At 32.4% G+C, this 72089-nt stretch overlaps 3 protein-coding genes across 3 annotated transcripts in view; 2 read left to right on the plus strand and 1 right to left on the minus strand.

Annotated features, from left to right (window-relative positions):
- The window catches only part of LOC127243699 (uncharacterized), a 2424-nt gene extending 1585 nt beyond the window's left edge, over nt 1–839 (plus strand). Inside the window, exons 2-3 of the mRNA XM_051263848.1 lie at nt 1–88; nt 324–839. The exon at nt 1–88 is cut by the window's left edge and continues 100 nt beyond it. Of these exons, the coding sequence (XP_051119805.1) occupies nt 1–88; nt 324–553 (318 nt within the window). The 3' untranslated portion in view covers nt 554–839. The remainder of the gene's footprint in view (nt 89–323) is intronic.
- A 13305-nt stretch (nt 840–14144) lies between these two features.
- On the plus strand, nt 14145–21872 carry LOC127243933 (16 kDa phloem protein 1-like). The gene is made up of 5 exons (XM_051264179.1): nt 14145–14317; nt 19471–19587; nt 20370–20514; nt 21168–21306; nt 21604–21872. Exons 1-5 carry the CDS (start codon nt 14251–14253, stop codon nt 21682–21684), a joined length of 549 nt encoding a protein of 182 aa, XP_051120136.1. The 5' UTR covers nt 14145–14250; the 3' UTR covers nt 21685–21872.
- A 10819-nt stretch (nt 21873–32691) lies between these two features.
- Nucleotides 32692–34661, minus strand: LOC127243782 (B3 domain-containing protein At4g34400-like). The gene is made up of 3 exons (XM_051263943.1): nt 34367–34661; nt 33721–33881; nt 32692–32952 (listed from the first exon to the last, which is right to left on the minus strand). The coding sequence occupies exons 1-3, from the start codon at nt 34659–34661 to the stop codon at nt 32692–32694; spliced, it is 717 nt and encodes a 238-aa protein (XP_051119900.1).
- Between the last annotated feature and the right edge of the window lie 37428 nt (nt 34662–72089).

A 72089-nucleotide genomic window follows, 5' to 3' on the forward strand; every position in this document is an offset into this window, starting at 1 on the left:
CACAAGCGGCACTCTGTAGCATGCACTTTTCCCGTTTCTGGACCTCAAGGATCCGGAATTTTTCAACTGAAAGCAGTGCGTAATGGAGGTTTGTTTCAGACCATTTAAAAAAAATAATTCATGCCTCTTCTCTCAGATCCTACGTAGTTACTGTTTTTCGGTTCTAGTATTTGAACCAAACTTTAATTTCTAGTTTATTTGTAGCTGCCATCGAGTTGAATGTTCTTTGAGTTAAATTCTTGGTTGTGTCGAACAGAGTAGAAACATGCTGATACTTAACTTTATGCTTCTTTCATCAATTTCTGCATTTTTATCTTGAACAGAGGACACATTGTTTTCGATCCTACGGCCCCGAGACTGGGAGATTCTAATAATGGAAGCTCTGGTTCATGTCCCTGGAAATGAACAGCCTGAGCAGACATTTCGAATTAGTGTCTCGGATTCTCCTCCTCCAGACTTTAAGCTATGCACTTCTTGCACACCACAACCATCAGAAATCGAAGGAAACAATCAACTTCAAACTACTTTGAATCATTCGCAACAGGAGGTCTGACCACTTAAACAGTGCTTTTGTAAAGGTACCGATGCATTATAATTATTTACTGCTTTTCCCTTGTGTTTAACTATCTTCTGGCAAATCTTTATATATTGTTAAACTGGCTGCACGGAATAATCTGCTTTCGGATAATACTCTGATTCTTTAGAACAAGTCTTGGTAGTTAACGGATTTGTTTAGCAGAAACAAGATTATACTGAGAAGTATGGATTCATTATCTTAGGAAGAACCTTATGAGGCTTATGTTTTTTGTAGTGTATGTTAGGGTGTGTGATTTTGTTAATTCCATTAGTATTCGATAGTAAGGGTGTGTTTGTTTGTTGTGATCTTGGGAGTATTTTGATTTTAGATGGAAATTAGGTGTTGGATGTCTGCTTTTTTGTTTTACTTTTAACTTTTAGGATCTGTTTCTTTTGGGGTTCTTTGTAGTGTTTTTTTATTATTTAGTCCGTATGTTTTTCAATAAAAATATATTATTCTCTTAAAATCAATATTTAAATTAAAATCCAATTCAAAATAATCCCAAAAGAAAGAGACCCTTAAGTGTGATTCTGGATTTTGATTTTGAGTTTGAATCCTTATTTAAATAGTGATTTGAGTAGATATTTTGTGAGATATTTTTTATTAGATAACATAAAGATTTAAAGGTGAAAAACTTAAGGAAAATCCCCCAGTGAAATATGGTCTAATCTACAGAATCTTTTATTATGCAAACTTTAGGTGGTGTTGCCAATTTTAATTTTATTTCAATATATATATATGTGCTCAACTTTGAACTTGTTTTCAAAATTCTTGTAATTTCTTCTTAATTAATTAATTAATTATTTATTTATTTATCAAAAACTTAAAAAATTCTATCTAGACAAACGTTATATTTGTGAATATTTTATTTTTGATAAATTGTGTTTTGTTTGTTTATCTTCCACAAAGATATTGCCACACACTTGGATATTATTGTATGATATGAAAACAACTACTCCTACTTGTTAGTTGAGCAGTTGTGTAAACTGTAAAATATTGGCAAGTGTTAATATTAAAAAAAAGTACGAATTGTCTGCAGCCAAAACTTTGAATATTGTAAAAAATAAAAAATTAAAAAAAGAATATTGTTAAAGTAATGTTATTATAAGTATGACAATATTGAAAGAATATTTATTATTTTTAAATATTTTATAAAAAACTAATAGGTCGGATAATATTATTTTATCCGAGCTAATAGCATGTTTACTTTAATGTATTAGGATATAATAGTAGGTCCAATACACTAATATCAATTTATAAGATTATTAATCTAATTCACCACTCTAATATTATTTAATACAACTCAGTAAAATTAATAAACTATCCTTAGTCTTATGGTGTAATATAAAAGTAATGACATTTGTCTAATATTGTAAGTTGAAAGAGTATTTATTATGTTAAGTAGGTAGTACAATTACTAAATTAGGAAATTGTAACCTTGTTTTGGGACGGAGGGAGTAATATCTTTGTTTAATGTTTATTTAAAATTATTTTGAATTCATTTTAAAAGTAATTATATATATATATGTATTTATCTTACTCAAAGAAATATAAAGTGATAAAAATGAGATATCTTATATTGTCAAAAACTAATTTATAATTTTGAAGATAAAATTAAATATACTTCATTTATAAGAAAAAATAAAAAAATAAAAAAAAAAGATTATATCAAATTATATACATATCATAATGATATTACAATTAAAAATTTTAATGAATTGTTATATATTATATTGTTATACTTAGAAAGAAAAAATGTATAAAACAAATTATATAATTTATAATATGATTATGAAAGATATTTTGGATAAAAAAAATTAATCATGTCATATAATTTAACAAAAGAAATATAATATAATTTTTATATATCGTTTAATCTATCAAAGTTAATATAAACATTATATTAATTAATCCATCGATTATTTAAGCTATTGAAATAGTCATTAGTATTATAATGTAATCATTGGAAACACTCCCCTAAAAGTGATACTCTTTTTATCTCAACTCAAAATATATTTGTATTTTTATCATTACATTTGTTATATTAAAAAATCTATTTTCTATTTTTAAAAAATTAATAATAAACTAATACTATAATATCTTTAATTTTTACCTAAATTATAAATAATATACATATAATTAATTTATACACAAATAAAATGACGAAAATATCAAATTTTTTTATATGCTTTCATTAACTAAATAAAATTAAATACTAGTACTCCATCTATCTTAACTCAAAATACATTTTTTTATCATTTTCTAACAAAATAAAATATTTTTAAAAATATGAACATAAATAACAAAGGGAGTATATTTTTATTAAAATATATATATATTTATATGAATAATATTTTTGTTGAAAATCGAAAAAAAAAATTCCATAATGTCAGCATTGTTTAGATGTAAAACGAGGTCAGCAGGTGTCTTTAATTTAGGTTTGGTATAAAATTTTGTTATTGTCCAACAACTATTTTTCTGGGTGGGCTCATGGCGGCCCTAGAATATATATATATATATATATTTTAATATTAATATATCTGTATCTGGATTAAAATTAAAAATAAAATTTTAATGCCATATAATTAAATACTCCATTTGATACCGTAAATTTGAATACGATGTAATAATTAAAATAAAAATAAGCATTTGAACGAATAATTTTGAAATAAATTTATTTTTCCATCCGGCATAAATGTATTTGAAATAAATCTATTTTCTCACAATTACAACAATACTTTACTGCCAAATATGTATGTAGAAATACAATAATGAGACAAGCGTTTGTTAACCCGGTTCAATTACAAATCAACTTACATCCGGGATACCAATCCAAGAGAAGTTCAATTAATCAGTAGTGATTATAGAACATAGACAAATCACAACCCTTTCAACCCAACCTCCTACCCTGACTTACTTTGGAAATTCCCTCTTCAGGTTAACAAACTCGTACGGACAACTACCATAGTACAGGACTGGTCAGAATTTGGACATCTCTCCTGATTTGAACTCCGATAACTCCTTCCTCTGACGAACCCTCCGGCGGGTAAAAGTTTACCAGCACTAACTCAAAATACAGGAAAGAAAAGATGCGCTAGAGAGTAGAACTCGCAAAAATAGTCACGAAAAAAAAAATTCGGTCCGAACCAAACACAAAAAATTTCGTGTTTAGGCCTAAAAAAAATATGCCCAAAAATTTTCGGACAGTATCTAGCCTAACACGGCAATGAAGCTAGCCATGCCTAGGCTCATTAAAGTCGGGCCGCACTTGGCCTGGCTTGGTTTTTAAAATTAATATTGAGTATTTAATATTGTTATATATATATATATTAACTAATAGAATAAAGACAAAAATCAAAGCATAATTTGATGGCACATTTTATCATTTGAAAACTTTTATTGTTGATTTAATTTAAAATTTAAAAACGGGAAGTAAATAATTTTTTAAAAAAAATAGGTCAGGCCGACACGGCTCTATTTCAAATTGGGCCATTCCCGGACAACACGGTTTAGAGCTGGGCCAAGTCGGGCTGAACCGGCACGAAAATACCAGATCGGCCAAATTGTCACTTATAATTGAGAGCATGAATCACATTTTTCTCTCAGTAAACAAGTCTCTCCAAACACTTACTCACAACCAAAACATACTTCACGGTTTACAAGACCGCAGCCATGTTGGGTATACAAAACAAACGCATTAAATTTTCTTTATAAATAAATTGTATTGTGTGTTCCTGCGTAATTCTGATCCAAGTTAACCACCCAAAATAATCCAATTTGTCTCATGCATCCACCAAACCAATTGGTGACAAGGCAGATCAGGATTGTAAACTGATTGTTGTAACAACCTGATGAGTCAACATTGCTGCATTTGATATCTAACGACGACAACATCAACGATGAGGGTTTTGACCATATGTCAAAACAAGTATTTTCTTCGTGCACTACTAAACTTTTCATTTTTCACTTTAATTTGTCCAAATCAAAACTTTTCATTTCATTTTGTTTTAGAAAAAGTAACTCTAAATTAGATATCAAAATACCCCTACTTTTTGTTTATCACATTAGTTTTTAAAAGTAAAATAGAAATTACATTACTTTTAGTACTATATACCTATAAAATATTAATTTTTCTTAATTCGCAGGCAAAAATCAAATGAGAAGATTACCATTGAAGGGAGAGAGTAATAGAGTATTTTTCTGTTTAACTGTATATATTTATTTTTTTGTACTAAATTATAAAATATAATATTCTTTTCTGTAACCTATTATTATGCCCCCCTTTTTTTTTCTTGGTCTATACTCTTTCACTACTAAACTTCTCATTTTTCATTTTAGTTTATCCAAATAAAAACTTATCATTTCATTTTTTAAAAAAATAATTCTAAAGTAAATATCAAAATACCTTTATTTTTTGTTTTTCAAATTACTTTTTAATAATAAAATAAACATTACATTACTTTTAACACTATATATTTATAAAATATTAATTTTTTTTAATCCGCATGCAAAAGTTAAATGAGAAGATTACAATTCGACGAAAAAAGTAATAGAATATTTTTTTTATTTAACAGTATACATTTATTTTTTTGTACTAAATAAAGAAAATAATATTCTTTATGTAACCTATTATTATGCCATTTTTTTTTCCTATTTAGATTGTTATCTACTTATAATAATTAATTTACTATTATTTTTTCTAAAATTTCATTATTTTTTAATTAATATTAATAATATTTTTTATAATACTTTTATTTACTTTTTATTTGTATTCAAATATTATTTTTTAATTTTTGTGTCAAATCTTTTATTATGATAGAAAATGTGTATATAATATAATATACTAGGGTTTGAAGGTTAAATTAAGGTTGATTTGAGCATTTTATCTTTTTTATTTATTTAAATTTAAATAATATTTTAATATAATAGTTTTGAAAGTAAATATTACATTATTACTTAAAGCCGAATAAGGATGCATTTGGTTAATAGTTGAGTTTGTAATTGAAAATATTTATTTGTTTAGTATTTTAGTTTGAAGTATTAATTTATTTATTATTATTTTTTTAATGTGAAGTGTAGAGAATTGTGTAGTAGTATTTTATATTGAATATTGATTTTCTGTGAGAACATACATTATGTATTAAAAATTTTGTCAAGTAAAAAGTTATTGGATAAACAAATGTAGATTTATTTAATTGATATTTATTTATAATACTAATATGCTATATATAATTAAAATAAATTTATAATATATGTTTTAATATTTTAAAATTTATATTTTAATAAAAATATATTCAATATGTAATTTTTTAGTAAATTATAAGGGTTTGTTTGGTTTTGGTTTCAAAACCAAAATTTTATTATTCATCTATTACGGTTTTTTCGTAAAAATATATTATTTATCTAATAAAACATTAAATAAAAATACTATTTAAATTAAACATAAACCAAAAAACTTAATTTCAAACCTAAACCAAATTCATTCTAAAATTTTATATAATACAAATAAATAATATATTTAACTAGGGGTGGGCACGGTTCGGATATTTGCAAATATGCAGGTATTTGATATCCGAACCGAACCGAACAAATATTCGAAACCGCGAACCGAAACTGAACCGAAAATTTCGGTTAACTGAATCTTCGGTTAACCGAAAATATTTGTACTATTTGCAAATATCCGAACCGAACCGAATTCAAACAAATATTGACAAATAAATCTACTTTTGGAATTGAAACACTCATAAACAACAACACAATATCAGTTCAATTAAAAACAAATTAACATGAAACATAAAGTATATTTAAAAGTCAAATTACAATATCCACGAAAATAAATCTGCGTGTGCATCTTTTCACCGTCGAATTCCTGAAAAATAAGATAATAAAATAATTCTTTTTAGAAAAAATCAATAATAATGCACTGCAATTAATTGTTAAAATAATAATAAAACCTGCACAATTATATTTATATTTTGGAAAAAAATTTTGAAAAAAAAAACGGTCCACTAAAAAAACAATAAAAAACTCTGCACAATGTAAATAAAATGGAAAAGATTTTATAATCTTGAATCGACTATTTGTAGTTGTTACCCGAAAGATTTTGTAGTTGTATTGTGCGCGAAGAGTTGAAAACGATTGTCTGGATAGTTGCACACAAACGGCAGAAGAGGGGGTGAAGCCGTGCTGAGAGATGGAATAAAAAATCGCAGAAACAAGATGAAGCCGCCGCTGATTGGCTGAAAAATCGCAAGATGGTGAACAGGTGAAGTACCGCCGATGTCCAGGAGGTAGACGAAGAAATTAGGGTTGTGAAATCGAGTTTGAGATTTGGAAGATGGGGTTTGGCGGTTTGCACTGGGTTTGAACCGGTCTGCACTGGGGGACTGGCTGTAAGGTATATTATTAATGATAATTTATATAAATAAATTATAAATATATAATATAACATAATTAATTTATTATAAAATTATCCGGTTCGGTTAACCGAACCGAAAAAAAGGTTAGAAACCGAAACCGAACCGAACCGAACAAATACCAAATATGCAGTATTTGTATTCGAACCGAATTTGCTCGGTTAACCGAAAATTCGGTTCGATTCAGTTCGGTTCGACGGTTCTGCGGTTCGGTTCGGATATTTTGCCCACCCCTATATTTAACATAATCAATACAATTTTTTTAATAAAAAAGAAGAAGTCTGAATGAATATTAATATATTTATTTATTAAAAAAAGAGTACGGACAATATTTGAAAATTTAACCAAACATAACTTAAAATTAACTATTTTCAAAAAGATTTAAATATGAATTACCGAGAGTTTGAAGCACTATCAAAATTTAAAGTTATAATTTTATTTTTTTTTTTAGAATAAAATTAGTCGATGCTATTTGCTTGAATATTGTAAGTACCCACACTACAAATACAAAGGGGATAAGACAAATAAGCATGACGAGAATCGAAGCTCCGATTTATGGGTCAAAGGATTGAAAACTTCGTCACAAGTAGAGCTGTTATACAAACTGAACGAATTTGATATATTTGTAATATATAAGTTAGATATATTAAATTTTATGTATAATTTATTGTAATAAAATATTCAAATTTTATTAATAAATATAAATTTTACTATAAAAAATATATTATATTAATATATCAATAATATAAATATATTATTAATAACGAGTTCAATGGAGCTATCCGCAAGCGGAGTTCGAGCTCGAATTGTTTATAGAAAAAATAATTTTCGAGCTCAGCCAGTTTATCTCTATAAACGAGCCGAGTTGAGCTGTTAACAAATCGAGCTGAGCTTGGCTCACGAGCTATTCGATTATTTTAACAACTTTACTAAACAAAAAGTAATTGAAAACAAGTTCGTGGATTTGATGGGATTCCATGAGATCATTTTTTGTTATAAAATTGATAATGAAATTTTAAATGCATGAGATTTTAAAATTCTGCAAATGCAGGATTTTTCAGTAAGAGTGTACTCCTTTTATTTTAAAATCTCATGTCATTGCATTTTTTATTTTACTATTATACCCTCCCATAAAAAATCATATTTCTTTTCCTTTTTAATATTAAATATATATAAATATATATTTTAATTTAAATTATATTTTATTGGTTTTATAAAATATAATATTATATTTAAGCTTACTACTACAAATCATATATTTATTTATAAAAATGTTATATATATTTAATTCTTTTACTTATGATAATTGAAATAAATCAATAATTTAAAATATCAATTAATAATTTAATTCTATTTTAATGGTGTATTAATTTTGTATTTTTAATTTAAATAATTTTTTTTATATTAAATATGAGAAAGAATGTCGATAGTATAAAAAATAATTAAATTGTCGTATTTTTTAGTGTATAGATTATATATTACAGTATATATTTTGTATGAATATACATTATATCTTTTATTATTAATAAAAAATCGTATTAATTTTTTTTTATTAGAATACACTAAATTTAGTAAAAAATAAAGTTTACCGAAAAAAAAAAATGTAAAGTTTAATTTATCACAATAAATAAAACGTGTTGAAGGATAATTACGTCATTTAAAATATCAAAAATCAAAATCCTTAAACCAAACACATGATAAGATTCCAAATCGAGATACAATAAATCCTATCACATATAAATCCTATGCAAAATCCCAATCCCATAAAAAAAAAAAAAAAAAAAAAAAGTCATTGAACAAACAGCCCCTCAGCATTGCTATTGTTTCTGAATTTGAAATTTTAGAATGATATATGTTTATTTTTTTTTTGTCACAAATAACTATAGAGATATAGTGCATAAATTGAAATTTTAATTAGGCCATTTGATCTAGTTGGATGTTGTAAATATTAATTACTCAACTTGCTAAATAATTAGTAAAATCAAATATAATCTAACAAATGACAGGGGTTAGGTGTAATTTATTCATAACTTATTCCTTTTGAAATTTGACCATTTCTTATTCACATATCAACCAACTTTTATGCAAATTATATTAAACTTACACATATATAATTCTCAACTTGTAAATTATAAATGATTCGGATTTACTTGTGAATGTTTTCCTATAAACACTTTCATTATGTTTATTTGTGATTTTCTTGTATTTTTACAACTCTTTTATATTTTTCTACTATTCATTCTTTACACTCCGCGATAATATATATGGTTGTGTTCTTTTGTAAGTTTTTTATAATACAGTTTTATTATTCAATTCTTTTTTTTTTTAAAAAAAATATCAAACAATTACTTTTTTATTTTATATTATACTACAAATTTATTTTATATTCAAAACATAGTATCAACATTTATTTATATCAAATCAAATAACTATTCAAATTCTAACTATTTTGAAAATCCAAACCCAACAACCCAAACCCATAAACAAACACACCCTATATGTTTGCTCTCATAAAATATTTATTATTTAAATAATATATAAAGAAATTACCGACTAAATACACCATTTCTTTCATGTTTTTTATATTGAATAGAAAGTTAGTAGATTAAAATGTAAAAAAATTGCATAGTTTGTTAAATTTAATTTGAGTTTTTATTTATTTTGATTTATTGTTTTAATTTGAATTTAAAATAAAAAACAAATAAATCCTTGCATAAAAATAAATAAAATAGTGTTTGTTTTATAAGAGTTTGTCATTTGAGGCCCACATATATATCTATATATATGCACTCTATTTTTAGGTTAATATACAATTATTATTTTCCGTAAATATTCAAACATGGTATCAAAGCATTGATGAGGCCGACATACAGATTGAGTACTTTCGGTTGATTCAGCTCTTGATGAAGCTTGGTCCAAAATATGAGTCTGTGCGTGTTTCCTTACTTCATCGTCATCTTTTGCCTTCCTTGGAGACATCGATGAAAGAGATTTTGTTTGAGGACACCCGCCTCAAGATGCTCAAGGCTCCTACTCTTGATTCAGCCTTGGCAGTTCTCTCTCCTACTCCTCATTGCAGAGATAATCGCAAGGATGCCCGACCACCATAATCTGATAAATGTAGCAATTGCCCGAATGTTGATCATCTTTATATCTATTGCCCTAAGGTTGAGTGTTACTACTGTCATCAGAAAGGCCATATCCGTCCGCATTGTCCCAAGAATCCCAAGGCTGGTTAGTCTTCTTCCAGCTCTTCCTCTGCCATTGTTGCTGCCACTTGCGTATCACAGTCACCTCAACCGCCTCCCACCCTTGAGGACCTACGTCACATGTTCACTCAGGTTTTATCAATTCATCTTTCATTAGCCTCGACATCAGGTAACAACACATGGTATATTGATTATGCCTGTTGTAACCACATGACACCTGACCCTCGCCTTTTACATTCCTCTCAACCCGTCACCTCATCCCCTCCTATACTTACCGCTGATGGCACCTTCATGCGTATTACCCATACTGACCATGTATCGTCCCCCCACCTCGATGATATTTATGTCATTCCCAAATTAGCCCTAAATCTTGCGTCTGTCGGTCATTTGGTTGAGCAGGATTTTACTGTAATTTTTTGTTTTTCTGGTGTGCAGGTTCAAGACACGCAGACTGGTCGATACTTGGGATGGGTCGCAAGACAGACCGCCTATTTGAGCTTGACCACCTTTGTCCTCGCCAGACACCATCTCTTTCCGCTGCAGTCTCTTCTTCATCTTCTTATTACTAGCACCTCAGACTTAGTCATGTCTCCCTATCTAAACTCAAGTCTCTTGCAAATACATGTGTTTTAGGCACAGTTCATTTTGAATTTTTTGATTGCGTGCATTGTAAACTTGGAAAACAACCAACTTTACCTTTTTTGAATAACTTGTCTATTGCTGATAAAATTTTTTCGTTAGTACATTCTGACATTTGGGGGCCCTCTCATGTTGCTACTCTTACTGGGTTTCGTTACTTTGTGCTTTTTATTGATAATTACTCTTGCTTTACTTGGATTTACTTTATGCGTAAACGGTCTGAACTTGCTTCAATTTACTTTGCATTCGCTAAAATAGTGCAAACTCAGTTCTCGTGTTCTATTCAGACTCTTCGCACTGACAATGCCCTCAAATATAATGATTTTGTCTTTCTTAGTTTTCTGTCCACCCAAGGTACTCTTGTCCAACGTTCTTTTCCCTACACATTTCAACAAAATGGTAGGGCAGAGCGCAAGCATCATCATATTTTAGACACAGTTCGAAACATACTGTTATCTGTCAGTTGTCCAGATCGGTTCTGGGGCGAGACTGCTCTTACTGTTGTTTATAATATCAACCGTTTACTCTCACCTGTCCTTTAGGATACCACACATTTTGAAAGGCTCTTCCGTCAGGTACTTGATTACTCTCATCTTCATCCTTTTGGTTGTGTCAGCTTTGTTTATCTTCCTCCTCATGAACATAACAAATTAGAACCACACACCCGTCTGTGTTATTTTATTGGGTATGAGATAGAACATAAAGGTTATCGATGTTGGGATCTTGTGTCGAATCGTCTATGTATCTCTCGGGATGTTACTTTTTGGGAGTATAAGTTATTTTCCTCTGAGTCTAAATGTTTTATTCCCATTGAGTCAGAGTCCACATTATGTGTTCTGGATTCCTCTCCTCCTCCTGCAGGTTCCGAACCCCCGTCCCTTCATGTTCTGGATTCCTCTTCTCCTCCTGCAGGTCCAGAACCCTCGTCCGTTCCTGCTGGTCTATCTGATGTTGATCCTTCCCCACCAGCTGACCCTCCTGCGCCTCCTGAGCCTGTGCCCGACCTTCCGGAAATTTCAGTTCTTGCCGCCATTGATCGGCGATCCACCCGTGTAAGTCGTCCTCCCTCTCATCTACTTGATTATCATTGTTTTTCAGCCATTTTATCTCACCATAAACCTAAGACCTTTCGTGAGGCGAACTGTGATCCCTTGTGGCGCGACGCTATGTCTGAGGAATTGCAGGCTCTTGAGAAGACCGGAACGTGTGATATCATCGATCTCCCTCCTTGCAAGAAAACTATTAACTGCAAGTAGGTGTACAAAATCAAAACTCACTCCGATGGTTCTGTTGAGCGCTACAAGGCTTGCCTTGTAGCCAGGGGTTTTTCGCAGGAGTATGGTATTGATTATGAGGAGACATTTGCTCCAGTTGCTCGTTTGACATCTGTCTGTTGTCTCCTTGCTGTTGCCGTTGTTCGGAGTTGGCAATTATTACAGTTGGATGTGAAGAATGCGTTTCTTCATGGAGATTTGTCTGAGGAAGTCTATATGACCCCTCCACCTGGCTCAGATTTTTCAAGGAAGGCATGTCAACTGCGCCGTGCCCTTTATGAACTGAAGCAAGCGCCCCGAGCTTGGTTCGCCAAGTTTAGTGCTGCGCTCCTTCAGTATGGCTTTTCTGCATCTCTCTATGACTCTGCTCTCTTTATTCGTCGTTCTCTTGCTGGGATCATCATTCTCTTATTGTATGTGGATGACATGGTTATTACCGGTGACAATATTTCTGGTATATCTGATCTACTGATCTACCTTCATCGACACTTTGACATGAAGTGTCTTACTCAGCTCTGCTATTTTCTCGGACTTGAGATTTCTGACGCTTCAGATGGCATATATCTATCTCAGGCGAAATATGCATCTGATCTCATATCTCGTTCAAGTCTGACTACCTCTCGAGGGGAATTGCCGATTTGCTCCTTTCGACGGCACTCCACTAGAGGATCCATCCTGCTATCGGCAGTTAGTGGGATCCCTAATATACTTAACGGTCACTTGCCCTGACATAACTCATGCGGTTAATGTTGTTGCTCAGTTCATGACTAATCCCCGGACAGTTCACTATGCTGCTGTGTTGCGCATCATTCGTTATGTCAAGGGAACACTCCTACACGGTCTTCATTTTTCTGTTGACTCTACATTGGTTCTTGCAGGTTTCTCTGATGCTAATTGGGCAGGTGATCCGACTGATCGTCGCTCTATCACAGGTTATTGTTTTTTTATTGGGAGTTCCCTTGTTTCTTGGAGCAGCAAGAAACAAACTCTTGTTTCTCGCTCCAGTGTAGAGTCTAAGTATCGTGCTCTTTCGGATTCGACTTCATAGCTCCTTTGGCTTCGTTGGCTTCTTTCTGATCTCAGGGTTCCTAAACTTTCTTCCACTTCCCTCCATTGTGACAACACGAGCGCAATTCAGATCTCTCATAATGATGCTTTCATGAGCGCACCAAGCATATTGAAATTGATTGTCACTTTGTTCGTCAGCATGTTCGTGCAGGCACTGTTCATCTATCTTTTATCTCTTCCGAAAATTAGACTGCGGATATCTTCAACAAGTCTCTCTTCCCCGGCCGATTCTCCACATTGTTGAGCAAACTCAAGTTGGTTTCTAGTTTACCACTTTGAGTTTGAAGGGGGTGTTAGGATATTTTTTATATATTGTCATTTGGGATCCACATATATATGCCTATATATATGCACTATCTTTTTAGATTAATATACAATTTCTATTTTTCGCAAATATTCAAATAATTTGAATTTCGAAAATAATATTTAATGTAATATTTGCAAGAGAATAAATATTTGATGTGACTTTTTTTAAAACAATTTATCGCGTTTCAAAACTTTTAAACATACATATGTAAAGAAAGCCTTTGAATGTGTGTGTTTTTTTTTTTTGTTTTTTTTTTTTTTTGTATTAAGTTTGGATATTTGAAATTTTCATTTATACGATTTATTTTTTATTTTTTTTGTGAGTTAAAATATATATACTATATATTTTTAAAGAACGTGGAGTTCAAATACCAAACATTTTGGAAAAGAACTCAAAAGAAATATACCGGCGACCTTTTATATTATAGCAATGCCAAAGCTTAAAGAAATAGAGGCGTGGTGAAATTCAATTCAATGCATGACGAGACGATCGGTGAAGGAAGCATGGAGGCGTGTCTGCTATCAAAAGTGCAATTGTATTATATTATATTATATTATAAATTTAATTTAATAAATTAAGTAAAGCAAATTAATTAATTAATTAATTCCAGCCAAAGAGGCAGCTGCTGTATCTCTCTCTCTAAAACTCCTCTCTCTCTCTATATATATATGTATGTATAAATTTCTGCAACTCAACTCAACGGAAAAGTAAACCCTTTTCATCTCTAATAATTTGTTTTCCGGCGACGGCGGCGGCGAAGATGACGGCCGGAGTAATGGAGGTGACGGTTGTTCGTGCTCGAGGTCTTAAAAACACTGAACTCTTTGGTATGTTTCAAAATTTGTGCTCATTTTTTTTTTCATCGAATGTGTTTTATGTTAGATTTTGAATATATAGTACATTAGTACTTAGTAGTATTTATGATAGTTTTTATTTAGGGTGTGTTTGTTTGGGGGTTTGGATTTTGGATTGGGATTTGAATAGTAAAAATTTTGAATTTGAATAGTTGTATGATGTGATATAAATAGGGTTTGATGTGATGTTTTGAATGTAAAATTGATTTTTAGTATAATATAAAAAATGAAAAATAGGTGTTTGATGTGATGTTTTTGGGGGGAAAAAATTGGATGAATAGTAGAAATCCTCCAAAATCCTTCAAACAAACACACCCTTAAAAGATTGGTCGCAGATCCTGTGCTAATCCGTGAGTCAATAGAGTTTTGATTCGAAGGATTAGCATATGCCATAGAGTAACTAATATATATTGTGTTATAAAATAATATATATTGAATTAAAATATAATATGTATTGTATTATAAATATACTAAAATATGGATAAATATAGGTTGATCATTCGTATATTATATGCTGATCTGGTCAAATCAGCACCAGATTAACAAGTGATCTATGCTCTAAAAGATTAGTAAACTCTTGTAAATATGTATACATTTTTACGAAATAAGAGATTTCAATTTCATATTCTAACATTAAATATAATAAATTTAATATGAAATATAATATTTTGTATTAAATTGCTGACTTTGTGTAATTGAATGAAATATATATATATATATATTATATAGTGTATTAACAAGTGCATATATTGTATTATATTTTTTTGATAATAATTCTGGAATAACGTACCGTCTAAGATAAAAATTAAAATTGTACAAATCAACTCAGTATATATACCTATACATTGAAGAAAAGCATTTTCGAGATTTGTTTATTTAGTGATTTATTTATTTATTTTAATTTTGACATTTTGAGATAAAATAACTATTTATATGGTATTACGAATGAAAAATTATTTTAAATATAATATATTTTTTTAAATAGAATATTTTTTTAAAAGAAATTAATAGATTGAATAATACACAATTGATATATACATTATAAATAAATTCTGCTTTTATGATTTTAATTATGATATTTTTTGAAGTTAAAGTCACACATGATTTTAATATTATAAATATAAAAATTAAAATGAAAATACAAACTAAGAATACACACTAGAAGTTGTTTGGAATTTGATTTTATATGCTTATTTTGTTTGTTTGTTTATTTTTTATTTTATTTTTTGTTTGAATAGGAATTTAAATGTCGTATTTTATGAAAAATAATACTATTTCATACATAGTTACAATAATTACATGATAAAAAAATTAAAATCAAACAGCAAAATAACACTACATTAATTTGCATGCATTTTCAAACACATGTAAATATATATTGAATTAAGTAAGAAGATGAATTAAGCATTACGGTTATTGTTTACGGCATTTTGAATCTAAGTCTTTTTTTTTTTGAAAAAAAATAAATTTAAAAATAATTAATATATTAAATATATTTATTATTTTTATATTATTTATACAATTTTATACGCTAAAATAATATTTTTTAAAATAATTTTACAAAACAAACAAAACAAATATTAACTTTAATAAATAATTATAAATAAAAACATTTAGCGTGTATTTATTTGGGGTTTGTTTGTTTTATTATTTCAAACACAAATAAATATTATTCAGTAGACAATTTTTCATAAAAATATTATTTTCTCTCGTAAAAAATACTAGGGTTAGATACATTACATCAAATATATTTTAAGTGTTATCTATAAAATGCAAAATGAGTCAGCTCTGTCTTAATGAAGTTGATAGTTGTTACTTAAGCTAGTTTGGCTAACTGATTCAATTAACTAATATTTGACAAAAATAAATTTAATATTAGTTGTTTATACATAAGATAATGATAAAAGATATTTCTATTTTATTTTTTAAAATATTCAATTATGTTCTTTGGGCTTTATTATATTATTTTTAAATTTTTGTTATTAGTTATTAAAAATTATAAAAATATTATATTTTTTAGATTTAAAAAAAATAATGTATTTTTATAGAAAAATATAAATATTTATTTATTTTATTGAGAATTGTGTAAAATATAAATTAATAAATATTGTATACTTATTTTTATGTTAATTATTGATTAATTTATTAATTCATTATATTTATAACTTTCAATAAATGTATTTTATTTTATTCATTTTAATAAAAATTAATAATATTTATGTTTTTTATTTAATTTAATTTTAATAAATTTATATAGTTTAAAATAAAATAGTGACATGTAAAAATAAATAATTTCAATGATTTTAAATTTATAAAAGTAAATTTATAAATTAATATATAAAATATATTAAAATAATTAATATATACTGCAATCAATATATATATGTTAACACTACAAAAAAATATTAATTTTGTAACAAGATTTTTTTGTTCTTAAATCCATTTTTTCCGTTACTAATGATCTTAGAGATGAAATTAGGGATAGAATTACGTTAGCTACGTGAACTTTAGGAACGAAATTCCATTACAAATATACTATTTTTTTGTAGTGTAAAATGGTGGATAGGTTTGTTTCTTTTGTAAAAATTTCTTACTTATTTTTCCAAAAAAATTAATATACTATACATATTATTATTTTTGTATTATTTACATAATTTTTTACGATATAATTTTTTTTTTTCAAACCAAAACACAAAATAAACACATATGTTTAGTTCAAAAGGCTATTTCAAAGCACTAATTTTCCAAATACTCAAATTAGAGTATGAATCAGCTCCTGATTCGGTCAAGTCAACATGGTGCTGATTTGATCGGATCAACATATACTATAGGGGTGATTAGCATATATTTATATATATTTCAACATATTTATAATATATATATATATTATATTATAAGTTAGCATATGATATCTTATAACACAATATATGCTGAGACATGTATAGTTATATGTTGATTACTTTTGTGACATATGCTAACTCGATCAAATCAATATCACGTTTAGGATGGCCTCAAATTAACTATTTGACAATTTCAATTAAAGACAATTGTTTGATACTATATGAAAAAATATTTGATTTAATACTTTGAATAAAGAAAATATTTTTTATGTAATATTTTAAATAAAAATTATATACTTGATATAATATTTTTAAAATAAATAAGATCTATCTTTTTTTTATTTTTTTTAAAAAAATTAAAACATTCACATTTAATTTTTTGTAAAAAATATTTTAAACATTCATATTGATATTTTTTTTAGGTAGTTTTTTTTTTTTTAAAAAAATGTAGATATTGCTTATTAAAATAATAAAAAAAATCAGGTGGTACCGAAATTGCTTATGCCTTATGACACTTTTGAAAAATTTGATATCTTTTGTTAACAATATTTTATCTTAAAATATCATATTAAATATATATATATTTATAAAATATTAAATCAAATATTAAACTTTTTACTATTATAATTTTTTTTCAATATTTCAAAACTTTAAAAATTATTATCCAAACAGAAAATTTTGCCCCAAATTTGAATTTTGTGGTGGAAATAAGTAATTTATTATTAGAGCAGATTGGAAGAAGTTGGATATAAAGTACTTACCACGCCAACTACGTACCTAAACTCTATCGTGACTTGCAATTTGTCAATACATCACGTTAACTAAGTTAGGTCAATACATGTAATAATAATAATAATAATAATAATAATAATAATAAGAAGAAGGGTTTGTTTGGCTTTAGTGAAATTTTAATTTTAATTTAAATACTATTTTAACGTGATATTTTATAAAAAAAAATATAATATATTTTTATTAAAAATAATGTATATTGAATAATATTTTTTTTATTTAAAAAAAATAATTCAAAATCAAAATCAACACACTTTAAATTGAGTATTTCAAATAAAATCTTTTATATATATACAGGTCGGCAGTGGCAGAACCATAATACATTTGAGAGGAGGCAAATTTTATTTATTTATATTATATTACTCCCTCCGTTCCGGATATTTTGTTCGCTTTACTGTAGATACATGAATTTAGAAGGAGTATAATTACTAAATAATTAAAAATATATTAGTGAAAATAATTACCGTATAATAAAAATAATTATAGATTAAGATTAAGATAACTGATTATTATAATTAAAATTAAAAAAATTATAAATTAAACTTTTTAAAATAATATTAAAGTGTATTATTTTTTTTTAAAAAAAAAAAGAGAAAAAATAAGTGAGACCGGAAATAAAAAAGTGGATATGAGATGTGGGACATAGGAAGAGGAAGTACAAAATAACAAATTAAAACAACATCAATAACTATATATTATGATTATATATGTTGTAAATTTTTATTTTTATTCTTTTAAAAAAAATAATACAAGTTTTCACTAAAAAAAATTATATTCTCTCCGTCCCAAAAGTATAGTCTTGATTGTGTTGGGTACGAGATTGAAGGAATATTGATATTATATTGATAGTTGGTAAAAAATATGAGTAAAATACCTTTTTGCCCTTGTGAGTGTATTAGTGTAAAAATTAGTTGCAATTGTGTAATATTAATGAAAAAGTAAATATAATTTTATAGTGATATTGTTATTTATGAAAATAAGACTATTATTTTAGGACAGACAAAAATGATAAATAAGACTATTGTATTGGGACAGAGGGAGTATAACACTAATTTTTATTATCACTATTATTATTTATTTATTTTAAACATCTTTTATATATAACTGTACGTACATATATATGTTTTTCTATAAATAAATAAAAAATAAAATAAGGATGAGGTGGGGTGGGGTGGGGTGGGGTGGGGCAAGGGGGGATTGCAGCCAATCCTTGCCCCTGAATAACTCCGCCCATGCCGGTCGGATTATGAGTTAAAATATTTTTTTTAACCTGATCAAGTTTGGGGATAAAAAAATTCTCTTCAAATTTTGCTTCATTCCGAACCTATTTGAATTAGCAATTTTATAAATAAACATTATATATTTACATTATTATCAATATTGTCTGAAATTCTTATCTTATATATATTTTTACGAAATTTATTAGTCTAATTAAATAATTTTCATATATACAAACTACATTTTAATGAATAGAGAATTATTGTACGACGGATGCAGGTAAAATGGATCCTTACGTAGTTATTCAATACAAAAACGAAGAGAGGAGAAGCACAACTGGTCAGCGAAAACGGCGTACTGTATTGTCTCGAATGCAATGTTGTATTTGTATTCAAGGTCCGTCACTTATCACTTCTTTTTCGTATTTTAAATCATAGGATATAAATAAATATTATTTCATATATCATTCAAATTTATGTTCGTAAAAATCTTTTATATTCTAACTTCATTGCTCCTAGATTTTGAGACAACATGATCGTTCAACTTCTCAATTACCGAAAAACTTCCACATTTTTTCACATACAATTCCCTTATTTTCATCACGAGTTTTTGATCGTCTAGGCGTGAAGGACAACTTATATATATATATATATTCCGCATCTTTACCTCGGTCTGGCTTTCATCTTGTCATTTTTTACTAAGGTGTGTTTGTTTTGTGAGATTGTTGGAAAGAAAGTTTTTTTTATGTAAGATATAGAGAATTGTGTAGGAAATATAAAAACAATGAATGTGTGTAATGTATTAATTTTTTTGAAAAAACTTGTGGGGAAAAAAAAAAAAAAGAGAAAGAACAAAGTGTTCGGATCAAAGAGTAATAAAAATTAATTTTTTATTCATAATATTTTCAATAAAATATATAACAGATATTATAGTTTGTATTTTTCATTTCCAATTTTTCTATTACTAATATTTCTTAATAAAATATATTATTATTATTTTTATAAAACATCTAAAAAAATATTACAAAACTATGGGTGTGTTTGTTTGTGGATTTAATTTTTTGAATAATAAAAATTAAAATTTGAGTAATTGTTTGATATAGATAGATGTTGATGTGTTATTTTAAATATTTCTTAATTGACTCGATGCTCAATCAATTGAATATATGTTCTATATAGGACAAGGTGGGCACAACCCAATGTGGAATGAGAATTTCAAATTCGAAGTAGAGTACAAAGCCGGAGGAGAAGAACAACACAAGCTTCTTCTCAAACTTATGGATCACGATACCTTCACTCACGACGACCATCTTGGACAAGCAACGTATGTAATTATGAATCATATTATCGTTAAATACATACTATTAAGGGTAAATTTGACTATATCTTTATTTAATTTATCAAGAAATCATCATTATTCGATCTGGTTTAAAAATTACATGAGAGTTATTTGTATTTTGTAAAACTCCACATGAAAATTTCATCAATTCAAATTTAATGGATAATATGTCTCATATATTATGTCTAGAATTGAGATAGACTATTCAATTTAGTCAAGTATATGAGACATATTATTTGCTAAATTTCAAATGATGGAAAATTTAATCAAGGTATTATTTTACGACTTCATGGAACAATTATGATATAATGTAATTTACCTTTTTAAAAAAATATCTTTAATATTTTGCTCGGAATTTCTCTAATACTACTTAGTGAAAACTTGTCGATGTAACAATTAATTTTAGCAATAATAAAAATAGTTATTGAATAAGATTTTTGTATAGAAAATAATTGTTATATATAATATTTTTGAAGAAAAATTGACATAATGAATAGTATTTTTTCTTCAAAAAAATCAAATTAAAGTGAGTTTTTCCAAAATAACACTAACAAATATATGCATACATGTCATTCTAAACATACATAAATTATATTATGAATTTGCCTCGCTTCATTTATGTGCATGTGCGCAAGCAGAATCTATTTGGAGGAATTATTCGAGGAAGGGGTAGAGAACGGGAAGGCTGAAATCCATGCACAAAAATATCGAGTTGTTTCCAGCAACCAAACATACCACGGAGAAATTGAAGTTGGAGTAACCTTCACTATCAACGCTGTAAGTGTAACAACGCAGAAGATTTGCAAAATCCTAATTATATACTCTCCCTCAATCCCACATACTACGTACATATTGTCGTTTCTGTCCGTTCCACATCTCATGTCATATTCTTTTTAAAAAAGAATTATACATTTTAATATCATTTTAAATGTTTTAATTTATATATTTTAATTAGTTTTTAGTTATCTCAATCTTAATCTATAATTATTTATATTATAGAATAATTATCTTTTACTTATACATTTTTACTTCTTTACTTATTATATATATGTATTTGTTAATTTGTGGGTGCAGGGAAAAGGGAGTATGAAAGGGAGTATGAGTGTTGCTCATAAACATGAAAATGGAGGACATAAGAAGGAAAGCCTAACCTAATTAGTTAGTAGTTCATATGTAACATCCATTATTACAATTTATTGATATGGTAGTTTACATATACATATGCTTAATAAATTGTGTGTTTGATTGAAGGTTTGAATTTTGAGTTGGAATTTGAATAGTAAAAATTTTAAATTTGAATAGTTGTATTATGTTATATAAATAGATGTTGATGTGATATTTTGAATGTAAAATTGATTTTTAGTATAATATAAAAAATAAAAAATAGGTGTTTGATTTGATGTTTTTTGGGGGAAAAAATGGGCTGAATAGTGGAAATCGATGTAGTGAAGAAAACCAGCCATATCCGTGCACCTTATTTGCATATTACATCGACAGGCCAGTAAAAAGAATATTTACTTGTAAGATTATGATTTTTTGTTTTTGTTTTAAATAGTAAAATTTTCAATTGAAATAATTATTTTATTTGATATAAATATGTATTGATGTGATGTTTAAATGTAACATTAGATTTTAGTGTAATAAAATAAATAAAAAATGAATATGTGATTCGATATTTTTGAAAAAAAAAAAAATTGAAATAGTAAAATCATACAAGTAAACATAGCCTAAAACACTACTTCCAAATACCAACAAAAGAATCTCACACACAAACCACAGTTTCCTTATTATCTTACAATACTCGAAAAACACACACACACGAAAAAATACTCATCGGTAAAGAGTTCCAACGTAGACAATTGAAAAATCCCAAAATGGTATGCACAAATTATCTCTTGGGCAAGTAATGGGGTCCGTCGATTGCTCGTTTCAATAATTGTGATACTCCGGTGTTGAATAGTAATTAAAATGAATTGAATAAATTATTCATTTCAACAATGTGCACAATTTTTTTTTTTAAATCCACGTTTAGAGTTGAACATATTTGCTTTAGAGTTAAATATACTTCTGTAGGGTTATTTTAGGATAAATGACTCCTGAGAAGTTCACTTGACAAAACCCTAGAGTTACGTGGGCTTGTTTTAAGATAATTTCAAAATAGGTGACTCAATCTAATTCTAACACGTTTGGACTGCGTGACTTGCGGGCCGGAGTGTTACAATAATACAATGTTTACATGATGTTTACTTTGATATCACAAGCAAAACTCATAAGGTCCTTACTATATTTTTAATTTTTTATAAAAATAAATATACAATTAATTTATAATAAAAATGTTTCAAGCATTTTGAAATGCAAAAATAGTATTCTTTCGGAAAAAAAATTAGTATATCATAAGTTGTGTTCTTTTGGCTTTTTATTTTATTTTATTTTATATTTTTGAAGTAAAAAATAATTATTGGATATAATATTTTATATAAAAAATAAATATTATTAATATTCTTAAAAATAAATTGAAAGCTGAAATAGAAAAACTTCCTATAATTACAATCACAGTAAATAATAAAAATATATATATATATATTTATAAACTAGTATTTTGATGAATTTAAATTTTTCAAGTAATAACTTTGATTCATCTAATAACATAATTCTAAATATAAAATTTAGATAAAATATAATTAGTAAATAATTAAAAAATATATTATTACAAATAATTATTATATAATATAAATAATTGTAAATTAAAATTAAATAAAATTAATAATTTAATTAAAATAAAAATATTATTAATTTTAAAATTTAAAATTTGATTAAAATATATAATATATATTTTATATATATTTTTTTAAAAAAGCAAATAATGTGAGATAACCAACAATAAAAAAAAAAGAATATTAATGGCTCAAAGTTGATACTCAGTCCAATGCCTTTCCGGCCCTATGTTCCATCAATCAAATTATAACATGAGGTCACCCGCGTTGCGGGAAAAATTGCAAAAAATATGTCAAAAACGTATACCGCATTATTATTTTTCTTTTCTATTTATCTTGCGGCCAAAATATTTCTCACATGTTTGAAAAAATTGCAATTTCTATTATTTGGCTGTGTGTAGCCGCGCGTGGTGTGAATATCACGTGCGAACAAATGACATAAATAACGATTTTTGTAAATATAAGGGATATATTTTGCCAACGAAATAAATACATGACAAAAATAATAATAGAGTATAAGTGTGAAATAGTTTTTATAATTTTCTCTCTAAAAGTGTGAGTGTTTGTCATGGATTCAAATTCCTTTAACGTCGTTTGATCTTTCCTGTCGTCACACATGATTCTTCTGATATAACTTACTTTGTAGACTATTAAATTCAGTTGGATATTTATTTAGAGCATACTTAAAAAGTAGATATTGTAAATTTTCATGTCATAAAAAAATTATACCCACTTGTCTCACATATTGTCTTTTTCTTTTTTAAAAAAATAATTATATAATTTAATAATATTTTACATAGTCGATATTTTTTAATCCGAATTAAACTAAAGGTGTGTTTGTTTGTGATATTTTAAAATCTATATTTTATTTATTATATTATACAAAAATCTACTTTTACATTCTAAACATGACAATAGTGAATTTACCCAAAATAAAACCCCACAAACAAAACACATCTTAATTAGTTATCTTATTATAATTATTTGTATTGTATTATAATTATTTTTATTTCTATATATTTTAATTATTTACTCATTATGTCACCTCCTAAAATCCTGTATTTGTGGTATATAAATCCGACAAAATAGATTAGACGGAGAAAGTACAATTAGTTTTATTTTTTTTATTTTTTTTAATTATGATTTATTTATTTTATAGAAAAGTACAAACATGCCCTTCAATTCCTCTCCTTCACACTGAATTTTCCTTTCCTTCGTCTTCCTTTTCCGATTTTTCCAGTTAGTGATATATATATATATATATATATGAGAGTGTGTGATTGTATGTCTAAAAATAATAAATCCTATGCATATATTATGGTTATTGATGAGCCCCAAACCCTTGAAATAGATAAAATGTCGAAAATATCGATATATACTACATATCATGTTTATTAGAACTCCATTCATTTTATAAAAGCATGCTCACTTTTATAATCTACTCTATATTTCTGGAATTTCGATCCAACAATTATTATCTTAATTCGGAATTTACTTTTTGGTAGAAAAAAAGTTTCTTGAAATTTTTCGTAGTGAATAAAAACCACCTAATCTTTAGAATCCTTGTTTCGAAGTCGATAAATTATACCTCATCTGGTTGAATCATAACGACTTACTTCAATTTTGACTTTATCTTCCGGCAGTATCCGTATAAAACTACGTCGGATCTTCCCTGAAACATAACCTAGAACCAGACCTTCATTACCTAACCGAACCCGGAACATGAGTTATGCATTGATCAACATATCATCTTAACTAAAAAATTTATCTTTTCTAACCTTCAATATGAACACAATCTAAACCTACCTAACAACTATGGATGCCAATCTTTGATGATTGCACGAGTTTCTCCAATATCTCAACCAATAATGAACCGGATCATGACAAGAAGTTACTAACATCAAAAGATTGATCTTCTCAAACAACAAAATCATGCATTCTTCTTCGTCAACATTAAGCAGACATGGATAAATTGAATGTTGATGGTATTTTAATTAAGTTTGAGATTTAAAAATTTGAAGTGTGTTGGATCCTGAAATTCGGAGGTTCTAAGAACGTTCGTCGATTTGTCGGTGTGGGTTCCGGAAGTACTCCAAAGAGCCTGTCCATCGTCGGATTGGAGGCGGCTCCTACGATGGAGCCTGCACAGCTTCGATCGTCCACAAGGCTTCGAGCCTAAACGACCGATTTCAATGGATTTAAACTAACATCTACTGGAAAGCGGATAAAAGTATATAATTCGAATTAAAATGCATTCAACGAAAATAAAACATGAAAGAAAAGTAAGAAAATAGACGAATTGTTCTGTTGTGCGTGTGTGTGTTGTGTTTCTTTTTCCTACTTGTAATCCTAAGCTAGAATAACCACTTCTCCCACTAAAGGAGCGGTTACAATTATTTCTCCACCACTCTAAACCACTTGGCAACCTCCCACTACTACCTCCAACTTCCTGGTAACCTCCCACTACTACCTCCAACTTTCAAATCACCTCATTCGACTACCTCATAACCACCTCGTAACCCCCTTCTATCAGCTCCTTGGTAACCTCCTTTCATAAGCTCCTAACCACCTGGTAACCTTCTTCCATCAGCTCCCAGCCGCTTCCATTGCCTCTGGACCGGATTCCACTTGTTCTGAACTTCTTCCATTGCCTCTGGACCAGATATATTGTTTACTCCGACTTGTTTCCATCGTACTCCTAGCCGGTCCACGGGGATGTATCCCCAACAGCCTCGAGTTAAATGAAATCTTCAGTTTTCCTCTTGCTGGTTTGTTCCATGGAGTTTTTTGAATAAAGCATGAGAGTGCATAGGTCCTCCACTAATGTTAAGTACGAAATTATTAACCTAGGGCCAACGGAGGTAGTTATCCCATGATCTGTGGAAGATGTTGCTTTCTATCTTGTGGAGGCAACCTTCCTCTGCTTTCGACCCTGTGGAAGCATCACAATCCAATGGAAACTGTTGCCTTCGGTTCTGTGGAAGCAGTAGTCTTTGGCTCCGAGGCTTGAAGCTCCATTGCTGTTGAGCGGCTCCGTGGCCAATGAGCTCTGGCACCACTTTTGTCTTTGAGTCTCCTTCTCGTTCAGGTGCTTTTGGACCTATGTCCAACAATGCCCTTCTCAAAAGGGCTGGGCGATTGCTTCCATTGAGCCCATGTCCTTTTGCCTTGAGCCGTTTACTTGAATCAATTGTGGTCACTTCTGTCGACAAGGGATCCTCCTCGGCCTTCACTTCTTGGACTTCATCTCCATCTCAAAACATCAACATTTGATGGAGTGTCGAAGGCACACACTCGCATGCATGAATCCAATTCCGTCCCAATAAAGCCGAATAGAATGGCCTACCATCAATCACCATGAAATTTGATGATATTTCCTTTGTCCCCACCTGCACATTCAAAGTGATCATACCTGCCGGTTTGTAAGAATTTCCCACGAAATCGGTAAGCCGCACAAATGTAGAAATCAAATAATCACTAGTCTTTCCGAACTTCCGTAGGGTCTCAATTGGCAACACATTCACAGAAGCTCCACTGTCCACCAGAACTTGGTCAAGAGGATAGCCATTCATCGAGACCCGAATGTGCAAAGGCTTGACATGTTGGTTTTGGCCAGGCCCGAGCTTCTTATATTCTATCATTGTTGCCACATCATTCCATTCGAAGATAGGCTCTTCGTCAACGACAACTTCCTCTAACTCTTGAACTTCTTCCGGAGGCTCCTCTACTTGTCTTTTTTTAGGAAAGGACTCCATAGCCTGACTCCTTAGCGGCTCCACAGCCTGCTTTCTTTCTTGAAGTGGTTCCACAACCTGTATCCTTTCTGAAAGCGGCTCCACAACCTGCTTCTATTCTAAAAACGGCTCCAGAACTTGCTTCCTTAGTGGTTCCACAGCCTGCTTTATTTTTTGAAGCGGCTCCACAACCTGTTTGTTCTCTGAAAATGACTCAACAACGTGCTTCCTTTTTGAAAGCGGCTCCACAGCCTGCTTTCTCTCTAAAAGCGGCTTCACAACTTGCTTCCTTGACAGCTCCATGACTTGCTTTCTTTTTGGAAGCGGCCCTACAATTTGCTTCTTTTTTTCGAGGTGGCTCATGCGACCTTCCCTCCTCCATACGAGCCTCCAACTTTCTTCTTTGAGCTCGCCTCTTTTGGGTCCTAGTGAGTCCACTTATTGCCCTCCTAGTGGAAAGCTTCAGCTCATTCACAATCCATTTTTCGTTCTCTTTTATGATAGGGGGCTTTCGTGTCACCTTGGGAATGATGGTGATCTGGTCAGCCGTGGTAACAATCTAAATCCGTTTCCCATTTGCGACTCTCAGTTCTGCTACGATGGCCTCCGGCTTGGGTCCTTTGTATACTTTCCTCTTCTCCAATCTTGAGGCTTTCGGACTTGGGATGGTGATATCGGCATTAGGCTCTTCCTTGGCCGTCTTTGGTCGTGCCTCCTTCATGTTCAAACTTGAGCCTTTACCAAATGTCATTCTTATAAAGACGGCTTCTTTAGCGGGTGCCTTCGGTCCTAGATAATCTTGAACCGAAGGTTTTGACGGCTGAGTGCTAAGCCCGTCTTTCATCAGCCCTTTAGCCGACATGGTATTAGCAAAAGGAATAAACCCTTTGGTCAGTTTCAATTCCGGACACAAATAAGTCTTTTCATTTGCTAATTTCGTGGCCAAAGCTTCTGCCTTCGCAAAGTCCTTTTCGTCTGAAGTCGCTAGGGCTTTTACCTCTGCAGACTCTTTTCCGTATGGAACCTCCATAGCCTCTTGAGTCTCTTCCCCTACAACGTCCTTTTTGTATGGAGTCTCTGCCCTTACATTCTCCTTTTCGTTTGGAGCCTTCATGGTCCCTGAAGTCTCTACCTCTGCAAATTTTGGAGCTTCCATGGCTTCTGAAACCTCTGCCTCCGTAGACTCCTTTTCAACGGGAGCGTCCACAATCTCTGGAGTCTCTGCCTCCATAAGCCCTTATCAGAAATATCCAATGAATCTTTTTCTTTAACCCTTTCCTTTCAGAGTCGAATGCTTTTTCATCGAAAAACCTTTTAATAAAATATTCAAACAACAAAAAGTCTCCATTTTCAATCTTCATGCCCTCGACAAATTTACTCCATCCTTTAGCAAAACACTAGTTATCCTCCTTGTTTCGCACAGATGCAATCGATGGCATATTGTAGTGACCAAGAAGATATACTGCCTTTGGCCGTGGTTGATTCAACTGTTTTATAAATTCATCCAAAATCACAAAATGCAACATATATGTTCCATGTTAAATTTTGCAACTAATTTCTATTTTTTTTTTTTTTTAATGCTAGTTCAAAGCAATTTTATGAAATTTATTTTCTTTAAAGAAAAAATTGTGAGACAGGGTTTTTCCAAATGACCCGAACAATTATGGTAATTTTTTTTTTTTAAAAAAGCACAAACATTATAATAAGTTGAAAAAAAAATACAAAGACCTAAGGAAGATATATAGGACTTTGGAAGATATATTTCCCCTCTGTTAATATTGTGTAGATTTAGTTCGGAACAAATACTAAAAAATAATGATATTTTAATATTAAAGTAAGGTAGGTAAAAAAGTAAGATTAAAGTATTATAAAAATTTATTAAATGATCGGAAAAAAAATACTTGATTAAGTAGAAAACTTAATGACAATTTAATTATTATTTGTTAAAGTATAGGTAATAAAATTATGAGTTATTAAAGTTATTTACTTGGCATCTAAAAAAAATAGTAGCAAAATGTTGATGGACCGATAATATATATATATATATACACATATATATGTATACATATTTGAAGTTATGAGGTAAATATCCTTGCTATTGAAAGGAAATGAATGAAAAAAGAACAAAATGAGGATTTTATTGTCATTTTATGAAATAAAATATATTATTTTAAAGTAATATATATTCTAAAGGACAAAATATAGTTGGCATTGAAAAAATTTAAATTAAAAAAAAAATGAAGGGACCCATAAAGTTTCTTCTTGCACAAGATTTTTCATAAAATTGTTATTTTAAAGATTGAAATTTACGACCAAAATAATGAATTCAAAATTACATTCATTTGTATAAGGTCAAAAAATCACAAACAATACATTTGAAACAAGAACCAACCATACGACTTCCAAAATTCATCTTTTACTCCAAATATTATTGGCAGTATAAATTGAATCTTAAAATCATAGATCTATAGTTTGCTCGCAATAGAAAATACAAAATGAATGAAATGAAATATAGAGGCTTTTGTAGTCATTTTTTTAATTAAAACATAGAATTTCAAAATAATATATACATTCAATAAAGAACAAAATACTGTTGGTATTATAAGAAATCAAAGAGAAAATAAAAGGAGATAAAAGGGAAAAGAAAAGTGACTTGGAAAGTTCTTTCTTGCACAAGGATTGACCCAAAAATTGTATTTTGAAAATTAAATTTATGGCAAAAATAACGAACAAAAAATAACATTCCCTTTTGCAAGTTTAAAAAGATCACAAATAATAAAAAATAAAACAAAAAATATTAACTTCAACCACTAAGCAAACGCCAAAACCCTAACTTCATTCAAACGATCTCTAGATGCCTAGGTTGAATCTTAAATTTGTAGATCTAAAACTTGTTGGACAAAAATAAAATTGAATGAAATAAAATGAAAAATAAACATACCAGTTCCCTATAGTTGATTTTCTTATAATAATACTTGAAAAATGTGGGTACTTTCTTTTGGTGGAGATGGACAGACTTATGGCATTTCCGCGGGAGGAACAATAAAGAATGTCGAAGAATTTCAAATAAATTGATGGAAACTCAAATTTCCTTAAATGAAAGGAGATTATTATGTATAACAATTTCAAAAAATATTGTTATAGATCTCTTTTTACAAATATGAATGCTACTTATATATATATTAAAACAGAAAGTTATAACTTATATGCGAAGGAAAAAAATATTATTTTTAATCGATAAAACCAATGTTATTTTTTAAGAAAAAAAATATTTATTAAAAAATTTTATATTTTATTTGAAAAGTAAATGCAAATCCAGTCATTTGCATTAAATGAATAATTCAAATAAAGTAGACTTTTAAACTATATTAAGAAAGTTGCTAGGTACCAATTATTATTTTAACAATAGTAAGTAAAAGTTTGAATATATATATATCTTTTTTTAAAAAAATCCTAGTTACCAATTATTATTGCTATTTTAAAAATATATAATTATTAGAGAGTAAATTTTGAATATATATTATAAAGAAAATGTTGTTACCAACTATAAGTGGATATGTTTATTTTAGGTGTGTTTTATAATAGGCATGGGTTAATGTGTTGATAATATAAAAATAATATTTTTTATTGAATTATTATTATTTTTTATTAGTATATATTCCCTCCGTCCACGGATAAAGTATACATTTACTTTTGACGCGGAGTTTAAAAAATAAGTATTTTACTTTAAAGTAGTATAATGATATTTTTGCCCTTGCTTTTTGATATAAAAGTAATGATGTGATGTAAAGTAAGGGTATTTGTGAAAAAAAAATGGGGTATTTAATGAAATGGTTACTTTGTAATTGGACGTCCCAAAATAGAAATATGTATACTTTATAGCTGGACGGAGGGAGTATATATTTTCCTTCCAACTTAAAGTACCTTTTTATTTATTTATTTATTTTGGTTTGTCCCACCAAAATACGATTAATTTTTACTTAAATTACAAATATACCATTATACATATAATTACTTTATACATAAATTCAAATGACAAAAATATCAAAACAACTTATATATTTCTACTCACTAATAAAATACATTAGTAATATGACATCTGATTAAAACTATATTCACATATTTATATAGTTCTTTTTATTGTTATTAGGAGATTATTTTACAATTTAGGATGCTTTAAATTATTATTATGATTAATTTTCCAATTTAAAATTGATATATATGTCAATATAATTGTTTTGAAATTTAATACATTAATATAATCGTTATGATTTATATAATATTTTTATAATAATATGTAAATAATTAACTATAATTTTATTTATTTAACTTTTATAATTATAAATTATAAAAATCATATTTCATCTTACTTTTATTTGGTGTGTTTGTTTGGGAGTTTGAATTTTGAGTTTGAGATTTGAATGGTAAGAATTTTATTCCCAAAAAAAACAATCTTCGAAAACTATTTCGGTATGTTAGATTGTAATGATTGTTGGATATGATAAGTTATATTGAACATATAGACTTCTCATATTTCAAAACATAATATAAATGCAACATATACTTCTCATTGTTAATAAAAAAACATTTATATTTTGTAAATTAATTTCTAAAGACCATTTAAAAAGTAAATCAAATTAAAAATCGAACCAATTAATTATAGTTATAACAAAAAAAAAGTATTAGAAGATCCAGAAACTATAATATCTCTCAATAGGTTAGTTCACATAAAAATAGGTACTCTTTATTAAAAAATAAAAAGTTTAAACAGCCATGTTTATTAGGAAGGATTTTGTAGATAGAATGATTCAATCCCTAAATATTTGAAAAAAAAAAACAAATATTGAGCATACCGATGTTTATCAGCCTAATTTCTTGATTGTTTTGAAAAAGATTATCTTCACTTTGCTTCATGAATTTCTTCGGTCATTTCAACATTATCGATGGGTCCATATTCACCGGTTCCTTCAACATTATCGATGGACACATTTATCGGCCTCATTAATGACTTCATGAATTGCTTCACTCTTTGGAACAATTTCATTGAATACATATTCATTCACTTTATTCGCTTCTTCAATCATTTGAACATTATCTTTTTCATTGACTTCATTACTTTGTTCGATAATTTAAACACTATCTTCGAGCACATGTCACTCGTCCACTTCATCGACCAATTAATTTTATGTATTTCTGTTGGTTTTGATTAATTTATTATGTACATTTTTTGTTGCTTGTATTTTTTATTTTTATTTTACGACCAATCTTAACTCATAGCATTAATAATGAAACAGTAACCTACCTAATTACATAAAATAATAATAATAATAATTGACTTACATTACCAATCAAATGTGCGAATTTTCCTCTCATTTTTCTATTGACGCTCAACTTTAATTGACACCAAAAGCCGTAGTAATATACTAAAATTGATGACACAGAATATTATCCACACCAAAAATAAAAATAAAAATAAATAAAAACCTTTTATAGGTTAATGTATGAGATGTAAACTATAGATTTCCAATCAACGAAAAGAAGCAAGATTGTCACAGTATAGATAAAAAAAGTTGCTAGAATTCTAAAGGCATTCTTGATGTCTAAACAACATAAAACATACGCATCATAATTGTAATTCAAAGATAGGTTTGGAATTCCCTAGCTTCTTATACGATAAATGAGTTTGCCGAATCATTAGTTATAACATCTCCAATTTAGCCTCGAATCTGATTGGCACGAACAACAATAACATGAATGGCTAGTTCGTCTTCTCCCTCCACGAGCTCACAAATGCATCTATCATCTTTATCTATATTGTTGAAGGTGCATACTTTTCTCCATCCTCCAGATATTGATATCCGTCCGTCTTTCCATTCTTTACATCTTGCCATGAGTCTCCTTCCGGTGGAATCTATGAACTGAGCCTTCTTTGAAAAATCTATATTATTATCTTGCACTACATCCCTGGGAACAAACTGAAACAAGAAAAGAAAGATCATGTTGTGTATACGACAATACAGAGTATTGAAAAAATAATTTATACATTATATGTACTAAAATATAGGAAAAGATGAACATTTCGAAACAAAACAAACCATTGAACAATATAATATTATTCACAAACAATAAAAACTAGATCTTAATAAAATAAATACATATATTAAAATGAGATCAATATGCCAAAATAAAATAAAAACACAAGTAAAATAAATAGTTTGTTATTTTATCTTTCTCACCATTACTAAAAAAAAAAAATACTCAAAATTTTCAATAAAACTACGATCTTTTCTCACAATATATCTAAAAAATAATAAAAATTACTTCCCTAAAACAATATCATAATTACCCGAAACGTTTTCACAATTTTCAATAAAAAGCAACAAAGATCTCACTATTTATAATATAGTAGAAAACACTACCAAATAACTTTCGAGTTAGTAGTATACGGTGCTATATATATATATATATATATATGCCATTGTCCAAAAAAAGTATAACAAGTAGTTATAGTTAGGTATCGCCGCCGACGTCTAATTTTTCCTAATAACATTCGTTATGAAAAAATTAGTAATCAACAAATTATCTATCAACTAATAGAAGTATTTTCTTACAATCTAAAGCTCGTTCTATATATGCTATATATATCAAAACACAACAATCAAATATATTGTGGCTATCCAAATATTGAAGAACTTATTAAGTAGATACTTTCATAAGAAATTGTTTCGAATATCAAATTTTACCAAATTGCCCTTTCGTTTATCCATTACTCCGGTGACAAAGTATGGGTTTCGAGGTTGTGAAGCTAGACCAGCCCTGAAAATGTCTATTCCGTAGCGTTGTTCAATCCGATCTCTCGGGAGTCTCTCTGAATCTTGCTGATCTCTTGTTGGTAGTGTTCTTTCTAAATTCTCACCACCAATATCATTTACGAAATAAGATATATACCATAAATCATGAAATTGTCAATTCATTATATCAAACATATAGGTTTCTGATACTTCAAAACATAATATTAATGCAACATATATTATCATTGTTAGTCAATATATTTTGAAGAAATTGATAAATTTCACCATAAGAAATTCTATGAAATAGAGAAACACAATTATGCAAAACAACTTCGTATCTTGTAAATTACCCTTTTAAGAACCATTTTAAAAACAAATCAAATTAAAAATCGAATAAATTATTTGTAGTTATAAGAAAAAATATTTTATAATGATTAAAAAACTATAACGTCTTTCAATAGGTTAGTTCACATGAAAATAGGTATATAATCTTCATTGTAAAATAAAAGATTTAAATAGCCATGCTTATTACCAAGGATTTTATAGATAGCCTTATTCAAAAGCTAAATATTTTGAAAAAATAGCATATAGGACTTACCGATGTTTAGCTGCTCAATTTCTTGATTGTTTTGAACATGATCATCTTCACTTGCTTCATTAATTTCTTTGGTCATTTCAACATTATCGATGGGCAGATGCTCAACTGTAACTTCAACATTATTGATGGGCTCATATTCATCGGTCACTTCATTGACTTCATTGTCCACATCAGTATTCTCCGATGAATATTTTTCTTCAATCTTTTCCATTCCAGAAGGGCCGAATGCGTTCACATCGAAAAACCCTTTAGTAAAATATTCGAAAAATAAGAAGTCTCCATCCTCAAACTTCATGCCCTCGACAAATTGAGTCCATCCTTCAGCCAAACACCATTTATCCTCATATTTTCGCACAGATGCAGTCCATGACGTGTTGTGGTAACCAAGAAGATATACTACCTCTGGCAATGGTTGATCCAGCTGTTCTATAATTTCATTCGGAATACTCTGTTGCAATATATATGTTTCATGTTACATTATGCAATTAATTAATCTATGTTTATTTGAATATTTTGTTTTTTTATGTAATTTTTTATCATGCAATCTTCACTATTTTTTGCAAAAATACATTATTCATCTTATAAAACATCACATCTAAGACACGATTGAACAATAAAATAAAATAAAAAACACTCATTTATTCAAGATATTCTTGACAAATATATAGTCAATATAAATTCTATGAATATTTTATAAATTTGAGCCACTTGGATAAATAAAATGTGCATATAATATGCATAATTTTAACAAACACAAGATTAACTATCACAAAATATTGTGTATCTTTGTATTAAAATTTAAATACCGTAAAATAATTTTCTAATTGTTTTGATGTTTTCACCGAGATGTAATGATTAAATGAAAGCGAAGGTATTTATTTGTTTGTTTGGTTTTTATTTTCTTTTTTTTTTTAGGTCAATACTATAAAATATATAAGTTCATCTTAGTATCCTATATATATATATATATATATATATGAGATATATCTTCCCGTGTGGATCCATTGCATTGCCTCGATTTATTTATTTAATTTATATTAGTTCCAGGATAGCTATTCTATGAAAATTATATTTTTCGGTAAAGAAAAAATTGTGAGAAAATCTTATTCCAAATGACCAGAACAATTATGGTATAATTGTTTTTTAAAAAAAGGTAAAAAAAGTATAATAAGTTGAAAAATGATAAAAATACCTAAGGAAGATAGAAATTTGGAACAAATATATTTCCAGTCTGTTAAAATTATGTAGATTTTGTTATGAATGTTAAAGTAGGATGGGTAAAAAGTAAAGTGAGGATATTATAGAAAAAATATTAATTAGTTTATAAAAAAACAATTTGATCAGTAGAAAAACTAGTGATAATTTAATTATTATTAATTATAATAACGAGAATAAAATTATGAGTAGATAAAATTATTTACATGAATTGTGAATATATTTAGGGGCATCCAAAAAGAAATAATGGCATAATTTTTGGACGGATATATATATATATATATATACATATATGAACTTAATGGGTAATATATAGAGAGGTATGAGTGAAGCAATAAAAGTTTTTTATGATCATTTTGCCAAAATTTTATTTAGAATTTTAAATAAGATTTACATTTTAAAATTTTTCTTAAATGTTTTTGCAATTGAATGGAAGTGAATAAAAAAAAGAAAGAAACAAAATATGATAAAAAGTTTTACTGTCATTTTTTGAAATAACATATACAGGGTATTATATATTGTTTTCTTGAATAAATATATTATATTAAGATAATGTATATATTCACTAAAGGACAAAGAACAGCTGGTATTGAAAAAAATTAAATAAAAAATAAAAGAAAAAAAATTGAAAGGACTCCTAAAGTGTCTTTTTCCCAATATTTGCGATAAAAATTGTTATTCAAAGATTAAAATTTACGATGAAAAAATATGAATACTAAATCACATTTATTTGTATAAGTTGTAAAAAATGGGGAACAATGCATTTAAAAACAAGAACCAAGCATAAAAAAATTCATCTTTCATTCGAAATGTCATTAGCAGTGTAAATTGAATTTTAAATTTATAGATCTATAGTTTGCTCGCAATAGAAAACACAAAATGAATGAAATGAAATATTAAGGGTTTTATAGTCATTTTTTGATTAAAATATAGATTTTAAAAAAAATAATATATACATTCAATATGGAACAAAATATAGTTGATATAGAAAGAAATCAAAGAGAAAAAAAAAAAAGGAAAAAACTGACTTAGAAAGTTCTTTCTTATACAAGGTTTGCCGTAAATATTGTATTTTGAAGATTAAATTTATGGCGAAAATAATGAACAAATAATTACATTCTCTTGTGTAAGTTTTAAAAAGATTGCAAAAAGAACAAAAAACAAAAAAAAAACACTTCAACAACAAAACAAACGCCAAAACCTTTACTTTATTGAAAATATCTTTAGATGCGTAGGTTGAATTTTAATTTTATAGAACTAAAACTCGTTATAAAAAAAAAAAAATTGAATGAAATAATCCGGAAAATAAACATACCAGTTCCCTATAGTAGAATCTCTTAAAATAAAACTTGAAAAAAGCAGGACACTTTATATTGGTCGATATGGACAAAGTTATGTTATATCCACGGGAAGAACAAAAAAAAATGTCGAAGACTTGAAAGTAAATCGATAGAAACTCAAATTTCCTTAGATGAAAGGAGATTAGAATTTGTAATGATTTCAAGGAATATTATTATAGATCTACTTTCTACATGCATGAACGCTACTTATATATATTAACACAGAAAGTTGCAACTTATATATGAATGAAATAATATTATTTTTAATTGGTAAAACCATTGTTATTTTTCTAGAAAAAAAATATTTATTACAAAAAGTCATAATAAATGCAAATTCAATCATTAGCATTAAATGAATAATTCAAATAAAGTAAAATTTAAAACTATATTTTAAAAAATTTACTACTTACCAATTATTTTTTTTAACAATAGTAAGTAAAATTTTGAATATATATATATTTTAAAAAACTATCTAGTTACCAATTATTATTGTTATTTTAAAAATAGATAATTATTATAGAGTAAATTTTGAATGTATACATTATAAAAATAATGTTGTTACCAACTATAAGTGGATATGTTTATTTTTGTGTGTTTTATAATAATAGGCATTGGTTATTGTGTTGATAATATAAAAATAATATTTTTTATTGAATTATTATTATTTTTATTAATATATATACTCTTTTATTTTTGTTTCTTCCACTCAAAAATATCATTTTTCTATTTTAGAAAAAATAATTATATACTGTTAGGATTAATTGAATAAACTATATTTTCATTGTTTACAATTAGAGTATAATATTATATTTATACAAGAGTATATTAGGCAGGGATATATATCTAAATATATACAATATATATATATCAACATCCCCCTCAAACTCAAGGTGGAACGGTGGAACCCAACTTGAGTTTGCTCAAGAATAATTGAAAACGGCCGGAAAGATGAGGCTTGGTGAATCCGTCGGCAGTCTGATCAGCAGAGGGAATGGGAGACAAGGAGATGTTTCCATGAGCAACGTGATGACGTACAAGGTGACAGTCGATCTCAATGTACTTTGTACGCTCGTGGAAGACATCATTCGTCGAAATATTCATGGCGTTCTGACTGTCGCAATGGATAATAGTGGCAGAGGACTGAGGCACTCCGAGATCAGCCAGCAGCTAGCGAAGCCATAGAAGCTCGGTAGTGGCGTCGGCAAGAGCTCTATATTCGGACTCTGCACTGGACCGGGAGACAACCGTCTGTTTTCTTGCTGCGCCACGAAATAAGCGAGTCGCCAAGGAAGAAGCAAAACCCGGTGGTCGAGCGGCGATCAGAGGGATCTCCCGCCCAATTAGGATCAGAATACCCGGTCAAAACTAAGGAAGAATGAGCTGAATAATGAAGCCCATGAAGGAAAGTACCTTTGATGTACCGGAGAATCCGTAGAACAGCAGAATGATGAGACGTCCGAGTAGCAGACATAAACTGACTAACGATATGGACGGCATAGGCAATATCCGGTCGAGTGACAGTCAGGTAGATCAGACTTCCCACCAGCTGATGATGCAGAATAGGATCATCAAGGGGGACGCCGTCCATCGGAGTAAGACGATAATCAGAATCAAGAGGCGTAGGGGCAGTCTTGGAGTCAGTGAGACCGGCACTAGACAGGAGGTCGGAGGCATACTTGGCTTGAGAGAGATATTTCCGTCGGAGGTGTCGGAAATCTCAAGTCCTAGGAAGTACCGAAGAGGCCCTAGACTTTTCATCTCAAAGTGACGGTGTAGATGAGCCTGCAGCTCAGAGATACCTGATGCATCATCTCCCGTAATGATCATGTCATCCACATAAAGTAGTAAAATAGTAATTCCAGCTGACCCACGTCGAAGGAAAAGAGCCGAATCATGATCGCTAGAAGTAAAGCCAAGCTGGAGTAGAGCAGAGCTAAATTTCGAAAACACGGCTCGAGGTGCCTATTTCAAACCATATAGGGCACGACGAAGTTTACATACCTTGGAAGAGGTAGGAAAACCAGGAGGAGGAGACACATAGATGTCCTCGGATAAATCACCATGCAAGAACGCATTCTTGACATTGAGCTGGTACAGGGGCCACCGACGAGCGGCAGCGATAGCGATAAGACAGCGGACAGAGGTGAGACGAGCAACCGGGGCAAATGTCTCCTCATAGTCTATACCATACTGCTGGGTGTAGCCTTTGGCTACCAAACGCGCCTTGTAGCGCTCGATGGATCCATCAAAGTGAGTTTTGATTCTGAATACCCACTTGCAGCCAATAGGTTTCTTGCCAGAGGGAAGATCAACCATATCCCACGTATGAGTTTTCTCCAAAGCCTGAAACTTCTCAGACATAGCCTGCCGCCACAACGGATCCGCATACGCTTCACGAAAGGACCTTGGCTCATTGTGGGACAAGGTGGCAGAGAAGCAGTGATAATCAAGTAAGTGAGTAGGAAGGTGACTAATCCGAGTGGAACGGCGAGTGCCAGGATCAGGGTCTGAGATCGAAGTAGTGTCAGGCTCTGGTGATGGTGATGTATAGGAGTCGAGAGTAGGAGTAGGCTCGGGGATCAACGTCGGTTCAGGAGGTGCAACTGGGACAGCATCAGGAGCGGGGGACGGGGCCGTGTCATCGGAGGAGAATAGAGGTGGAGAGGACAAGGCAAAGAACGGAGACGAACGATCAAAGGGAACTCGAAAGTGGGACAAGGTAGAGAATTTAGTATTCTCCCAGAATGTGACATGACGAGAAATACGTAGTCTATTGGAAATGGGATCCCAACAACGATAACCCTTATGCTCTAACCCGTATCCCAGGAAGCAACACAGACGCGCGCGAGGTTCTAACTTAGTGCGCTCATGAGGAGGGAGGAGGACAAAACTGACACAACCGAAAGGGCGGAGAAGACTATAATTAGGAGCACGATTAAATAGTCTTTCAAATGGACTGACATTAACCATGACAGAGGAAGGGACACGATTTATAGTGTGGACAACAGTGAGTGCGGCTTCCCTCCAAAAGCGATCCGGACAAGAGGCATATAAGAGAAGGGTGCGGACTGTATCGAGAATATGTCGGTGTTTACGTTCGGCGCGACCATTTTGTGGAGAGGTGCATGGGCAGGAGCATTGGACAACAGTACCCTGATCAGATAGGAAACGAAGGAAGGATTAATCGGTATACTCAAGAGCATTATCTGTGCGGAGAGTTTTTATGGTGGAGGAAAATTGGGTATGTATCATTTTAGCAAAGTCCATATAAATAGATTGAAGTTCAGAACGCTGTCGCAGAAAGTAAATCCATGTAAAACGAGAATAGTCATCAATAAAAATCACAAAATAACGAGAACCATTCATAGACACAACAGGCGAAGGTCCCCAAATATCCGAGTGAACTAAAGAAAAAGGTGTATCAGCAACGGAAGTACTATGAGGAAATGAGAAGGCAAGTTGTTTTCCCAACGAACAATCCACACAATTAAAGAATTAAACTTGACAGAACCCAAACGATCCTGACTAATCAAAGACCTGAGTTTATTGGAGGACGCATGACTGAGATGATGATGCCATTGAAGGCAGGATGGTGTAGAGGTGGTGGCAGCCGAGATAGAGGGACGAGGGAGTTGGAGTGACTCAAGTTCAAATAAGCGGCCCGTCTTCCGGCCCTTCCCGAGGGTCCGCCCGGTTTGCGCATCCTGAACCTGCACACCATTAGAAGAAAAAATCACAGTGAGACCTTGATAAACCAATTGACCAACGAAAATCAGATTTAATGTTAATTGGGGAATACAATATGTGTCGGGGAGGGATAAGGACGAGGTGGATGTATGTCCAGTATGAGTGATGCGCATATGGGTACCATTTGCAGTAAGGATAGGAGGTAGGGATGATGCGGTGGATGTAGAGGTCATAAGGCGTCTATCAGAGGTCATATGATTACTGCAGGCAGAATCAAAATACCAAGGAGAGTTACCTGATGTGGTAGACATGGCGGTATTGGAAGATAGAACCTGTTTAAGAAGAGCCTCCAGGTCCTGAATTGTAGGAGGCACAGGCGCAACCGTGGCAGAGGCTGTGACAAAGGAGGTACTAGATTGAGGAGGTCCACGAATATGCCGAGGCTTGTAGTTACTACTGCCAGAGCGAGACGGCCGAGTAGGGAAATATTGTATGGTATGGCCTAAAATATGACAGTAGTGACACTCCACCTTGGGGCAATGACCGAAGTCATGATCAGAAGACTGACATCATTTGCAGCGCTGGGAACGACTCTGAGTAAGAGTATGGGCGGTGACCGCAAGAGCAGAATCAAGCAGAGGAGCCTTGGCTAGGTGGAGACGAGTTTCCTTAAAAAGAATCTCCTGAATAGCTGCATCCAAGGTAGGAAATGGGTGCCGATGTAACAAAGAGGCATGAAATGCCTCATACTGTGGACGCAAAGCCATCAAGACCTGAATGAGGCGAAGATGATCAGGACTGATCTTAGCTTGATCCAACCGATGCCAAAGGGGTTGCACTTGCGCAAGGAAGTCGTTGATAGATTGTCCTGGTTCCTGTTTTAGATCATGGAGAGTGCTCCATAACTGATAATAGTGTGCCAAACCAGTAGCACGGAAGCGGACTGCCAAGAAATCCCACGCTGCCTTGGCAGTTTCAAATTGGGCAAGCTGCACATGTATTGCCGGAGTGGAAGTATTATGCAACCAAGTGAGAATTTGATGGTTCTTACTGTCCCAATCCTCCAATTTTTCAATATAAGATTCAACAACTTTAACGGTAGGTGCAACTTCTCCTATAGAAACCGAAGCAACTGGAGCAACTATATCCCCCGTAACAATCCGCCATAATTTCCTACCTATCAGAAAGCTTTTCATCGATTGTGCCCACAAACTATAATTATCTCCGGACAGAACAACATTTATCGGAATATGGACATCCATCTTTTCCATAAAAATTCAAGGGTAGACAATATCTCAAACCTCAAGCCGAAAGCCGAAACGACAGAAACACAAGCAAAACTGAATCGAACCCGAAACCGAAAAATCAGACGGATACAAAAAACTGCTCAAACGGAAGAAGTGAGTATACCATCGCGGAGGAAATTAAATTCCGAACACGATGGTGCAAAGATCGCCTTCAACGGCCGCCGCACGCGCCTCCACGCGCCGGCGAGGTGTCCGGCCGAAAATCTCGTCAGGTGTGTGGGGGGATCACGCGCCGCCGTTCGCCGATCTGTTCCGGAGTCCGGCCGGTCTTGTGGCGGCGAAGACGATGGTGGTGGCGGTGACGGTCGGCGGTGGTCGGAAAGATACGATCTGGAATGCGTGGGTTGTTTCGATTTGGTCGGGAAAAATCATGGCTCTAATACCATGTTAGGATTAATTGAATAAACTATATTTTCATTGTTTACAATTAGAGTACAATATTATATTTATACAAGAGATATATTAGGCAGGGATATATATATATCCAAATATATACAATATATATATCAACATATACCATGCAATTAACAGCAGTATTGTCAGCTTGATTTAGATTCGGAAATAATGGGACTCTCGACGGAGTCGGAAATAACAATAATCTCGATGAAGTCGGAAATAATAGGACTCTCGATAGAGTCGAAAATAACGGCACTCTCGATAGAGTCAGAAATGACAGGACTCTCGATATAGATAAAAATAACAAGACTCTCAATATAGTCAGAAACATGGCTCTGAAGAAATGTGGTAGACAAATCCAAATAGATATGCAGACATGACTTCGTCGTAGAAAAAATGAGGACTCAAATCAAAAACTGAAAAAAAAAAAAAAACTATAGTCAAAATCTCAAAATTTGAAGATCTCCGTTCACACCATCAAACAAAAGCAAAAAAAAAATAAATCTCAAAGTTGGAAGACCTCCAGTTACATTTATACCCGGAGAAACGTGAGTTAGTAGACTATATATAGTATAGGAGAAAAGTAGGTTCCGATACCATCTTAGAATTTGGGGAAAAATTATAAAATTGTATTATTACAAAAATACGAGTACAAAAATATATATACCAGCGGGCTGGGGCTAAACTAAAATAAATAATACAAAATAGAATATCTATATCTAACAAAGTCAAATAACAAAAATATCAAAACCTCATAATAGCTCATAAAATACATTAGTCACTACAAAAAAAATAATATATTTGTAACAGAATTCCGTCACTAAAGATCACGTAGCTAACGTAATTCCATCATTAATTCCGTCTCTAATATCATTAGTAACGGAAAAAGTGAATTTAATGACGAAAAAATCTCGTTACAAAAATGATATTTTCTTGTAGTGAGTAATATACAATACATCTGATTAAAAAAATATTCAAATATTTATATAGTTCTTTTTATTGTTATTAGGCGATTATCAATTAAAAATATTATTGTTGTTAATTCTGTATTAGTAGAAATACAAATATAGGATGCTTTATGTTATAATTTTGATTAATTTTTCACTTTCAAATTTAATATATATGTCGATATAATTTCTTTTGAAACTTAATACATTAATGTAATCGTTATGATTTCTATAATACTGTTATAATAATATGTAAATAATTAACTATAATTTTATTTATTTTACTTTTATTATTATAGATTATAATAATCATATTTTATGTTACTTTTCTTAAAAAGAAATAATTGGATATCCTATGAGATGGAGGTTGAGATTTATTTGTTGTGTTTGTTTGGGTCATTAGATTTTGAGTTTGTGATTTGAATAGAAAAAAATTTAAATTGAAATAGTTGTATGATGTGATATAAATATGTATTAATGTGATATTTTGAAATGTAAAATTGAATTTTAGTATAATATAAAAAATAAAAAAGAGATATTTGATTTAATATTTTTGATGGAAAAATTTGGTGAATAGTAAAAATATGAGAAAATATCCCAAAAAAACATAACCTTCGAAAACTATTTCAGTGTGTTAAATTGTAATGATTGTTGGATATGATATAATGTTTATGCGTCTATATTCGAATGATGTAATAACACATGTAAAACGTTATTATTGATATTATCATCATTATTATATCAATAAATTATCTTAAATGAATAATTAATTTTAATATAAAATTAAAAATTTAAAATCAATACTTAATGTGATCAACTTCATTTAATGAGAAGAATAATATGCGAGTGTAAATGAATAATGAAAACATATTAAAAATACAATTAAACAAATTCCCTCTCTCTCTCAACAAATTATATGTTACTAAAATAAATATGTATATATATATATTCATTTTTTTTTTAAATATTGATCAGAATTATTTTGTTGATGTGATATAAAATTTATCTCTAAAAAGTGATATTTAATTTTAATTATAATTAACTCCAAAATATGCATGGGTTTCTTTGCTTTGTATTGTGTTGTGTTGTTGTTTTACTATTTTTATGTTTTATTTTACTATTTTTAAGAGAAAATGATATCTGTTGATATATTTTTTCAACAAACAAAAAATAAAATTCAAAGATATGGAAATATTCTTAAATTTGATTAATTAGTGTTTGAGATTAGAAATCTCTAAATACTGTACGGTACATAAGAAAATTAACTGGAAATTAAAATGCTGGAAATTAAAGTGGTGATCCCCGAATCTGACTTTGCTTTGTTGAAGTTGATTGAAGATGCCTTCTCCAGAAAAATCCAAATCCTTAAATATTCCTTGAGAAACGGAACTGGAAACCGTCGCCCGAAATGTTACAACGCCTCTTTTTCAACCGTCTCTAACCCTTCTCCTACTGACACATGCCCTCAACCGACCAAAGTACCATTCTTGCTCACTCGCAATAGTATCTGACTCTCTGGACCGACCGCAAACCTTCCGCCCTTTTGGCCCGACCGCAAATCTTCTGCCTTGTTGGTCCGACTGCAAACCTCCCGACTTGCAGACCACCCGACTTGTTTGGTCCAGCCGCATACCTCCCGACTTACAGACCATCCGACTTGTTGGTTCAGTCGCATACCTCCCGACTAACAGACCATCTGACTTGTTGGTCCAGCCGCATACCTCCCGACTGACAGACCATCCGACTTGTTTGGTACAGCCGCAAACCTCCCGACTGACAGACCATCCGACTTGTTGGTCCAGCCGCAAACCTCCCGACTGACAGACCATCCGACCTGCGGACCACCCGACCTGCGGACCGTCCGACCTACGGACCTTCCGACCTGCGGACCAACCGACCTGCGGACCTTCCGACCTGCGGACCTTCCGTTTCGCGGACTTTCCCTCTTCGGACTTTCCGACCTACGAACCTTCCAATCTGCGGACCTTCTGTCTTGCGGACTTTCCAACCTGTGGACCTTCCGTCTTGCGGACTTTCCGACCTGTGGACTTTCCGACTTGCGGACCTTCCGTCTTGCGGACTTTCCGACCTGTGGACCTCAGAAACATGTCTATTTCACCCGATTTTCTCACACTACCCCTCGATCAATCCAACCAACCCAATCATTGGCCCACGTTCTCCTTGTAACTTGGGCTTTTTAACCTAATCATAATTTTCATACGTAACAACTTGCCCGCGCCAAGAAACTTTCAAACGCCATTTCTCAATCGCCGTTTGGAAGTTCATAAATCACAACCCTACTGAGAAATCGCCTTTGCAACTTCATCAGTTACTGCAACATACCTGATTCCACGAAACTCTCCCTCTTCAATACCAGCCATTGTGAATCATAATCTCTACAACTCTCAACCATGGCAAATCGATACGTCCCTGCACTCCCCGTCGACGGATCAATCCCTGAAACCACTCTTGTGTCGATGAAAACGCACACTCCAACTGTTCGTCCTTATTGCACAATTGCTGAAGACTCTAACCGAATGAGAGAAGTCCTGGAAGCCCGGAACCTATTGGCTACAACAATCGTGACTACAATGCGGTCCGCCTCCATGAGAACATCAAAACTCATTTGACGGACCCCAAGGATCCATACCGCGCCTGGTACCAAAGAGTAGCAGAACATTTCCAGGACCAATGGAAAAGTCAACAGATCGATCAAGCCATACGTCTGTCTACTCTCCTATGTCATTTACATGAGAAAGTCCTTCTAGCAGTGGCGGCGTTTTGGCACCCTGAGATTTGCACCTTCCTTCTTCCAACAGCCCCCATCAGCCCCACCCTCATGGATGTGGCCATGATCGCCCATCTGCCAATCGTAGGGGAAGACCCTGTAATGGGTGCCCTAGATAGGCAAGAGCCCAATGCAGACCATTTGGGCTGGTCTCTGACAGACGTGAAAGAATGGGGCTGGACTAAATTTCTAATCGACCAGCAAGGAGCAGACGGGACCCCTGTAACCGACCGAGAACACACAGCCTTCTTACTTTTTTGGCTCTGTAAGAATATTGTGCTTTCTCCTTCGAAATGTGTCTTGCCTTCTCACCTTGATCTTGCTATACACATAGCCTCGGGTCGTTTCTTTTCATTAGGCACCATTTTCCTTGCCAATCTTTTTGAAGGGCTATCCAGGGTTAGTACCCGTCTTATAGAAAAGGATGGTAGAAAATAAGACACTGCTGCGTCGGGTTCTTTTTGGTTCCTGGAACTGTGGTTCCGTTTCTATTTTCTTAATGCTTTCCAACTTGGTCATCCTCTCATTGCCCCCACACTTGAGAAGTCTCTAGGAGTAGCCCTTAACCGACTTTGCTTAGGTCGTAATAACCTCCAAGCGTCTGATCCGATCATAACTGCCATTCTTACTGATAAGCGAAATGACAACCATTTCTATCCACACAAAAGGTATATTGGTTATGCATCCGGCCTGTTTTTGCCATTCCCTGTTCCGTCACCTTTGTCCCAACCCGATCCACTTCCATATCCCACTTATTCTTTCTCCTGGGATGTTGCTCTTAAGCCAAGTCGTTATTCGCTAGCAAGAATCGATAAAAAAGGTCCCAAAGTCTTCTATACATTCAGCTACCAACCTCAATTTTTGGTCCGTCAATTTGGATGCCAACAAGGCTTGCCTGGTCTTATCGCTCATCCTCATTTAATAATTCAAAGTCCGGATGGGAGAGCCATTCCCGAGTCGATTGCCCCATACATATCCCAACTCACAAATTACCTAACTTCCAACTCTTACATTCCTTACAAATCTTCTCCAACTTCAGTTGAATCCTTTTGCGAGTGGTGGTCGGTTACTTGGGCTTTGATTGCTCCTGACAAGGATCGCTTGCTGAACATCCTCCTTCCCCCACCTGCGTTGACATTGGGGATAACCCCACTAACTAATGTCCGAAGGAAATTGATTACTCGGGGAATTGGATCGGGCACTCCACAGAGGAAAAGAAGAGCCTCCCAGGCTCAAGCTATTCCCCTTTCTAGAGACAATCCACCGACCTTAAGAAGCCGCCCTTCAAGTCGGGCACCTGTAAGGACCCGACCTCGCCCAGGTACTTTTTCCAATAATTCTGATACAGTACAACTTCTGTATTTAACATTTTATTAATCATCATTCTGGTATACAGGTCTAACTTCAGCCAAAGTGACTGCCCAAACTATCCCAACTCTAAACGAATCATCAGAGTCACCAACCGACCAAATTCATGTACCTGAACCCCCGACCAAACGGCAGACCTTGATACAGGCGCCTTCACCAGCCGAACTGGTGACAATAGGGACTTCATCAAATAGTGATGCAACTGCCTCTGCTATGGTCGCTTCAAAAGACAGAACCACCCCTGAAGCAGCCGCTCGAATATTGGCCAACCAATCTGCATAACAGCAAGGTCGGATGAAACCCACTTTGAGAAGCTTCTGAATCTCTTCTTTGATCTGAGGCATCAAGTCAGGACTTATACGTCTTGAAGATTGCTTACAAGGCTTGAAATCCTTCTTAATGGGCAATCGATGTTCTATCAGACTTCACTCCAGACCAGGCATTTCTGAATAGTCCCAAGTTAAACAATCAATATTGTTTCTTATAACATCGAGCATCAATGTTTGTTGCTCTTCAGATAAATAACTACTCATTCTGATTATTTTTGGAACCAGGTCGGTTCCTAAGTTGAAATCCAGTAAAGGATCTTGTGCTGAGAAAGTTGGCTCTGTTTTCTCTAATAGATCAGGCCAACAAAATTGTTCATCTTCTTGGAAATGAACTACTTTTTTCAAAAGCTGGTCTAAATAATACTGATTAATAAGTAAATTACAATATTGTAAATCTGCACCCTCCATAAAAATATATTATAAAAAGTAGGTCTGGCTTACTCAAGAGCCATATAGTACACTTGTTCTTTCAAAAGAACATTGAATTCTGGCTAATGAATTTAAAACCCTTCTTTGGGTACTCATTAGCCATAAAAAACTGATACATTTGGGGTATATGACCAGAATAAAAGACTGATTCTTCAACTTGTTCTGATGCTCCAAAAGGATTGTCGTTTGCCTCAATTTTGAAGACCTGGTTGCCTTCCCAAAACATCAACTGTTGATGCAGTGTTGATGGTCACATTTAGATGCATGAATCCAATCTCGTCCAAGGATGATTGAATATGTGGTATCTGCATCCACCATAAAAAAGACAGAAGAAATCTTCTTTGGACCGACTTCAATTGAGGCGACCAACATGCCTTCTGGTCTGGTCGGCTGCCTTGTAAAGCTAGTCATCTCAAAATCCACAGGAGATAAATCATGAATTCCCTTTCCTAACTTCTTGAAAGTCTTTAATGGCATTACATTGAAGACGGCCCTATTATCTATGAAAACCTTTGTGATTGGTTTTCCACAAATATGTGCATTAACGTACAGAGGCTTCAAATGAGACATCATGTCTTCTGGAATGGGAGGGAAGACTATTAGAGGGACCTCTGATTGAAAATCAGGATACGCGATTTTCGCCCATTCTGGTTCTTCTATAGACTCATCCACCAAACTTGCCCACAAAGGCTCTTCCTCAAACCAATTAATTTCTGTCATTCGGCAGGGGATACGTGGCCCCGGTCGAGATTTGACAGACCTTGAAACATTCTTTTGCATGGACCGACCTCCTTCATTGTAATTAGCAGTGTCCCGTATGTTGGTCGGCTGCTTTGATAAGGCAGCCCCAATGAGCCGACCTTCCTCTGCCTCATTCGGCTGCTCAAACGAAACGACCCTAATGGACCGACCTCCCTCAGTATACTTAGCAGCGCCTCGGCTGCCGTTCGTTGCTTTATTGAAGTGACCTTGTCTCTGTATCTCGCAGCGTACCTGCGTTTGGCATTCCGAATCTAAGTACGATTCATGCCTGGGAAGCGAGGATCCACATCAATTGGTAAAGGTTTCTTATTTCGAGTCCATTTGCTTCCGACCACACCCGTCCTCCTGGTCAGGTGGTCCCCAACCAAAGCTTGCTCCTTTAATTCCACATTAAAAAAACCATCTTGGTTGTCCCATTTTTCAGCCACTATTTTTTCACAGAGCTTGAGTTTCTCCTCTGGTCGGCCACCGTTTGATGAATTCCCTTTTTCTTTTCTAGAAGTTGCTTGTATATTAACCATTGCTGTGGTTACCTTTGGAAATGGTTGCTACTCCACTCCCAAAGTAATATACTTGAGCGGACCTGCCTTGATAGCCTTTTGGATCTCATTTCGAAAATGAGTGCATTGATTTGTATTATGTGTGAAGGAGTTATGCCACTTACAGTACGGCCTCCCTTTGGGCCGACCTGCCTTGATAGCCAACCTCTTCCCCTTTGGAATTCGGACCTGCCCATCAGTTAGCAGAATATCAAATATCTCATCGGCCTTTGAATTGTCAAAGGTCGGTTGCCCTTTAGCTTCTGTTCCTGGTGCTGGCTTTAACTTAGAGCATACATAAGGCTTCCCTGAAATTATTTCGGCCGACATCTCTTCTGTTTGATCATAATCAAAGTCGTATGACTCTGTTTCCATACTAGCCATATGTTGGCCTTTATTACGCCTGAAATTCTGATCCCTTTCCCTGAAAAGAGATTCTAAACGTCCAGCCTTGGATGCGAGATTTGCCGAATCCTCGACATCATATGCAGTGAGCGCATCCCTTAGGCGACCATACATATTTCTGACCACTAAGTTGGTCATCTCTTTTTCATTGATTATTGTAGCACACCGACCATCCTTTCATTAATCGCACCATTTTAATAATTGTGAAGCTAACTCTTCTGGATATTGTTTCATTTCCAATAAATCAGTCAAAGAAACCGTTGGCAAGGGATTGAAAATCTGGCATGAAATGCCATCTCTAAACCTTCCCAAGTTTGTATTTGCCTAGGTGGCAGACTTACAAACCATGAAAAAGTTGTCCTAGTTAGAGACAATCCGAACAGTTGTAACTTGTAAAAAGGATTGTAACCAAATTCCTCTAACTGTGCTGTGAAACATCCCACATGCTCTATAGTAGAGGATCCATCCTCTCCAGAAAAAGCATGAAAATCTGGTGGCCTGTAATACCTTGGGAGATGATATTTGTTAATAATCCTTTATGGAAAAGGTCTTTGATATGCAGGTCGGTTGGCCATTTGAGGGTTTAGACCAAACTGAACCCTCAATACGTGAGCAATTTCATCACCCAAATAAAAATGTTGATGATCAGGAATATCAATGGGATTTTGCATAGGAATAAGAATAAGATCCTGCACATGTCCCCCTGGCCTTTTGTAATGTTCGGTTGCACATTTTCAACCCTTGGTCCCAAAGGAATATTATTTGGGAAAGTCAAAGGAGTATTTCCCCTATCTGTTCGGTTGAACGTTGTGGCGCTTGGAAGTGTGCTGTCCACATATGACGGCCCTGCAAAATTTGCTTGCATTCTTGATGGTGACACCCCTGGCGGCGTCTGGGTGGGTTGAAGAGTAACCCTTGATAATGCTTGATCTAACATGTTCTGCATAAGATTTTGTTGCTCGCGCAACATGTTCTGCATAACCATAGTTTGCTGATTGTTTATTTGTTGAACATAAGACAACAAATCGGTAAGTGGTTAGGGAATCTCCCCTGGATTTGGCATTACTGGTGGTGAAATATTTTCTTCCACCAGTGGTGATGATGATTGAGGTTGTGTGCCTGCCATATTGATTTTTCTGATGATTCGGCCGGAACTCAGTCGTATGTAATTCTCTGTTGATGTAGGATCAGCAATCTTGCCTTTCTCCCATTGTGGTCGCCAATTTGTTGATGTACTTTTTCAACAAACAAAAAGTAAAATTCAAAGATATGGAATTATCCTTAAATTTGATTAATTAGTGTATGAGATTAGGAATCTCTAAACACTGTACGGTACATAAGAAAATTAACTGGAAATTAAAATGCTGGAAATTAAAGTGGTGATCCCTGAATCTGACTTTGCTTTGTTGAAGTTGATTGAAGATGCCTTCTCCAGAAAAATCCAAATCCTTAAATATTCCTTGAGAAACGGAACTGGAAACCGTCGCCCGAACGGTTACAACGCTTCTTTTTCAACCGTCTGCTAACCCTTCTCCTGCTGACACGTGCCCTCAACCGACCAAAGTACCATTCTCGCTCACTCGTAATAGTATCCGACTCTCTGGACCGACCTCAAACCTTCCGCCCTTATGGCCCGACCGCAAATCTTCCGCCTTGTTGGTCCGACTGCAAACCTCCCGACTTGCAGACCACCCGGCTTGTTTGGTCCAGCCGCATACCTCCCGACTTACTGACATCCGACTTGTTGGTCCAGTCGCATACCTCCCGACTGACAGACCATCCGACTTGTTGGTCCAGCCGCATACCTCCCGACTGACAGAGCATCCGACTTGTTTGGTCCAGCCGCAAACCTCCCGACTGGCAGACCATCCGACTTGTTGGTCCAGCCGCAAACCTCCCGACTGACAGACCATCCAACCTGCGGACCACCCGACCTGCGGACCTTCCGACCTACGGACCTTCGGACCTTCCGACCTGCGGACCACCCGACCTGCGGACCATCTGACCTGCGGACCTTCCGACCTGCGGACCTTCCGTTTCGCGGACTTTCCGCCCTGCGGACTTTCCGACCTACGAACCTTCCGATCTGCGGACCTTCTATCTTGCGGACTTTCTGACCTGTGGACCTTCCGTCTTGCGGACTTTCCGACCTATGAACCTTCCGACCTGCGGACCTTCCGTCTTGCAGATTTTCCGACCTGTGGACCTTAGAAACATGTCTATTTCACCCGATTTTCTCACACTACCCCTCGATCAATCCAACCAACCCAATCATTGGCCCATGTTCTCCTTGTAACTTGGGCTTTTTAACCTAATCAAAATTTTCATACGTAACAATATCTAATATAGTATATATTACATTAATATACACATTTATAAGCTTATAGAATGTTGACAGTTAGTGTGTGCAAGTTAGGGGCAATGATTCTCGGCTGTTCAGTCTATTAGATGTAAATGTAACTTTATGGATTTGAATTTTAGACGATGGTATCAATCCGAGGAAAAATATATTTTGGCTCAACAAGCAATAAGGTATACTTTTTAGGAATATGACCCAAACAAATATTTGCTGAATTTTAACAATGACAAAAGTAAGAATGAGAAATTTAAAGTTCACAAGAATATATGTGGTTCGGTCAAGATGGCCTATATCTACGGTCAAAGGCGAACCAAACTTTCACTATCAAGAGAGAACATAAAATAGGCTCGAATAGCAATTTTAAAACCCAAAAATCTCAATCTCCCAAAAGCTCACAAAGCAAAACAAGTAAGCCACAACTATATATGAAAATGTTACTTGTCTAATTTTTAGTGAATACTAAACCCCAACCCAAAACTACCAATTTATTGGAAGAGGCTTATGATTAATTGGCACCACAAGCAATGTAAGACAATGTTTTTCTTCAATTTTTAAAACACTCTAATGTGGGACTAAGCCACATAACAAATATTAAGCTTGGGGTGTCCAACATTGACAAAATAGTGATCTTGCTCTAACTTCTCCACAAAAGCCCCATCGGGCTAAATCACCAACACTAAACTCCAATGCAACTCAATCATTGTTTGAACTTGAGAATTGGAAGAGATTTTGTAAACATATTAGCATGATTCTCCTTTGTATCAATTTTCTGAACGCAGACCTTCTCTTCAACAATGATATCTAGGTTGTAGTGATATTTCACATGGATGTGCTTCGTTCTTTCGTGATGCCTTTGGTCTTTAGTCAAGTGCATCGCACTTTGACTGTCACAATGAATAACAATAGTACTCTGATGTAGACCGAGCTTGCCCAAAAGACCTTTCAACCGTAAAGGTTCTTTAATTGCCTCTGTCACTACCTTATATTATGCCTCTATCGTAGACAATGCCACAACTCGTTGTACGAATGCCTTTCAGCTAACTGCACAACCGCCAATGCAAAATACATAGCCTAAAAGAGATCTTCTTCTATCGAGATCATCAGCATAATAAAAATCTATATATCCAACTAGAGAGCTACTATTTCTTCTAAACTCCAAACAGACATTCGAAGTATCTTTTAAGTATCTTAGGATCCACTTCACAACCTTCCAATGTGCTTTTCCAGGACAAGACATACCTGCTAAAAACGCTGATTGCTTGTGAAATGTCTAGACGGGTGCATACCATTGCATACATAAGACTGGCGACTACATTTGAATAAGGAACCGCACCATTTCTTCTTCATTTTCAACTAATTGTGGTGATTGAACAACTGATAATCGAAAGTCATTAGGATAAGGGACAATTACTGGTTTGACATTATTAATGCTAGACTGCTTCAAGACCTTCTTAACGTAGCTTTCTTGAGTTAAGATCAGTTTTCTCTGTCCACGATCATATTTAGATAGTGATTTTCAAACATATTCTTGGCAGCAATAAGCATTTTATCTACATACAACAATAGATAGATGCGAGTACCATCGGAAAACTTTTGAAAATAGACACAACTATCATAAGTATTTCTCAAATATCCATCACTCAACATAAAAGAGTCAAACCTCTTATACCACTGCTTTGAAGACTATTTCACATATAAGGATTTCTTCAATAAACATACATGGTCTTCGTTTCCTTTGATTTCAAAACCCTGAGGTTGCTTTATATAGATATCTTCTTCAAGTTCTTCACACAGAAAGACTGTCTTAATATCCATTTGTTCTAACTCTAAATCATCAATGGAAACCAAAGCAAGCAAAACACAAATAGAGCTATGTTTGACAACAGGTGAGAAAACATCATTAAAATCAATAGCCCTTTGCAACCAACCTTGTTTTATATTTTACTTCATGACCCCCTGGAATGCCTTCATTTTCTTGAAGACCCATTTGCTTCCAATAATTCTCTTATGTGGCGGTGGTTTCACAAGAACCCAAGTGTTATTCGTATGGAGAGACTCAATTTCTTCATTCATCACCGCTATCCACTTAACAGAATCATTACACTGAAATGCGTCTGAATATGTGGATGACTCACTACCTCCACCTATTTCTTCTGCAACAGACAATGCATATCCGACAGAGTCTATATATCGCTGTGGAGGTCAAGTGTCTCTGTGTTGTCTTCCAGTGGCTATGGAATATGGATGTTTTCTGAACTTTCAATATCAACTGATGTTTACTGAATAGAAGATTCTGGTTGAGAGGTTCTAGAACAACCAATTTCAAACCCTACTTGCTTCTGTGTATTCTCTTCTAAACTCAAGGACTTCTTGTTTGACAACATGACCATTTCATTAAAGGTAATATATCTACAAATTGAAAACTTTGGAGGTTGGGGATCAAGACACCATAATTTATATCCTCCCACTCTAGAAGCATAGCCAAGGAAAATGTATTTCTTAGCCCCAGGCTCCAATTTTTGTTTATTTATATACATGTATGTTGAACACCAAAAAATCTTTAAATTAGAGTAATCAACATGCGTACTTGACCAAACTTCTTCAGGAGTTTTGAAGTTGAGAACATAATTTGGAGAATGATTGACAATGTAGGAAACCATGTTGATTGCTTCAGCCCAAAAATCTTTAGTCAATCTTGCATTGGAGATCATACATCTTTCTTTTTCCAAGATCGTTTTGTTCATGCGTTCAACGATACCATTTTGTTGAGGTGTCATCCTGACTGCGCGATGTCGAACGAATCCTTCTTCATTGCAAAATTGAATAAAATCCCCTCCGCAAAATTCCAAGCCGTTATCGGTTCTCAGCCGCTTGGTTTGTTTTCTAGTTTGTATTATAATCAAAATTTTTCATTGTTTGAAAGTTAGGAAAACATCATTCTTATTCTTCAAAAAATATAGCCATATCTTTCTTGAGTAGTCATTGATAAAAACTCATTGTATATCTGGCACCACCTTTATAGATGAAACACGAGATAAACCATAAAGATCATAGTGGATATAGTCGAGTGTAACTTTCATCTTGTGAGTTGCCAGTGACTTAAAACTCACTCTTTTTTCTTTCCGAATACACAAAGCTCAGAGAAATCCAACGATCCAGTACTTTGTCCACAAAGAAGTCTTCTACTGCTTAAGATTCCCATGCCTTTTTCACTCATATGTCCCAACACATATGTCATAACTTGGCGATATCAGGTTCAACCAAAGAGGATGATGAAACAGTTGCATGCCCAGTGACAGTCGTCCCTTACAAAGTATACAAGCTTCAAGATCGGATACCTTTCATAATAACAAGTGCACATTTGAAAATCTTCAGAACACCGTTTTGACTCGTGTACCTGCAACCAAGTGCCTCAAGTGTGCCCAAGAGATGAGATTTTTTTTTTTAAAATCAGGGACATGCCTAACATTAGTGAATGTTTGTCATGGATTCAAATTCCCTCAACACCATCTAATCTTTCCCGTCACATCTGATTCGTCTTATACGACTTACTTTGCAGACTATTAAATTCAGTTGGATATTTATTTAGAGTGCACTTAAAAAGTGGAGATTGCAAATTTTCACGTCATAAAATAAATTATACCCACCTGTCTCATATATTTTGTCTCTTTTTTTTTTCGGAAAATAATTATATAGTTCAATAATATTTTAAATTTCATGATCGATAGTTTTTTAATCTGAATTAAACTAAGGGTGTGTTTGTTTGTGAGGTTTTAAAACCTATTATTTATTTATTATATTATACAAAAATCTAATTTTACATTCTAAATATTAAAATTAGTATTTACCCAAAATAAAACCCCACATCTTAATTAGTTATCTTTCTATAATTATTTGTATTGTATTATAACTATTTTTATTAATATATTTTTTAATTATTTACTCATTATGTCAACTCCTAACATTCTGTATTTGTGGTATATATACCGGACAAAATAGATTCAATGGATAAAGTAATTGATGCCCGAAAATTAGAGAAGTAGGAGGTACCACAAGAGAACACTCACCACTCACCACTCTAAGAATCCACCAAAAGAGTTTAGAGTAAAATATAAGAAGAGAATATCTTCCAATAAGCTTAATAGCTTAAGGTAAATTTTTAATTTTCAAGTTCTCCCTCAAACTTACAAAAGATAATCATAATATAGGCATCAACTTAAACTCCAAATAAATGTAAAATTAAATAAAGATGGATAAACACTGTGGATATGAAGAAACCAAGGTTCATAATGAGGAGATGAATCATCAAAATCAGCAACATAAAAGTTGGTTTCATGACTCTTTGCAGTTTGCCACGCTTCAGTGAAACGGCCGTAACATTCAGTAGGAGTATTATTTTTTAGATCCTTAATTTTTGTTGAAAACTAGACTTGAAGAGATTGCCAACCATATATGATATGCACCATATCGCCTTCCCAATCAAAGCAGTTTAATTATCAAAGTTGATGGACTGTTGGTGATCTCTTGCGGCATTAACTTTTCAGTTTCTTCTCCCGTTCCTGCTTCATTCTCCCCTGGTTGAAAAAGATTCGCCCTTAAATCTAGATCATCTTCATCACCAACATGTGGTGACAGATTAGCGACATTGAAAGTTGCTGAGACACCATAATTTCCAGGCAACTCCACCTTGAATGCATTATCACCAATCTTCTTCAAAATTCGAAAAGGACCATCAACTCTAGGCTGTAACTTTCCATGCCGACCTCTAGGAAAAAGTTCCTTCCTCAAATGAATCCAAAGAAAATCACCTTTTTTAAAGCCAGATTTCTTTCTATGCTTGTTCGCCATTTTTTGATACTTCTCATTGTGTTTCACAATTTCTCTAGGGACCTTCTCATGCAACTCTTTGATATACTTAGCATGATCGTCCCCAGCTCCACTGATATGATGAGTAAGAGGAATGGGACTTAAATCCATCGGAGTGATAGGATATCTACCATAAACAACCTTGAACAGACTCTGCCCCATTGTTTGACTCGAAGACCGATTATAAGCAAACTCCGCTTGAGTCAAAACAACATTCCATTGACGAGGATTCTTCCCAACCAAACTCCCCAATAAATTTCCTAAGCTTCTATGCACCACCTCAGTTTGCCCATCCATTTGGGGAAGATGAGATGAACTAAGCTGATGTTTAGTTCCAAGCTTCTTCCAAAGTGTGCACAAAAAATGACTCATGAACTTTGAATCCCGATCAAAGGTGATAGTTTTTGGGATTCCATGAAGTCTAACAATCTCTTTAAAGTAAACATCAGCCACATGAGTTGCATCCATAGTCTTGAGACAAGGAATGAAATGTGCCATCTTTGAGAAGCGATCAACAACTACCATCACCGAATCTTTGTTCCTTTGGCTGCGAGGCAACCCAACAACAAATTCCATACTTACCTCGTCCCACGGACATAATGGCACCAGCAAAGAAGTGTACAGACCTGTATTTTATCCATGACTTACCAATGTGACAAATCCTGCATATTTCAATGTACTTTTTGTTGTTAAACTTAAATTACGGAGCTCTTTATTTTGTTGTTTGGTATTCCTAGAATTGTATTAATGGCTTTAGGGATGAGTGGTATAACCAAGATATTGGTTGGCCAACTCATTTAATTGGCGTTAAAATTTATTTATGGTATTTGAAGAGGCAAGAGGTAAGCACTTTAAATACTTGTAACAACTCATTTGTGAAGATGCAGAGAAAAAATCATAGAGTTCTTGTGCGTTGGGAAACTTTTGCCTTCTCGATTGCCAACAATTTGGTATCAGAGCCTTGTGTGTGAGGTGAGCGTGAGAGAATTGACCTCCTTCAAGAGAGACCTTTGCAGTGTGTGCAGGCGAGAAAAGGAGCAACCAACAGCTTCGTAAGGTTTGCAAGTTGGGTTTAAACACCTGAGAAATGACAGGTCTGACCAATGGCATCCCACTACCCAAGTTAACGAAAAATGCTAACTATGATAATTGAAAGGTGCAGATGAAGGCCCTTCTTGTCTCACAAGATAACTGGGATGTGGTCGAGGCTGGGTATGAGGAACCAACGAACACAAATGGGTTGTCAAACGCCAAGTTAAATGCATTGAAAGCTGTTCGAGCTAAAGACAAGGCTGCTCTGTATCTACTATATCGAGCTGTCGAAGAATCTGATTTTGAGAAGATAGCCAACGCAAAATCTTCCAAGGAAGCATGGGATACACTCGAAAAGGCAAACAAAGGAGATGAACGGTTGAAGCAAGTCCAACTTCAAACCCTTAGGGGCGAGCTGGAAAATATGAGGATGAAAGAGTCCGAAGCGCATCCGAGCTCGTTACTCGAGTGGAGACTGTGGTGAACAAGCTAAATCAGAATGGTGAGAATCTTTCATCAAACCATGTTATTGAAAAAATTCTGAGGTCATTGACAGATGATTTTGAGAATATCAACCTAATTTCTTGATTGTTTTGAACATGATTGTCTTCACTTGCTTCATGAATTTCTTCAGTCATTTCAACAATATTAATGGGCAGATACTGTTGTGAAGTTACTCCTAGCTTCGGTTACAATAGTTACAAAATGAAAGGTTTTGTTAGTTTCGGAGAGTTTAAAGTGATTGAATGTTTTGAATTAAGTTGGAATTAGTGGGTAGTTAATCATCCTCTCTAGTTATATAAATTGATGTAATTTGGTGACGTTTACAAGAGCAAGGGGTCTAAGAATTGTGTAGCTGGTTTTATTTTAAGAAATTAAATTCCAGTTTCCTCCCCTAAGTGTTGATCATATTTTCTTTGCTTTGTACTTTGTTTGTGTGTGATTATAGGTCTTGGGATCAACAAGTGGTATCAGAGCTTGTCGCTTATGCCAAAAATCATACGGTGGGAGAAAGTATTGGAGGTAATTCTAATTTAGTTTCTTAATATTTATATAAATTTATTAGGATAAAAAAAAAAAAAGAAAGTGATGCACACAGTTTTTTCTTGCAGTTTGTTTGTGTCCGTTCAGTTTTTTTTTCCCTAAAGCTAGTGTTTTTCTTGCTAATATTGCATCGATCATTTTGGAGTGTTCCTGGGTAAATCTTGATAAGATTTCCAACACTTGGTATCAATGGTATCCTGTTTCAATGTCTCACGTTAACCCGAACATGCTATACTACATGGGCAATCAAAATGGAAGCGATTATGGATGCTCAAGGGATTTGGGAGTCCATCGAACCGCCGGCCGGAGTGGCTGTAGATGATAAGAAGAACAAAGCAGCACGAGCGTTTCCAGGCGCTGCCAGAAGACATTCTTTTGCAAGTGTCTCAGAAAAAGACCACAAAGGAGATTTGGGAGCCTTAAAGATGAGGTATCTTGGAGCCGGTCGAGTGCAAAAGGCGAGATTACACACGTTGAGACTTGATTTTGAAAGGCTAAGAATGAATGATGGAGAAACGATCGATGACTTCGCTGGAAAATTGAGCGGTATGGTATCGAAATTTAATTATCTTGGTGCTACACTTGAATATAGTAAGCTTGTTCGAAAACGTACTTTCATTTGGTAGCTTCAATTGAACAATGTTCTGACATAGATACCATGTCATTCGAAGAAGCCATTGGCCAACTCAAGGCATATGAAGATCGACTGAAACTTCGTAGTGGGAGTACGAGTGGTGAGGGAACCTTATTACTCACCAAGAGGGATAATCCAGCAAGTCAGAAAACCTGTGGAAGAAATTCACCTTCGGGTTGAAAGAGGTGGCTGGAATGGTGGTCGTGGAAGAGGAGCTAGACGAGGTAGAGGTGGGTGTCGAAATTACACACCACCTCCACCTCGAGACTATGGGAATAGTCAACACCGGAACAGAGACAAGCGACATACAATTGTGAAAAATATGGGCATTATGCTTCTGAATGTAGAGTGCCAAAAGAGAAAGAAAGATGAGGTGAATCTGACCGAAGTGCAAGAAGAGGAACCTACACTACTTCTAAGTGTTTTTAGGGAAAGTTCAATAATGATGGCATTGCTCAATGAGAACAAAGTGTTTCCGGATCAAAATCAAGGAAGTAGAGATGATTTTTGGTACTTAGATAATGGTGCAAGCAGCCATATGACGGGAAAATTGGAATTCTTTGCAGAACTTAATAAGGAGATAACGGGGCAAGTTCAATTTGGTGACGGATCCATGGTGCAAATTGAAGGTAAAGGTTCTATTCTATTGAAGTGTAAAAATGGTGATCAACAATGAGGGGGTGTACTCATTTGGAATTTCATTGGATTTTTCTGAATTTTAAAAAGTATATTGATTTATGTGGATTTAGAAAGTTTATAGAGTCAAGACAGAGTTGGATAGATTTTATTAATTGATTTATATGGATTATTATAGTTTTGATTGAATTTATTTATGAATTTATATGGATGTTGTAGAATTGTAAAATATTTTTTTATTAATTTATATAATTATATAAACTTATGTAAATACAAATTTTACAAATGTAATATATTTATTATATCTTATTATATTTTTATAAAATATAGGTAATATTAATAAATAATATATAATTATTAATGATATAGAAATATTGTAACATATATAATACTACTATTTTGAATATTAAATTTTTAATTTTATAATTTTGATTATATTATCGTTCAATATATCAATTTATTTTTATATTTTATATTTGTTATTATTATTCTTATGTATATAAATTTTGTAAAAAATAAATATATAGATTAAAAAATTAATATATCACACATTGATTATTTTTATATTATATGCATAATTTCTTAAATCTTAAAAAAATATCTATTCAAAATATTCAAAACAATCACACCAAAACTAAAAAACTGCATTTACAATTTTGTATAAGAAATAAAATTAAAAAGTAAAAGTAAATAAATATAACTAACGGTTCAACGAAAAATATATATATATAGTTAACTATACCGACAATACAATGTATTCAATAATTAAAAAAATAGTAATACATATTTATTATGGTAATAGTAATTTCCAAATATTATATTTATAATATAATAATACGTATTTTCAAAAAAAGTTGATAATAATTTATTAATATAATTTATTTTTAAATTATTACTTTTTATTAAATATTTAAAATGACATTAATAAATATTATCATATTTTTATCACTTATATTATCAACAACAACCAGAATAATAATAACAATAATAATAATAATTTTAAAAATCCATCAAAATTTTCAAAAGCAACGATGAACTTGAACTACCACCAGGTCTGATTACTCGAAACCGTGCCAAGAATTTTCAAACTAATATTATGGCATAAACTATACTAACCGAAACTTAAAACTAAATTTGAATGAAAACTAAGCAAATAAAGAGAGATAGTACCGGTGTCCGATTCGTCAATGATCGGATGTGAACCCAAGCGTTGCCTAGACCCAACACCTCTAAACCAATGGAGACTTAAACGATTTGGCTAGAAACTCCGGTCGGTTTTGTAAGCCACGAACCCAATGAATCAACCCAAGGACCCGATTTTAGAATGATACACGTATGCAAGGGTAACCCTCACTCACACACTTAATTCCAATATTATGGAATAAAGAGAAAAACTTTAATTGATATAAGTTTCAAGGTGTATAACAAGTAAATCTAAGTGCCTTATTTATAAGGGATGCTAGGTTGGCAAAAGACTCTACAACCAATGTGGGACAACCATATACATTATTTATATCCCACTAATTAAGTAAATAAGAGAGGTCCAATTAATTAGATTGAAGGAGCCCACCTTATTAAATAAAATAAAACACCTCTTATCCCACATGGGTAATGATGTGAGTAGCAACTCCTATGGGTTTTATAAATTGTGGTCTTCAAGGGAATGAAGCGCATGGATCATGGATGCACTCTAATGTTGATAACGCTCTTCCCATTGTCCTTCATGCTTCAACTTTATAGATATTCTCCTCTTCCAAGTGTAGAACTAATGCCATTATATTATTTGGGTTGCATCAAACCAACAAGGATCATTTAAAAAGCAAATCAAATTAAAAATCGAGCCAATTAATTGTAGTTATAACAAAAAAAAAATGTTTTAGAAAATCAAGAAACTATAACATCTTTCAATAGGTTACTTCACATGAAAATAGGTAATCTTTATTGAAAAATAAAAGGTTTAAATAGCCATGTTTATTATGAAGGATTATGTAGATAGAATTATTCAATAGCTAAGTATTTGAAAAAAAAAACAATGGAATATTGAGCGTACCGATGTTTATCAGCCTAATTTTTTGATTGTTTTGGACATGATTGACTTCACTTGCTTCATGAATTTCTTCGGTCATTTCAACAATATCGATGGGCAAATATTCGCCCGTCACTTCAATGACTTCAAGAATTTCTTCATTGTTCATCGCTTACGTCATTCACTTAATTTGCTTCTTCAATCATTTGAACATTATCTTCATCATTTAATTCGTTAGCTTGTTCAATCATTTGAACACTATCTTTGGGCACATGCCCCTCGTCCACTTTATTGACCAATTTATTTTCTGTATTTCTGTTGGTTTTGATTAATTTATTACGAACATTTTTTATTGCTTGTATTTTTTATTTTTATTTTACGACCAATCGTAGCTCATAGCATTAATAATGAAACAATAATTTACCTAATTACATAACAAAAAAAAAAAATGACTTACATAAACAATCAAACGTGCGACTTTTCCTATCATTTTTCTATGCCAAGAAAATTAAAATAAACTATAATAAAATCATCTCAAGAATGATATATCACTATTCTATAAAAACTACTTTGCGCAGATGATACGTTCCTAAGTTGCTGCCAACTTTTGTATATTGATATTCAAATTTAATTGGCACCAAAAGCGGTAATAATATATTAAAACTGATAGTAACTTGACACAAAATATCATCCGCACAAAAAAAAAAAAAAAAAAAGAACTTTTAAAGTAATGTATGAGATGTATAGATAAAAAACTTGCAAGAATTCTAAAGGCGTTCTTGATGTCTAAACAACATAAAAGATACGCATCATAATTGTTAATGTAAGGCCGACATACTTACAAAAGCTTTACCAGCGGAAAAAGTAGCCACAATCTGACACCTTCTTGGACTAATGGGGAGAATGTTGTGGACTTACTTGGTTACAATATTTACAAAATGAAAGGTTTTGTCAGTTTCGGAGAGTTTAAAGTGATTGAATGATTAGAATTAATTTGGAGTTAATGGTTAGTTAATCATCCTCTCTGGTTCTATAAATTGATGTAATTTGGTGACGTTTACAAGAGCAATTGTGTGAGAGAATTGTGCAGCTGGTTTATAAGAGCAATGGGGTGTGAGAGAATTGTGCAGCTGGTTTTATTTTTAAGAAATTAAATTCCAGTTTCTTCCCCTAAGTGTCGATCACATTTTCTTTGCTTTGTACTTGTGATTATAGCTCTTGGGACTAACAGATATTCACCCGTCACTTCAATGACTTCAAGAATTGCTTCACTCCCTGGAACAATTTCATTGAACACATATTTATCTCTTACTTCATTCACTTAATTCGCTTCTTCAATCATTTGAACATTATCTTCTTCATTTACTTCATTAGCTTGTTCAATTATTTGAACACTATCTTTGGCCACATGCCCCTCGCCCACTTCATTGACCAGTTTATTTTCTGTATTTCTATTGGTTTTGATTAATTTATTACGGACATTTTTTATTGCTTGTATTTTTATTTTTATTTTACGAACAATCTTAACTCATAGCATTAATAATGAAACAATAACCTACCTAATTACATAGCAAAAACAAATGACTTACAAAAATAATCAAATGTGCTACTGTTCCTATCATTTTTTTATGCCAAGGAAATTAAAATAAACTAGAATAAAATCATCTCAAGAATGATATATCACTATTCTATAAAAACTACTTTGCGCACACAATACGTTCCTAAGTTGCTGCCAATTTTTGTATATTGATACTCAAATTCAATTGGCACCAAAAGCGGTAATAATATATTAAAACTGATAGTAACTTGACACATAATATCATCCGCACAAAAAAAAAAAAAAAAAAGAACTTTTAAAGTAATGTATGAGATGTATAGATAAAAAAGTTGCAAGAATTCTAAAGGCGTTCTCGATGTCTAAACAACATAAAAGATACGCATCATAATTGTAATTCAAAGATAGGTTTGGAATTCCCTACCTTCTTATACGAGAAATGAGTTTGCCGAATCATTAGTTATAAAATCTCCAATTTAGCCTCGAATCTGATTGGCACGAACAACAGTAACATGAATGGCTAGTTTGTCTTCTCCCTCCATGAGCTCGCAAATACATCTATCATCTTTCTCTATATTGTTGAAGGTACATACTTTTCTCCATCCTCCGGATATTGATATCCTTCCGTCTTTCCATTGTTTACATCTTGCCATGAATCTCCTTCCGGTGGGATCTTGAAATGAGCCTTTTTTGAAAAATCTATATCATTATCTTGGACTACATCCCTGGGAACAAACTAAAACAAGAAAAGAAAGATCATGTTGTGCATACGACAATTTCGGAGTATTGAAACAATAATTTAAACATTATTAGGAAGACGAACATTTTGAAACAAAAAAAACCTTGCAACAATGAAATATTATTCACAAATAATAATAACTAGCTCTTACATGAAATAAATACTTCAATTAAAATGAGATCAATATGCCAAAATGAAATAAATACAAATAAAATAAATAGTTTGTTCTTTTATCTTCTGACCATTCGTAATTAAAAAATACCCAAAAGATTCAATAAAGCTACAATATTTTCTCACAATATATCTAAAAAATAATACAAATTACTTCCCTAAACAATATCAGAATTACCCGAATTTTTTCCACAATTTTCAATAAAAAACAACAAAGATCCCAGTCTCTATAAAATACTACAAAACACTACCAAATAACTTTAGAGTTAGTAGTATATCGTGCTATATATACATGCCCTTGTTTATAACTATATATTGATATATTAATAATATTGGTTTTTATGGCTCATTAAGAATAATTTTATCACATGAAATTGTTTTTGCCACGATTTTGGCATGAATATATATATGTTTTGATTATTAATATATATATATATATATATATGACTAATAGTAAGACAAATTTGCCATAGAAGTATTTTCCAGCTAATTTGCTTCAATATGTTCTATGGAAAAAATTTATTTCTATTTTTGCTATGAAAATAGTTATGGATAAATATATTTTAATGTTGTTTAGTTCCATGACTTTTGTACTGGACTCCTTACGTGTGATAACCTAACAATTTGACCCATATATATTTTATGTATTTCTATTGGTTTTGATTAATCTAATACATACATTTTTAATTGCTTGTATTTTTATTTGTATTTTAGAATATACCTTAACATTAATAATGAAACAATAACCTGCATAATTAGATAACAAAAATAATTTACTTACATTAACAATCAAATGTGTGACTTTTCCTGTCATTTTTCTATGCCAAAGAAATTAAAATAAAATTAAAAAAAAAAACAGCATCTCAAGAATAATATATAACTATTCTATAAAAGTACTTTGTGCATAATATGCTTTGCTAAGTTGCTATCAATTTTAGTATATTTATGCTCCTTTTCACGCCATAACTATAATTGGCATAAAAAGCGGTCAATATATTAAAAATGATACTAACTTCACACAGAATATCTTCCGCAAAAAAATAACTTTTATAGAATAATGTACGAGATGTAATCTAAATTTTCGAGGGACAAAGCAAAATCGTCACAATATAGATAAAAATGTTGTCAGAATTCTAAAGGAGTTCATGATGTCTAAACAAAATAAACTTATGCATAATAGTTTTGTTTATTCAAAAATTGTTTTGGCATCCCCTAGCTTTTTATGCCATAAATGAGTTCACTGTATCTTAATTTTAACATCTCCAACTTAGCGTCGGATATCATTGGCACGAACAACAGTAACATTGATGGTTAGTCCGTCTTCTCCCTCCAGGAGCTCGCAAATGCATCTATCATCTTTCAATGTGGATACGTTGCAGCTGGATACGTTTCTCCATACTCCGGATATTGCGATCCTTCAATTCTTCCATTGTTTACATCTTGCCATGAATTTCCTTCCGGTGGGATTTATGAAATGAGCATTTTTTCGAAAAATCTACAACATTATCTTCACAATATCTTTGGGAACAAATTTAAATAAGAAAAGAAAGATGTTATTCATATGCTTTGAATATGATTTGAATCGCCTAGATTCGCTTTTCTTATACGATATTTCAACCCTATTAGCACCCCGGGTTACACGAAATTCGTACGAGAATAAAATAGAGCAACACTAGAATTTTAGGCGAAAAATCGAACAAGTAAAATGTTGAGAGATATTATTTGCCTATGAGAATACATTTTCCAAAATTCTGAAAGAAACACCGAGTAATTTTGTGGGTATTTCACTCAGATTTGTCACTGTCTATGTTTTCTCTCATTTTCTCTTATCTCTTTTTCAACTATGGGAAGACAACAATATATTAATAGATTTGAAAGTGTTTTTTTCTGAAAAAATTTGAATTTGAATTTTAAATCCAAAAGACACCATCTTTTCATTAAAATATGCAACTTTAATTTTAAATTTAACATCCATTCCTTAAAGTTGTCAATTCAAATTTAACATCAATTAAATTTGAATTTTTGAAGGTTAAAGTACATGAACTTATTAATTCAATTCCTATATTGAAAACAATAATTTTCAAATAATATGTACCATAATTTTCACCTTTATCATATTATTTCACACTTTGTTCAATATCGTATAGGCTTTCTCGAGCGCGCACCCCACACGACCCTTCCCAAAAAATAGCTCGATACAATATCCCTTATCTTCGAATAAATCCAAAAACAACGAAATAACCAACGAGGATCATTTATAAAGCAAATCAAATTATAAATCGAGCCAATTAATTGTAGTCATAACAAAAAAAAAAATGTTTTAGAAAATAAAAAAACTATAACATCTTAGTTCACATGAAAATAGGTAATCTTTATTGAAAAATAAAAGGTTTAAATAATCATGTTTCTTAAGAAGGATGATGTAGATAGAATTATTCAATAGCTAAGTATTTGAAAAAAAAAACAAAGGAATATTGAGCGTACCGATGTTTATCAACCTAATTTATTGATTGTTTTGAACATGATTGTCTTCACTTGCTTCATGAATTTCTTCGGTCATTTCAACAATATTAATGGGCAGATACTGTTGTGAAGTTACTCCTAGCTTCGGTTACAATAGTTACAAAATGAAAGGTTTTGTTAGTTTCGGAGAGTTTAAAGTGATTGAATGTTTTGAATTAAGTTGGAATTAGTGGGTAGTTAATCATCCTCTCTAGTTATATAAATTGATGTAATTTGGTGACGTTTACAAGAGCAAGGGGTCTAAGAATTGTGTAGCTGGTTTTATTTTAAGAAATTAAATTCCAGTTTCCTCCCCTAAGTGTTGATCATATTTTCTTTGCTTTGTACTTTGTTTGTGTGTGATTATAGGTCTTGGGATCAACAAGTGGTATCAGAGCTTGTCGCTTATGCCAAAAATCATACGGTGGGAGAAAGTATTGGAGGTAATTCTAATTTAGTTTCTTAATATTTATATAAATTTATTAGGATAAAAAAAAAAAAAGAAAGTGATGCACACAGTTTTTTCTTGCAGTTTGTTTGTGTCCGTTCAGTTTTTTTTTCCCTAAAGCTAGTGTTTTTCTTGCTAATATTGCATCGATCATTTTGGAGTGTTCCTGGGTAAATCTTGATAAGATTTCCAACACTTGGTATCAATGGTATCCTGTTTCAATGTCTCACGTTAACCCGAACATGCTATACTACATGGGCAATCAAAATGGAAGCGATTATGGATGCTCAAGGGATTTGGGAGTCCATCGAACCGCCGGCCGGAGTGGCTGTAGATGATAAGAAGAACAAAGCAGCACGAGCGTTTCCAGGCGCTGCCAGAAGACATTCTTTTGCAAGTGTCTCAGAAAAAGACCACAAAGGAGATTTGGGAGCCTTAAAGATGAGGTATCTTGGAGCCGGTCGAGTGCAAAAGGCGAGATTACACACGTTGAGACTTGATTTTGAAAGGCTAAGAATGAATGATGGAGAAACGATCGATGACTTCGCTGGAAAATTGAGCGGTATGGTATCGAAATTTAATTATCTTGGTGCTACACTTGAATATAGTAAGCTTGTTCGAAAACGTACTTTCATTTGGTAGCTTCAATTGAACAATGTTCTGACATAGATACCATGTCATTCGAAGAAGCCATTGGCCAACTCAAGGCATATGAAGATCGACTGAAACTTCGTAGTGGGAGTACGAGTGGTGAGGGAACCTTATTACTCACCAAGAGGGATAATCCAGCAAGTCAGAAAACCTGTGGAAGAAATTCATCTTCGGGTTGAAAGAGGTGGCTGGAATGGTGGTCGTGGAAGAGGAGCTAGACGAGGTAGAGGTGGGTGTCGAAATTACACACCACCTCCACCTCGAGACTATGGGAATAGTCAACACCGGAACAGAGACAAGCGACATACAATTGTGAAAAATATGGGCATTATGCTTCTGAATGTAGAGTGCCAAAAGAGAAAGAAAGATGAGGTGAATCTGACCGAAGTGCAAGAAGAGGAACCTACACTACTTCTAAGTGTTTTTAGGGAAAGTTCAATAATGATGGCATTGCTCAATGAGAACAAAGTGTTTCCGGATCAAAATCAAGGAAGTAGAGATGATTTTTGGTACTTAGATAATGGTGCAAGCAGCCATATGACGGGAAAATTGGAATTCTTTGCAGAACTTAATAAGGAGATAACGGGGCAAGTTCAATTTGGTGACGGAACCATGGTGCAAATTGAAGGTAAAGGTTCTATTCTATTGAAGTGTAAAAATGGTGATCAACAAGGGGGTGATTTATGTGGATTTAGAAAGTCTACAGAGTTATCGCAGAGTTGGTTAGATTTTATTAATTGATTTAGATGGATTCTTATAGAATTGAATGGATTTATATGGATTTTGTAGAATTGTAAAATAATTGATAACGGGGCAAGTTCAATTTGGTGACGGATCCATGTTGCAAATTGAAGGTAAAGGTTCTATTCTATTCAAGTGGAAAAATGGTGATCAACAATTACGAGTGTATTCATTTGGGATTTCATTGAATTTTTTTTTAATTTTAAAATATCTATGGATTTACGTGGATTTAGAAAGTCTATAGAGTCAACGCATAGATTTTATTAATTGATTTAGATGGATTTTTATAGATTTGTTTGAATTTATTTATGGATTTATATGGATTTTGTAGGATTGTAAAACAATTTTTTTTATTAATTTATATAATTATATAAACTTATGTAAATACAAATTTTACAAATATAATATATTTATTATATCTTATTATATTTTATAAAATATAGGTAATATTAATAAATAATATATAATTATTAATGATATAGAAATATTGTAACATATATAATACTACTATTTTGAATGTTATATTTTTAATTTTATAATTTTGATTATATTATCATTCAATATATCGATTTATTTTTATATTTTATATTAGTTATTATTATTTTTATGGATATAAATTTTGTAAAAAATAAATATATATATTAAAAAATTAATATATCACACATTGATTATTTTTATATTATATGCATAATTTCTTATATCTTAAAAAAATATCCATTCAAAATATTTCACAAAAAAATCACACCAAAAATAAAAAACTGCATTTACAATTTTGTATAAGAAATAAAATTAAATGTAAAAAGTAAATAAATATAACTAACGGTTCAACGAAGAAAATAAATATATTTAACTTTACCGACAATACAATGTATTCGATAATTAAAAAAAATAGTAATACATATTTATTATAATAATAGTAAGTTTCAAATATTATATTTATAATATAATAATACATATTTAAAAAAAACTTGATAATAATTTATTAATATAATTTATTTTTAAATTATTACTTTTTATTAAATATTTAAAATAATATTAATAAATATTATCATATTTTTATCACTTATATTATCAACAACAACTAGAATAATAATAACAATAATAATAATAATTTTAAAAATCCATCAAAATCTCTCCTTATCATAAGATATTTTCTCATGTACAAATTTTCTATAATTATCCATTAAAATCCATTGAAATCACTTTTAAAAGTATATAGATTGTTGAATACCTCAAAATTTTAAAACACTTTTAAAAGTCTGCATTGAATACTCAAATTTTAAACGATTTTAAAAGTTTTGATTGAATATATGAGATTTTAAAAAACTTTTAAAAGTCTGGATGAATACACCCCCTTAATTTCAGATGTCTACTATATTCCTGCCTTACGGAGTAAAATCCTTAGCTTAGGACAATTAACAGAAGCGGGATATAAGGTAGAAATGGTGGATGAACATTTAAAGGTACATGATGTATTTGGGAAATTGATTATGAAGGTACAACGATCGGAAAATAGGTTGTACAAGATTCAGCTTCACACTGCACAACCAGTGTGTCTTGCTATTAGTCTGGATGATGAAGCATGGTTGAGGCATGCAAGGCTTGGTCATATTAATTTTCGAATCATGGAGTCGATGGTTGAGAAAAATATGGTGCGTGGTGTGCCAAGAGTGAAACACCCAGATCAAGTATACGAGGGGTGCATGGTAGCAAAACAGCCCCGCCACCCTTTTCCCAAGGAAGCCGACTATCGTGCATCAAAGCCATTGGAGTTAGTCCACGCGGATTTGTGCGGACCAATATCACCACAAACATGGGGTGGAAATCGCTACTTTCTTCTGATTGTGGATGACTTCAGTAGATTCATGTGGGTTTATGTTATCAAAAGTAAAGACGAGGCGCTCCAAGCATTCAAGAAATTCAAGACACAAGTTGAATCTGAAAGCACAAACAAGGTGAAAATGTTAAGGACTGATCGAGGGGGTGAATTCACATCGCAGAGGTTCAATGAATTTTGTAACATTGAAGGTGTGAAAAGACAACTTACTGCGCCATACAGCCCACAGAAGAACGGTGTGGTGGAGCGTCGCAACCGGGCTGTTCTTGAAATGGCGCGATCACTCTTGAAGGCAATGAATGTACCAGAAAGATTTTGGGGAGAAGCAGCACGTCATGCAGTGTATATTCTTAATTGAGTTCCAACAAAAGGGTTGAAAGGCATGACCCCTTACGAGGCTTGGAAGGGAAAGAAACCGTCACTTGAACATATCAAGGTTTTCAGTTGCGTTGCTCATGTGAAAAAACCAGTGAATCATCTAACAAAATTAGATGATCGAAGCTCAGAATGATTTATCTAGGGGTAGAACCTGGCAGCAAAGCACATCGCCTCTACGATCTTTTTCAGAACAAGGTATGTGTAGCACGTGATGTTGTTTTCGATGAGAAGATGGGTGGAATCGGACTGCTGTGCAAAATGATCGACCAACAGCCAGTTCAGGCTGGTTTAATGGTGAAGTCCATGATTTGGATGAAAGTGCCAACCGAGACCAGTTTCCAAGTGATGAAGAAACAAGAAGTCCAGCTCATCCATTTGAAATAGTTCCGAATTGAAACAACAGTGATTCCTCAACTAATATGACCCTTGCTAGTGAGCATATGATCGAAACATTTGGGTGTAGTCCAGAAGTGAGTCCAGCAGCTTATGATCACACACCCATTCGTGGATTTCGTTCACTATCAGATATCAATGCAGATTCAGAAGCATTTGGTGTTGATCCAGAAGAACTGATGTTGGCTGGGGAGGAACC

This window comes from Andrographis paniculata, unplaced genomic scaffold (genome assembly GCF_009805555.1).
Source record: "Andrographis paniculata isolate CXL003 unplaced genomic scaffold, ASM980555v1 Contig98END, whole genome shotgun sequence".
Classification (NCBI taxonomy): Eukaryota; Viridiplantae; Streptophyta; class Magnoliopsida; order Lamiales; family Acanthaceae; genus Andrographis; species Andrographis paniculata.

What these genes read in the sequence shown, in the direction of transcription:
- LOC127243933 (XM_051264179.1), top strand. Translation starts at nt 14,251, where the DNA reads ATGACGGCCGGAGTAATGGAGGTGACGGTTGTTCGTGCTCGAGGTCTT. An exon ending in ATGTTGTATTTGTATTCAAG is followed by an intron (nt 19,588 to 20,369) that starts GTCCGTCACTTA and finishes TGTTCTATATAG; the next exon opens with GACAAGGTGGGCACAACCCA. An exon ending in GACCATCTTGGACAAGCAAC is followed by an intron (nt 20,515 to 21,167) that starts GTATGTAATTAT and finishes GTGCGCAAGCAG; the next exon opens with AATCTATTTGGAGGAATTAT.
- LOC127243782 (XM_051263943.1), bottom strand. Translation starts at nt 34,661, where the DNA reads ATGAAGTTTGAGGATGGAGACTTCTTATTTTTCGAATATTTTACTAAA. An exon ending in AATTGAGCAGCTAAACATCG is followed by an intron (nt 33,882 to 34,366) that starts GTAAGTCCTATA and finishes GTGAGAATTTAG; the next exon opens with AAAGAACACTACCAACAAGA. An exon ending in ATAAACGAAAGGGCAATTTG is followed by an intron (nt 32,953 to 33,720) that starts GTAAAATTTGAT and finishes TTCTTGTTTCAG; the next exon opens with TTTGTTCCCAGGGATGTAGT.